We start from the raw sequence: 72,089 nt of genomic DNA, 5'->3' as shown, positions 1-72,089 counted from the left end.
CTCATGACAAGATGAAATCATTATGATAAAACCCTATTTTAAGGTAGAGCACTTGGATTCATGAATCGGGTCTAGACTGAGTGACAGTTCTGAGGAGAAGTCCTAGTGACTACGAAATTATGCATTTTAGGAAGCCAAGGATCAATCATGATCACTGAGAATGCATAGTGCGTAACTTAGGCCATACAAAGGGAAATTTGTGCACAATCCTCACTAAGGGAAAAAATTGTGCAGTCCCCACTAAGGGAAAAAATTCAGCAATGCCCACTGAGGGAAAACTTTGTGTAGTGCCCACTGAAGGAAGAAGTTGCACAATTTAATCATGTATTGGCTGCTATGGGATGGGGCCCTGGGAGGACAAACTGCATAGTTTCAGGTGGCAAGGGGAACAGGAAAGCCGAGAGGCTTGAGAAACAAAATCACGTAGTTTCTGAAGGCAGTGAGATCTGAATGAGGGAAGGACATTAGAGGAAGTATCTACATAGTTTTGGAGTCCAAGGGAGGCTGGTATTTCTATTTATTTCATATTTCCAATAGGAAAGGAAAAATCGTGGGGGTTGCTGATGCGAAGTGTGCAATTTAGGAAGGCTAGATGAGGCTAGGTTTCTAGGAATCCTCTGGAATTTGGCTAAGTATACAATCAGTGGAACCGATGTGAACAGTGATCAAACTTGAATGTGACCACACACTTGGATACTTCGTGATACAAAGTAGATCATCCAAAACATATGAAAGAATACTTTTCTTAATGCAACAACTTTTGTGGCAACTTACAACATGTGCGCATTGTCGATGGAATTTGTGAGGAAAATGAATACACTTGTGTAATGGTGTATCAAACCTTAGAAATGAGTGTGAAACATGTCTATATGATGAGAACAACTCATTTTCACATAAATTTCCCTTTGATGCAAATAAAAAATCCCCTTTGCATGAAAATAGATAACTCCCATGCCTTAAGCCAACACTTGCTATATAAAGATAAATGCGTGAATGACACTTGATGTCCTAGAAGGGGGATTGAAATCATCAACTGAGAAATAAGTGACTCACTAACGATTGATCACACGATCCATAGTAGGCTACAAAATTCGAGTGTAGGCCAAAATCTTGGAGGGTGTGGTAGCTGCTACAATAGACCCCAACAATAGTCTTCCACATTAATATAAAAGGTGAGTACATTAAATCAGGCTAAAGGCCTATTCCTCAACATCCAAAACTCTAACAAGGAATAATACAAGCTTATGGAAGGACAAACATAGAGATTTTATCATGGCTATGCAACACAAGAAGAACAATATCACCAGTAACAACCACAACACAACGACCAACCTTTTCTCAGTTCTCCTTTCTACCTTTTATCTTCTTCTTCCCTCTCTCTCCATGCCAACCTGAATTGCTAGTTCCTTCTCTCTCATTTATTTATCTTCATTCCTCGGTTTCCCTTGCTCTTTTCCTTAGTTGTATTTTCTTATTCATGCCACCCCTCCGCAACTTCCAATCTTCAACTGGTTCCTTCCCTTGCCCCGGTTGTTATTTCCACAACTTCCCAATGACCATTTTTACCACTTATCGGCAGCTTCTTTCTCTCGAAAAAATCCTAATTTCTAAAAAAATGAAGGCCCAAATAGGCTTCGACTATAGTTCATTGACTCATCCCCAGGTCAATCTATCTTCACTGCCATCGGTGTTATTGATGCTTCTACAGGTGCTGATGCTAATTCTTCTGCTAGTGTTGATGTTGATGCATCGTTTGGCGCTTCCTCTTGGTGGTCTCTTTAAATGAAGACCCTAATTTACGGACAACAACAATGGTCACCTAGCATAATTGATTGTAATCATTAATCGCTTCCTTCTAGATCATTATGATCGTAATTGCCTGGAAGAGGATTTCAGATCTTGAGAGTCAATTAGTTGGTGTAGTGTCTCTAGGTGTGTTTGTACCCGAGGCCAAATATCTTAGAGTATCTCCTTTATCCTGACCAACTCGTCTTCATTATGTTGGATGCGGGCCTCAAGAGAATCTATATTTTCCCTAACCATCTTCCTGTGATATTTGTCTTTAGTGTTCCTAACATCGGTGAGGAGGTTATTGACTCAGTTGCAGAGTGGGTAGACCAGTTGATTCTTCTTCACAAGGCTTCCTCAAGAGTCATGAACTTTTTGTAGGAGGGTATTGGAGTCATTCATGGCATTGGAAATGGAGTCCTTGAGGGTAGCTACAATTGTTATCTCTTTTTCTATCTCATTTGCATGTCGTGGCAGGATCCGACAATGCACTTCTTATGGTAGCGAGGATTTTCTTAAGCTCTGGATTGGTAGAGATCAGGTCATGGCATGTCGTATGGATACGGTCACAACATTCGATGAGTGTGCAAGCTAAGAAATATTCGAGGGAATTAGTTCCAATGTCAGTAATTGATGACCACAATACGTGGAACTTTGCGGTGATCTGCTCTAGCTTCCTTTGGAGTTGTTTCTTATCTTGGTGGAGTTGATCATGTCTGGTTGTGAATGCAATAATTTTTTGTTTTTATTACTCATGGTCAGCAATTAGTTCATTATGTAGTGTTGCGGCTTTCATGGCGGCTTGTTGAATAAAAGTAAATAGTTTGTCTGAGGAGCAGCCCTGAAGATCATCTTGGTGCATAGTTGATCTGGGAGAAAAATGTACAAGGGCTTCCCACTGGCGATGAACTTGTATTAGTGTCCCTGGGGGAGATAGATTGTCGTGATGATTCAACCAATGGAGGGATGGTTTGGATGGAGAAGGGGAGTGGTGTAACTGGAGGAAATAGATGAAGTGGTAGTGACACTGGGTTTATAGTGGTGGTGAGTGACTATGTAATTATGGGTCTCGTGCTGAGTAGTGGACCCGACTCTAGTAATAAAGATATCATGGAAGTGGCAAAAAATTCTTCGCTAGAGACTACTATAATGGACTCGATAACGGAATCAACCTCCATGTTTGTCTTTGTGTCTAGCAATGTCCCAGAGGGTATAGTGTCTAAGAGAGTATCGAATGTGGATGCACTATACAGGGACAGGTTGCACGAGCTAGGTGATACAACTGAAGTGGATTATGGAATTTCTTCAATGATGGGTGAAGCGGTATTGGATTGATTCTCTTCAATGGTGAGGTCGACAATGTGACTTGCAAGGGTTAATTTCTGCTTTTTTTCCTTGACTAGATGTTTGGTAGATTTTGATTTACATGGTTTTGGGATGTTGCGTTTGGACTGTGAATAAGGTCCTACTACCAACATTGTAGCAAATGGAGGGGTAGTAACGAAAGGACCCTATTGTATTAGACCTTGAGACTCAGGAAAGTCAGAAACCAAACCTACTAAGATCCCGATGTTAGCTGTGGTTTCCTTTAAGTATCTCATTTTCTTATTCAACTATTTGATGACATGTTACAACTCCTCCTCGACCAAGTGTTTTCTGGAATCCATAATTATTTCTTGTTGTATTGGTTGAGGTACCATCCCATCAAATAAATAGATGTGTCTACATTCCCAAATTTTCCCTGCAACTCCCGACCATGAACCAACCTCTGTGTGGAAAGCTTCAACTGACAACATAAATATCTAGGGCCACATCGGGAAAGTATGGGGATGAACACAATGTGGCCTCATCTAGTTTCTCCCATAACTAACACCCGACCAAATCCGCAACCCTAATTACTACCAACATTATTATATATAAGTTGTTGAATGAAACATAATTTATCTCCTTGTTGGTTGGGTCCCCTGAAGTTCTCCAAGGCGTATACCTTAGGGCCAAAGGTTGATCTTCTGTGATAGGACCTAGCTCCCACCCCTCTGGTGGGCACCATTTCCACATTTCCATAGCAACAACAAGATATCCATAAATAAAATGAGTGGGCCACTTGTATACATGTTCACATGCTTTGAACATTTCCTGGAGGAGGAAAGGACACCAATTTAGATGGGTTCATTTTGCGCAGTGATCCATGACCGAAGTTGTATCCAACATGCACTCATTCTTATAAAAGTGATGCAGGCGATCTTAATTTTTTGGGGAGTTAATCAAATATGTGCCTGCTCCCTTTCCTCCTCCCTTAGTATCATACTTCGTGCAGTAGTCATCATCCCCTGTCTTCTTTGCTTTATTGGAAGTTTTCATAAATGCGGTTGAAACGATGTCTCCTCCCACTAATAAACTCGTAAGCCTTTGAATGTATACTACATGAATTAAGTATTCATTGTCAATCCAGAGCGACCTTCCATGCACTCTTATGAAGAGTAATTGTTTTCATTGCATCATTACCAGTGTCATCCCAAAGACAGACAAGCTTCTCAAATTCAGTAAGGTAGATCATTATATTCCTCTGAAGCTAGTATTGACTTTGATTGTTGGATTCCCATCTTCCTTTGTGACTGACCATGTGTGGACATCATGTTTCATGGTCAAAAACTAGGAGTAAGAAAGATCATTGTCAACTAGCGCACCCTTGTCATACTTTCCATAAAGCGGCTCCCTTACTCCAATTATTTCATTCAATCTAAACTCATCAATATATACAATTGTCTTCATCATACTGGAGCGGCGCTGATAAAAAAAAATCACAGGGGGTTGGTATCTAATATTAGAATGAAAAAAATTAGAACTAGACTGAAAACATAGTGACTCTACGACCTTGGATTCAGACTCAGGAATTCGGCATTACCATGCAAATTAAGTGGACCAGCTCGACACGACATTTCTAACAAAACCTCCTAACTAAATACTACGACAACTTTCCTTATGCATACTTAATCATGTTATTTCTGCCATCAACTGAGTTTGACCTGACTTGGATGACGTAATTCTAAAAAAGGAAAGGTGGAGTTGATGGGTAATTATGTTATCGTGATGGAAGATGTTTAGGAATTAATTATTTTCTATAATGGGAAATATTTAACGGGAATCTGAGCTAACACCAAAATTATTGTCTAATTATTACAGAAAGGATGCTTAACACGTGTGACTTCCCACCATCACAATCTGTTGCAGTGTGGGGGAAGAACATCTGCAACTATGTTGCAGTGTGGGGGAAGAACATCTGCAACTAGGACTGACTTGGAGGAAGTTTTATTTGGAAATGTAAAGGATTGATTGATCAATGAGAGGAAAATAAATGACTAACTTGACTATTGTCGATGCAACTAAATACTCCTCCTGACTCTTACCTATTCCTACCTATGGTCTTCTTTCAGAGATCCAATCAATTCTGAGTAACATTATTTGATTTGTGGAAGGTTTTCATGTGTGCATCGTTCACCCAACCTGGTAGCAATAAATCATTCAGTTGTGCAACATTGACTACTCTTGACTCCCTTACCTCTGCAACAATAAATGGTCCTAACAAATGCATTTGTAGCTTTCCATGAAACTTCAAGAACTTGTTGTCATATAGTAAAACATGCTCGGTGACTGTGAATAATTTCCTCTTGATATGTTGATCATGCCATGCCTTTAGTCTTGGCTTCTTGACCATTTGGTGGAAATATTCCATAAATATTGCCTCATCAATCTGTCAGAGTTCATCTAGTCTCTTATGAATTGATTCTTCCTCTACCATATGAGTGGTCTGGGCAATGAAAAGGCTGGGAATAAAAAATTTAGCCTACATCACAACTTCTCGTCCATACACAAACTAGAAAGGTGTAAGCTTATGTAGTCCCTTAATAGTTGTGTAGTATGCCCATAGGGTATTTGGCACCCTCTCATCCTAATCATGCTGGTTGGCTGAGCATATATTGGTCAAACCATTCTGAAATAGCTTGTTGAAGGCTTCTATGGTACCATTGGGCTGAGGGTGGTATAGACAGCCTTTGTGGTGTTATATCATGAAATTTTGAAGTAAGGAGGCAACTATTTCATTTATGAAGTGGGTCCCCTGATCACTAGTGAGACTCCTCAGGCACCTAAATGTGGATATGATATTCTCAAATTTAAACCTAGTAGTAGTATCCATCGTACATTGCTTTACCGGAGCTACTTTTTCCCATCTGGTGAGTTACCATGTTGCGGTTATTATATAACTAGAATGAGAGTGACGCATCAATGGATTGATAGGCCCTATGAAGTCGACCGCCCATTTCTAAAATATTTGTAGCGTAACTACGTGTTGCAATGGGAGTACATCTCAATGTGATGGCCTTCCAACCCTTTGGAAAACATCACCACCTCTGTCATATTCCTTCGCATCTTTGAAAATTGGCTGCCACCATAGTCTTTCCTACAACACTTCCCTTGCATTATCTTTTCCTCCCACATGGTCACTAGTGACTCTTGAATGACATTACCATAGCACATCGTGTCTCTCATAGTGTAGGATGCATCTATGCAACACGTGATCAAGGACCAATTTATACAGTTTCCCCACAATCATTTGATAATTAGAAACTCAAACAACCATATGTATCCTTTTGTAGTTGTGTACTCATATGTACATTTTTCTATAGCTAAAAATGCTGCAATATCTTCTAAGTAGTCTCCTACAGCTTCAATCCAAAACATATCTGTGTCTAGTAGTCAATCATCCAGGGATACTCCACTTTCTTCTTATTCCAACCGTGAGAGGTGATTAGGTCCCACATTCAATTGGGAAGGATTGACGATTACCTAAAAAATGAATTCCTATAATAACAACAACCATTTGCAAATTCTTCCTTCAAGAATAAGCTTGTTCACTAAATATGTCAAAGAAATTTTTTTAGTAAAAAATTTAAATAGGTTTCCCAACCAATAGTGTCTGAATTTTTGAAGTGAATATACCATCGCCAATGCCTCCTGCTTAGTCACGGTATAGTTCTTTTCTGTTGTGGATAACTTTCTGTTGGCAAAATAATTTGGGTGCTCAAGGCTTCCTTCCCCTCGCTGAGCCATAATAGCCCCTAGAGCAATGCCTGATGTGTTAATGTGGACATGGTATTGTTTTCTCTAGTTGGGATAAACCAGAATCAGTGCACTTACTAGTTTTTCTTTCAATATGTTGAGTGCATCCTGAAACTCCTCCAACAACACAAATCATTTAGCATTCCTCGGCAGCTTCTCCATCGTGTAGTAATCAAGGTGTAGTGTCAGATAAATCTCCTGTAGTACCCAGTATGTCCCAAAGTGGATCTCATTCATTTTACACTTGCAGGTGGGTCAAGCTTTACTATCGCCACAAACTTCACAGGGTTTACACATAATCCTTATTTTCATACTATGTGGCCCAAAGGTGTGCCAAATGAGACTGAAAATATGCATTTCTTCAAATTCAGTGATATTTGTAGCTATCCACATCGATCAAATATGATCTAGAGAAGACTAGTGTGTTTCTTCAATAGACTATAGAACATCCAGTAACCCATCTAGACCCCCGTGAACCTATGGATATAATCTATAAAGGTTGAAATTACAATTCTCGAGAACACTCCAAGTGCATTCCTGAGACCGAATGGCATAACATGATAGACATAGGATCCCCATTTTGTAGTGAATTTAGTTTTATTCTTATCCTCCTCGACGATCATGACTTGATAGCCAAAGAATCCATCTGTGAAGGAGTACGCTTCATTCCCCTCTACATTATCTAGAAATTCATCACTAAATGGTGTAGAAAATGGGTCATGAACAACATAAATTTTCAAGCTGCGGTAGTCCACACAAATCCATATCTATTTAGAGTCTTTCTTGTTTTTTATTACAATCAAACTCACCCAATATGCCTGACGCACCAAAAATATAAGCCATGATGATAACATATTGTCTATATATTTATTCACTTTCTCCTTCACTCTCAAGTTCAATCACTAAGGTTGATTATTTACTAGAATTGCATCTAGTTTTAACATGATTTTCATGTCCGCTGGGTCTCCCTTGATCCCTTTCAGTTTGGAAACTAATGAAGTGAACAAATCTTCATACTCTCTCAGGAGGTCAAAAATATCTTGTGTAGTTTGTTCAACCCAATAATCTCCAATTGAGGCTAGATTTGGTTTGTCATTAGTACCGATGTTATTCATTTGCAACTTCAATGGGAGTAACTATGGCACATTGGTTATATGTCCAACCTTGATGTCCCTTTCCCCTTCAATTTCATGGAATGATAGATTCCGTAATTCCTCCATATCGTCCTCATCTGGCTCTTTGTCCACCTTTCCACAGGCCATTGCTTTAGGATACCGTAAGTTATAGATATTATCCAAGGTCCTTTGTTCTATGCACCCATCCACTAGCTGACTCATTGTGCGTAGAATCCGCTTGATAGCCTGCAATGCCTCAGTCAGCCTCCTGTCGTTTTCTGAGAAAGAAAAGTTGCTGATAAACTGATAAGACAAACTATACCAGTCACCCATTTGTCCCATTATTTCTTCTTGTACATAGTAATATTTTGGAAAAGTTCTCAAGGCGTGTATAAAACCATGCACCCACAACTCCTTTGGAACTCCTTCCTGATTCCATTTGTCCTTAAAATGTTTCAAATGTTATCAAGGGTCAGAATCCCCCTATACTTGGAAGAATATTGAACGTACTCCCCCGCTTGTATGAATCTTTCTCACCTGGTAATTTTCATCTTCTGTCATTCCCGGATGTAGTTACGGTAAACTCCCCACGTTTAATTTTATGGGACTCACATTGAGAGAATCATGAATGGATGCATGATGTAAATAAATGTTCTTTTTTCTTTGATGATAATATGTATATAGTCAGCTTATGTAATTACAATGGGAAAGGTGTTAAACATCATTTCACATGCGAGGTAGTTGTGGACAATTGTGGAAGGCCAAAGGAGGCCCAAAGAGTAACTTGTTTAGCACTAAATTTCTCACATATCAGAGAAAAATGGTTGGAGATAAATTCCATAGGCTTATATCTAGTTTGAATTACTATGGGAGAGAAATATAGTAGTTTCCAAGAAACACATGTGGAATATAAAGACTAGTGGAACCCTCTGCTACAATATATGACACTATTGAGGGCATAGGTAGGATGCTTCCAAGAGAAATCTTGTGTTACACCAAATGTGGTCATTGTCATGGAACTGTCCTGAGTGTGAAAACGACTCAAACTAGTTGTAGAAAACAATTCCCATTAGTTCGGAGGAGCATATTTTTCCCACTATGGTTTTCATAGCATAATAAGCTAACTAATCAGATAAATGATGTGCTAAAAATGGAATATCTGTGTGTATGTTTAAAGATTCTATGTACATCCTGACAAGAAAAGAGTCAAGGGCTCGAAAGGAAAGTACTGACAGTATAGTTCATTTACAATGTTATCAACCTTGTGAATGTCTTTAGCGAGAAATATGATAATATGTATTTGATGTATTTATTGACCATTTGATGATTTAAGAGCTAGGTTCTCTCCGAGTACTTTTGAAAGTACTATTATTAAACTATCACCCGAGAGTGCATGAATCATTGATATTTACAAGTATTTCCTTTGATTGTGGATGCTTGGAATAAAAGTAATGTGTTTGTGATTACTACGATTTTATTGAAATTGTGATCCTATATTGTAGGGTGCTTGCCATGGAGGCTATTAAACCACCCTAGGTGATCGTTGTTCGACCATGACACCACCCTGAGAGTTTTTTTCATGGCTGAAAAACCACCTATAGTTTAAATTTTTTTTCATAAAGTGACTAGAATTTCTTTTAGTCTATATAGATATTTTTGTCTTCTTTTTATGAATTTGAATAATGGCTAAGTGATCAAAAGAAAAAGAAAAAATTACACGATAGAATAGTTATTGACCTAGACCTATTTAAAAGAATAGACTAGTTTTTTTTTAGTTTCTAGGAAAGAAAATATGCACTTATACACACAATGTTTTAATTGTGAGGTCCTTAGGAAAGAATATGTGCGGGATGCACAAAACAACTTTCATCATGATATTTTTTCAAGGAATTCCCTACTGATCTACTACACAATCAGTTTGTCTTATGTTGTTGTCCTAAGACACATTTGTAGTACATGTGTGTATGAGTATTGTTGTATTATCCCATGTGTACATGGCGTTGTGAATTAGATAGTCTTTAATAAATAAAAAATTAACCAAAGACGGAATTAAGTTGAAGCTAGAAGATGGAAAATGGATAGTAATTGAATTTCTTGGGAAAAACCAACATATTTGTATAAAGTTATAACATGGAAAAAATTATCGTGGAAGATTTTTTTTACCTCTAGGAGGTACATCCACGACTATGAAGAAGAATATCTAATCCTAACATTTTCCAGTTGAGTTATTCCTTTTGTTGACTATTATAAATATTGAAAAGGTGTCTGAAAGTGAGGAGGATACCTATACTATATTAACACAATATATGTGATACAATCATTGCATATTTGAGTGAAAAGGGGGAGAAATCCCATAGTTGTATATGAAAGTACAATAGTTTATAACATTCACCAACAACCTGCAATGTAAGAGGTAAAAAAAGGGGGGGCTAAAATTGTTGAAATGTCGCAATATGGACTCTTGGTTGTGAACTAAAAGAGAATAGAAAATTATCCAAGATGAACATAGATAAGTGCACGTGGACAAAATAGGTAGCAATACAACAGTCATGAAAATGACATAAAAAGGAGGTTATGTTAAACTTTACTAATGCATAAGTAATACATATTCAACATCTAAAATTGAGACAAAAGTGTAAGTGCGTGCCTACCTATGAGATAAATCACTAGTTTCTATTTCCATAAAATGAAAGAAAAATAAATGGTCTTTAGAATGTTATTGTCGGTATGTAAATAGTGCAAATGGAAATGATATTTCCATATTTGGAAAATTTACAGTGTAACCACGTGGTGGTGTCTAGAGCATTTGGCATATCAATTGGAGAAGTACCAAGAAATAAAAAGAAAAATTTCTATCATCAACGTTCTTACTCTGATGCTGCTAATTTTTATTAAATGGAATTTCCCAATCCTTGCCGAGTTATCGAGCATGCTGATAACATTATGGGTACATGTTTTTGACCCTTGCTCAGTACATAAGTAACAACTAATGATTCTCGTTCACCATGGATGAGAACATGTTGTAAATGGAACGTGGAATTCAAAAGGGAGTTAGTTTTACTCCAAAAAGAAGAAAAGGTAAGCCAATGCTAAAAAAATAAATCGATGTGGAAGATCTTTGGGCCTGAAGAGACCAAAAGCAATCAAAGAGGATTTCCAAAAATATAATTCCAAAGAATAAGGGAATGTAAAAACACTGAGGATGATGTTCCTTCAAGGGGGCGAAAACGTAATATCCCCAACCATATGACTCATCTATTTTAAATAATTGTTAACTTGGACTACAGTTAAAATTAGAATTTATATGTTTTAATTTATTTATAGAAAATATTTATTTTTTTTCATATTTTATGAGAAGTGATGAATGATTAATCATATAGTGTATGATATTTTGAGGAAAAAAATATATTTCAACATAGAACTAAATCTTAAGAGTTAGAGAAACAATTAGAAAGTTGGTTATATCCCAAAGAAAGTGGGGGAAATAAGAGAAACAAAAAATAAGAAAAAAGGTTGGGGGGAGATATTCTCATGGGGGAATCGAACCTCTAGGAGAAAAAGAGAAGAAGAGGAGGAAAAACTACATATTTGATACTCTAGGACTAGCATAGAAGGGCAGGAGATAAATGCCCAAACTCTGGTCTTGATTGTGATTATTGTGGAAAATAGAATATTGAGTTTTCAAACAATACCAGTGGGAGTGAAATATTGGTGGAAGCCCTTGTTTTAGTAGTATGTTGAGAGAAAATTGTTGTAGCGAAGACCTTCTCTATTAAGATGAATTGTATTTATCTGGCTAATTTAGGGTGAGGCTCGGGCGTAGCTAAGTAGCAAGTAACCTTACGGCTGGGTAGACCATGAGCACCATTTATTTATTCCCTGAGATATTATAGATAGGTTTTTCTTAACTTATATTCTTTATAATTAAATTTTAGACTACGTACCTTTGCTGGTAGATAAAAAATGAAAATGTTATATGTGTCAATGAAAATGTAAGCTAGAGAATTATGCAAAAAACTAACATTGCAGGTACATTTACGTGTATTAGTATGTGAAAGAAAAGATTGTAGTGTGTATAGGGCATTACTTTGGAAAGAAGAAAAGCTACCAAAATGGCAATCTAAACAAAGATGAATCATTGTATAATTCAAGCCTTGGAAGGTTATTAAATAACAAAAAATAAATTGTTTGAAAATTAGTTATTATTTTACAAAAAAAATATACTGACTCAACTGCGTATTCTATTTAATAAAAAAATGGAGCTCGAGGTTAGCTCCTGACTAGTGAGTTAGATAGAGACTCACTGCTCCATATAGTCTCGAAGATTAATATCCTCTTAATACAGTAAACTAAAATAAAAATCGAATGGAAGCTAGTAAGAAAACTGCATGTAAATACATAAATAGATAAATTAAAGAAAACATATATATTATCCTCATAAGAATGATTTTATACAAAGTAAAAATGTGGAGAAACAAATGTTTATAAAATCCCTTCCTGAAACATTCAGGAAGAAAACAACAAAGATGTGATAGTAGTACAAAATAATTCTTCAAAAATTCTAGTGAGGAAATTAGGATAAAAACCCTTTATGCTGATGTGAGAAGAATGCATTACTCTAAGGAAAGTATTTAAGGAAAACAACTACATGATGCAATTAGTACTGTATTACCTATTGTACATATGAGACTTCTACTCAACATTATATTCACTGAACGAGAAATGGAAAAGAGTGGAATTTTACTTTATCAGACAAATAATCTCAAGATAGAAATTGTTTAATTGTATGTATTAAGAAACCATGAATACTGTAAGTTATTTCCTATTTAGAAAAAAAAAATATGTTCATGCAATAGCACAACAAAAAAAAGTACTAGTTTTTCACCACATTTCTAATACACATGTGCAAGAATAAAAGGGGTTCTAAATTTATATAGTTGACGAAGGGTGGATGGTCGTATAATCATTGAGGGAAAATTTTAACAGTGACATAGTAACATCTCCATGGTGAGGCCATAGTTTAAATGAATTAATACAGAAAATATGAAGGGCCCAAACGCTAATCTCGTACATTACAGTCAAGTAAAAGAGAATTAGCGCCAATAGTGTTATCTAGATACTATGTTGTGGCTGCCAATGGGACAGAAATCCCTTGAGATCAGATAAGAGAAAGAATAATTAAACCCAAAAAAGTTGAGTACAGGAAGGTACAATTAACATTATTAAACCTTCACTTTAGAATGTGTACTAGCCCCACTCAGAACCTGTAGAAAATCATCATACCAATTAGGCACTATATTGTCGGGCGTTAGAAAAAAAATGTAATACTTGAAACATATGAATTAATCATTTACCGGTGGAAAAAAGAGAGTCCCTATACCATTGCATCCCATAGAGCCCCCCCCCCCCCAAGTCACAATAAAAGAAAAAAAAAAAAAACTATAAAAATTAAGGAAAAAGAAAGGAAGAAAGAAAGGGAATGAAAATAAAGTTGAAGGAATTATGACTGTGTCTCTGAAAGGCATAGCATGGAGAGAGAACCCACCTATAATTCTATGACTGTCTTAGTTGGTGAATGAGATTCAAAACCTAATAAAGGTTTGTACCAAATTTTTAGTGAAATGAGAAGGGAATAAAGATAAATAACTTGCAACAATCAAGCATACCAATTAATAGAACATAACGTGACCACTATTGGACATGACAAAAGAGGTAAAAATTCAACATGAATGTAATTAACAGGTATTTTTATCTTACTGGTAGAAACGTTAACCACCGAGAGTTCTACAACTTCCATAGAGTGATGGCTTATGGTAATCTATTAACCGCTAAAACCAAAATTGTAGTTTACAATTCAACAAAGGAAACCATATGAACTAAAGGCCTCTCCTCCAAACAAGAAGCGAAAATGATGAATCTGGGTGGAAAGGCTAAAGGTGGTTACCACCTCTACCTGACAGGAATTGCCTCCATTGTCGGATCGAGCCATTGGACATGTGTATAGTCTAGATGAACCGAGGATAGGGTATTATCCAACAATGGATAGATGGAGTCTCGAGAACCTTCCATTGTAATTACAAAATAAATCTATAGGTTTGAAATATAAATTATGACACTATATAGCCCCAAGGGTTAGCTCAATTGGTCGAATCCCCATTGTTAAAATAACTCTCCAATCAGGAGGTCACAGGGTCAATTCTCCTCGACACCCTTGGGGTTAGGCTCAGCTAGTAGGCCGTGGAGCTTGATCCCCTTTGTGGTTGATCAGCTCAGTTCTTTCCTATGGGAAAAAAAATTATGACACTATGAATACATTAATAAATCCAACGACAAAGTTATAACCATTAGAAAACTTTCACATATATGGAATAATCGACAAGAGTTAGAATATTATGTGACAAAAATCACATTGATTAATTATAGGTTAACCAAAGAAGATGTGAAGAATTTCAGGTTGTAACATTTACACATGACTGTTGTAACATATGTATCGTATGAAGGTCGAACTCACAAATTTCTTAATGACAAAATGACAATATAAATGTCAACAAGCAATTAAAAGGCTAAGTAAAAAAGACTTTCATGTATGTACAGTTGAAAAGATGGTTTGAAATTTATACTATAGTTTAAACAATAAAATAAATAATATTTTTGTTCAGAAAGAGGAATAATACAACAATAATGTATATCGAGAGTGAAAGAGAATTGAAAACAAAAATAAAAGAAAAATATCCTATTTCTTATATTATGCTGGGACTAATGTCATTGCAATGAGGGATGTGAAAAATACATTCATGAAATTGTTCAATTTTATATGTGGCTTCTCAATTTCTACTACAAAGTGACAACACCTTTGGGCCAAATTTCCATCTAGATGAAGATTGACTACCTTTATCCAGCCTTAAAACCGTAGGAATGCATTATCTAGGTTGTCAATCAAGTTTAATGTGCACTTCTCAATTCCTATATGTGTTGTATGATTTTGTGGAGGAAGATTCCTACCACACCCCATTATTGAATTTTTTCCACTCTTACTTGAGATCCCTCTCCCACTCTCCATGTAAAATAAGAGCCAATGACTAGAAAGGCGACTATCATTTCCTTCCACTCTTCCTTTCCATTATAATCTATCCGAAGAGAGTTCTTAGAGTGGTTTGTTTTTGTATAAGAATAATTTTCCATATGATCCCATTTTTTATGACAATCCATAACATTTTTCCTACTAGAGCTTTAATAAGTGAATGGATTCTCGTTAACCCCTAATCCCATAGGGATTTTGGATTTACATTCCTTTTCCACTTGATAATTATTGTTTAAAATTGGTTTTAAAGTTGGAATTCTAACAACTTAATGTTAGAATTTATGATGAATCAATTTCCAAATGTTAAGAGAAGGTTTGAAGTTTTATCCGTGTTCATGTTTCTAGAGAGCCTAACTCATTCGCTAAGGATAATTAGTTATAAAAATAATCTTTTATATTGTAGGAAGGTTTGTTTTTTAAGCAAGAGTTCAATGGAATGGCTCATTTATTAACTTTTGGAAGTGTTTTTATTCAAAATTAGTGTGTAAAAAAGTTGGTATAATATTTTTGCATTATTTTGTTTTTTCTATTAATTTTTTTCAAAAGTAGATAAACAAAATGTATTTTGTTAAAACATCCTTCAATAAGTTTAGGAAAAATGTACTATGTAATAATAAAATGAAAGTGAAGACATGTATAAAATAATTCTAGAGACTATCTAATTTTTAAGCTTAGAATGAAATTTAATGTATATTCTAATTTTATACTTAAAATATTGAATTTAGTTTAATTTTATTTAAAAAGAATGCCTTAGAATACTTTAATTTAATTTAATTTAAAAGTAATGTCTCGAAATACTTTATTGTGGTTAATTGTTAGTTGGTTACATCAATTCTTAATATGATTTTTTATTTTTAAAAAACCCAGTAATAACATTGTATTATTATCAAAATATGGATTCAAAGCTAGAACATTTACAAAATCCAACCTATTCTGATACTTTTTACGAACTATTCTGAACAAATGTTTGTCATATACATTATAGAATACTCCTAGAAACAACTTAAGCTTATACACTTATAGAACTTTCATCAAAGTCAAGTGAGATTATTTGAAAATTGAAGGGTCATCTTTAGAAGCTTCTTCCATCTTTTAGACATTAGTGTCCTCAAACTGTAGCTCTTGTTCCACTTCTCTCTAGCCTTATTCGTTATGTTTCCTCGCTGGTATTTGAATATTTCTAGATTACATTTACCCCCAGCTAATCTCTGGCCTCCACCATTGTGAGTCTCATATCCATGGAACCTCAGACTCTAGTGCTCCTTACAGTTTCTCAAATTTCCTTTGCATTGGTTCATATTTTTTTATCAAATAGTGCTAGATGTTCCCAAATTTCTTTTTCTACCCGATCACTCAGTTTCCTCATGACATTTAACATATTATCTACGGACTCAACCATATTTCTAGTAGTTGATTCATCGACTCCTGTGTCATTGAAGCTCTTCGAGAAAGTGCTATAAGTCTCACAATGTCTATTATTGTAGGCTGCCCTATATCACTTGTCGTGTTAGAACGATACTACTAGTCCTTTTATTGACGACGGAAAGGAATATCAACCTAAGCCACTTTCTGGATCACCATTCAATGGAATTTAATTACGTCAAGACCAAATCCAAATAATTTGGTAGAGAGTACCTATTAGAGAAACTGGAAAGAAAAGAAATGAATTAAATTAACCAGAAACTCACACGTGAGAAAGATGCACCTAGAGACTACACAAACTGGAGCATATACTCTCATATTCAATTAATCAAGGATGAGACAATAAATACATCTCAAAAGAATAGAGAGGTTAGAACAAACTCCTACAACCTAGGAACTAATCCTAACTTAAGGAGTTACTTTACAACCCTATAACCATTTCTCCATTAATACAATATAATATTAATTATTTTCAACTCTCCCACTTAATGGAGAAATGATTATCCTAAAATCCTAACATCCCCCTAAAGAATTCAAGCTTCACTTTCCCAAGAGGCTTTGTAAAAATATCAACGATATTGTCACATGTTTTAAAATATTCAATAAATATTTATTTTGACTCGAATTTTTCTCTTACAATATTCAATAAATATCTCGTGTTCTTATGAAACACTGGATTGTTCACCAACTTAATGGAACTCTCGTTGTCATAATTGATAACGGTTGCTTCCTTTTTCTCTTCTCCTACATCATTGTTAGGTCCCTATACTACTATTGTAACCCCTTATTGTTATTAGTGCAACCCCCTTATTCTATTGTTGTGCCCATGTAATACCCATATTGTTATTATTGTGCCCCATAGAATCCCACTATTGTTATTGTTGTGCCCTAAAATTATTATTGTTATGTTGGCTCTGATTATATTATGACCCCTTAGACTCCTATATATAGAAAGGAGGTCTTGTCATTTGTATCATCCAACACTTGTTCATTTGTGTAATGTAAAGGAGGTTACCCCCTCGAAGAGCCTTATTTTGAAGGCGTTGATCTCTCTTTTCTATCTTTTTGTGAGCTGGTTTCATAACATTTCGTATCACAGCTTTGGATTCTAGGGTTTCGCTGCTCCAAATAGGCCTTTGTCAAATTTTCTCTATAATGTTTTTTCTACGAAGTTTCAGAAGATAAAAAAAAATGAGAAGAAATCATTTGAACCATGGGTCCAAATTTCATATATTGTCTCGATATCGTTTCAGAGATATGATCTGAGGAAGTTAGGATTTTTGCAAGCTCTAGAATTCCATCTCAAACATGTCATCATAGCATTGTAGCTATAATTTGTTTTCTACGTAGTTTTAGATTCTAAAATTAAAACCCATTTGAGCCAAAATCTTGTTGAAGCTCAGGCCTGAATTTTAGATTTTCCTTGGCTACATTTTCGGAGATATGGTCCAAGACATTTAGGGTTTTTGCAAGCCCCTGAATTACATCCCAAATAGGTGACCTTGGTAAAATCGTCAAAACTCTCTCTCAAAGAATCTGATTCCAATTTCCTAAAAAGTGACAGAAGGAAGACAGACTGTATTTTGTTTCGAATCAGTTTTAGAACCTAAGGTAGAAACAATGACACGTGGAATGTTGTACAAGTTAGATCTACTGAACCAGTCTATAATTAGGTCATCGCGGGCGATTGGGCATAACTCTTTCTTCAGAAATCCAGTTGCGATCAGACTTGTGGGGTTAGAAAGATGACTCAAAGGGATATCACAAGCCGATAGTTCAGAACTTAAACATCCAAAATTACAGAGTTACAATCATTTCAAGATCGAGCTCCTATAATAAAAAAAAGTGATATGAGGAAGTTTGATGGCAAGGATCTGGTAAATTGGATACTATAGATGGAGCAATATTTTGATCTACATGAGGTGCAACTATTGCAAAAGGTACGTATTGCATCTTTATATTTAGAACCGAATCAATTTTTATGGTATAAAGGGATTTTTTTCGTAAACCACTTGTCACGTGGTCAATTTTAATGGAGGAAATGATAGCACATTATGAGGATACAAAGAGAAACACCTTCTTTAGCCAAATGATAAATCTCAAACAAAAGGGTTCAATGGAAGAGCACATTGAGGACTTTCAAAAATTGAATATAAGGGTAAATGATATTCCAGAGAAGCAAAGGATTGATGTCTTCATAGGGACTTTAAAGGATAACATTCAACATGAGGTTCGTATTTGGGAACCTGACTCATTGGAGAAGGCATTCAGGTTGACAAGAAAAGTTGAAAGCGAAACTATGGAAACAAGGAATCCCACCACTCACAACTATAAATATGGAAGTGTTTTTGTTCCTAGCCTTCCACAACCTACAAGGCTTACACCACAACAATTGGAAGAAAAAAGAGAAAAACGGCTTTGTTACATTTGTGATAGAAAATACACTAAAGGTCATAAGTGTAATGAGAAAAAATTATTTTACATAGATTGTGAAGAGGAGGAAGAAAAGGATCAACAAACATCCAAAGAAGAGGATATACACTAGGAACCAACCCCAGAGAAAGAAGAAATGAATCCGGCCATATCTTGCAAAGCATTGGCTAGAATTACCACTCCTCAAACTCTCAAGATAGAAGGACATCTCAAGAAGTGAAAGATCACATCGAGAAAGAAAAAATGAATCTGACCATATCTTGTAATGCATTGGCCAGAATTACCACTCCTCAAATTATCAAGATAGAATGACTTATCAAGAAGAAAAGGGTAATAGTGTTGATTGATTCGGGCAGTACCCATAATTTTATTCATTGTAAGATAGCCAAGGAATTGAATTGCTTCCTATATCGAGCACCAGATTTTCAAGTGATGGTTGCAAGTGGAGGAACCATAAATTTCTTTGGAAAGTGCCATAATATTAAGCTATCCATGGGAGAATATGTATTGAATATCCCAATGCTTTCCATTCCAATCGGTGGTGTTGATTTTGTACAAGGAGTCCAATGGCTACAATCCTTGGGTACAATAGCTTTTAATTTTCAAGAACTTTTGATGAAATTTTCTTTGGAAGGAAAGGAAGTTGAATTAAGGGGTATCACAGGGAAAGCAGGAAGGATAATCATCTCTAACAGAATGACAAAGCTTCTAAAGAAAGAACAAAGAGGCGTAATTACACAACTATGTTCGCTAGAGGTTCCCACATTGAAATCATATATTTCTCGAGATCTCCAAAAAGTCTTGGACAATCATTCCAAGGTATTTGAGACTCCCAAAGGCCTCCAACCTATTCATGATCATGATCATTCTATTCATTTTATTCCAGGAAGTATTCCTCCAAACATGAGGCCTTACAGATATCCACATGCCTAAATGAGTGAAATAGAACGTATGGTTTCCAAAATGCTAGAGGTTGGTATAATTATCCAACCAAATTTGATAAATGAAGCAAGGGATGAATGGAAGAATGACGAAGTAGGGTGGGAACTCATTCAAAAGTTGTAGAAGATCCCAGTTCGAACAATATTGCGAGAACTTGATAAGGAAGGAAAAATCATATTGGAACCTGAAGCAGACACAGAATCGAGAAATCGACAGCTACTAAATCGATCAATTTCAGAGTATCTCATCAAGTGGAAGAACTTACCCGCTAAAGATTCCACATGGAAGGCTGATAATTTTATACAAAAGCATCCAAAACAACTCAAGCATTGAGGACACCACTTTTTGAAGGACAGGGGCATGTTAGGTCCCTATACTACTATTCTAACACCTTATTGTTATTAGTGCAACCCCGTTATTATATTGTTGTACCCATGTAGTACCCATATTGTTATTATTATGCCCCATAGAAGCCCACTATTGTTATTGTTGTGCCCTTACATTATTATTGTTATGTCAGCTCTGATTATATTATGACCCCTTAGACTCCTATATGTAGAAATGAGGTCTTGTCATTTGTATCATCCAAGAATTGTTCATTTCTGTAATGTAAAGGAGGTTGCCCCCTTGAAGAGGGTTATTTTGAAGGTGATGATCTCTCTTTTCTATCTTTTTATGAGATGCTTTCATAACAATCATGGAGAAGCCTCCTCAACCAGATAGATTCACATGTCGCTACGCATACAGCTTGGTACTCGGATTCACTTGAAGATAAAGACACCGTGCCTTGCTTTTTGTTGCTCCATCATATTACCCCAGCTCCAATACTGAATGCATAACTGGTGATAGATCGTCGATCATCTAGGTTACCTTCTCAATCAGAATTTGAAAAACCTGTTAAAGTAACATCATATGTATCAATGTATAAAATACACTAATCACAAATACCATGAAGATACCTCAGTACATGTTTTGCCGCTACTCAATGAATTTCAAGAGGTTTAGACATAAAATAGCTCAGCACACTAATAGATTATGCTAAGTTTGGTCTAGTTGTAGTCAAATATATTAGAATACCAACTAGTTTCCTATACAAAGTATAATCCACCTCGTTAGAGCCATTGTCTCTGCACAATTTTAGGTTTTACTAGAAATGTATTGATTTTGTCTTACACTATTCCATCCTAAACATTTTGAGGAGTCCTCTAACATACTTCTCTTGAGTAAGTAAAGTCTACCAAGAGTCTCTCCACACTTCCAGATCTAGACAATAATGTAAACTTCCAAGGTATTTCATCTCAAAAACCTATGACATCTCGGTTTTGATTTCTTTGATTAATTCATAAGTACTACATGTTATAATCATGTCATCCACATACAAGGAAATCAAAATTATCTGCCCCTCTTCATCATACATGGTATATAGATTTGGATCATTCTTACTCTTATGAAAACCATGATGTAAGAAAAATGAATCAATATTATCATACCAAGACCTCGGTGCCTGTATTAAACCATAAAGGGGATTTTTCAATCTACAAACTAAATGCTCCTTCCCTTGTTTAGCAAACCCTCTAGGATGCATTAAATAAACCTCTTACTTTAAATCACCATTTAAAAATGCAGATTTAACATCTAACTAGTGTAGCTTGCACTGATGTTTTGTAGCTACAACAATTAACATTATAATAGTATTAAGTTTGTGTACAGGAGAAAAGGTTTCTTCATAGTCAATTCCCTCTTTTTGTGAATAACCCTTTGCTACCAGTCTGGCTTTAAACTTTTCTATACTCCCATCTACATTAAATTTACATTTTTAAATCCATTTTCAACCTATGGGTATATTTCCTTCAGGCAATTCAACTAGTTCCCAAGTATTATTTTTGATAATAGATTGAAATTCCTCATTCATTGCAGTCGTCCACTCATGAGATTCACTAGATTCTTTATAATTTGTGGGTTCTATAACATCTAAAATCTTTGACATTAAAGCATAGTCTTTCAATCTGGTTGGTAACTTAGTTTTCCTACCTAATCTTCTCGGTAAGGGACTCACCTCAAATCTGTCTTCTTCACACCTTAGCGGGCTCGACTTACTGATTACATCACCTGCTTCGTCCCCTCTCTCCTGATGTTGTTGTTGTTGCTCTTGCTGCATATTCTCACTACTTTCTTCCATCAACAATGAAATGTGCCATTGTTCAAGGGTATTCTCCTTATTTCCTTCCTCATTCTGCTCATGAAATAACACATCTCGACTCGTAAAAACTTTGTGAGTCAAAGGATTAAACAATTTATAAGCTTTAAACTCAGTGGAGTATCCTGAATTAGGATCTAAATTTTTCCTATGATCCTTGGGAATCTCGGCAAAGCCTTTTGACCCAAAAACCTTTAAATGATTCACTGCAGGCTTATATCCATCAAGTTCTTCAAAAGGAGTTTTAAAATTGAGACATTTAGTTGGATTCCTAATTTTCAAGTACACTGCAGTGTTAATGGCTTCAACCCAAAAACCATTAGATAGGAATTTACCTTGAAGTATACTTCGTGCGCACTCCACAAGGGTTTTTTTCTTGCATTCTACAACTCCATTCTGCTGTGAAGTGTGAGGTACTATGAACTGTTGAATAATCCCATGATTCGTGCAAAATTTCATGAACTCTCCCAATTTGTGTTCTCCCCCTTGGTGAGAGCGTGTAGGTTTTAACCCCGCACTACAAGAAAAAAGGTCATTGGTGAGGGTCATGCCTGTGACGGACCTTTAAGGTCTATCACCAATGTCGCATATGGTGACGGTCCTTAAAAAGGCATTGTTGTAAGTGTATATAGTGATGGTCCTTTAAGGTTTGTCACCAAAGCCATTTTCAATGACACTTTTGGTGAGGGTCGTTAAAGACCCGTCACTAATTCTCTCTTTGGTGACACTTTTGGTGAGGGTCGTTAAAGGACCATCACCAATTCTCTTTTTGGTGACACTTCTAGTGACGATCTTTTATCGACCCTCACCAATGCTCTTTTTGGTTACTTTTGGTGACGGTCAAAAAATGTTCATCATCATTGATCATTCCAATGAGTTTTTCATGACGCTATGTACATGTTACTATATTTTTTGTCAAAAGATAATGATTTAAGACCATTGTTCTGGAGTCCCTTTCATTATGTGTCAAAATCCATAGTGGTTAGAGTCAGTCAATTAGTTAAGAAGTAATTAGTGTGTATCATTTCCCTCAAGTCATAAGAATATGGTTTTCCTATTAGTCAACACATGATTCATCTCTATTAGGTTTATTATTTAGCAAATTCCCTTTAGATAAAGTTCCACCAGTGTGTGTGGGAACTATATTATTTAATACATAATTAAGCTCTCTCAATTCTATTAATGAAAGAGACCTAGCACTCCTCAACACTCATGGCACACCTTAACATGCTTTGGGACACACTAACATTCCTTGGCACCTCACATGTCTTGGAACATCTTTGTACGTGGAACATATTTGTACCTAGAACATCTTGCCATGAGTAGGATGCCCAAGCACATGTTGGCATGCCCTAGCATAACATATCACTACCCTAGCATGTGTTGGCATGCCCTGTAGTCCCTAACATGCCCTAGAACACCTTGGCATAATATTCCATTGGAATATATTAGCACTTGGCACACATTGGCACTTGGCATGTATTGGAACATATTATTAGTGTGCCTAGCATTCCCCTTTTGAAAAGGATAAAGTCCCGACTTATTAACCATCTTATGTGTTCATTTCCTTGCATTTTAGCTTGGTTATTCTTTTTATTGCCTCGAAACTCCTTGACGCATATTGGCATACTTTGGCACCTTGCACATTGACCTAGCATGTCTTAGCACCTGGCACGTCTTAGAACTATTTGGCACATGTTAGCACACCCTAGAACTACCTAGAACACTCTAGCACTTCTTAACATGCCTTGATATTCCCTAGCATGCCTTACCTGTGCTTAGCATATCTTGTCACTCCCTTCTTGGCATGACAACTAGCAATCATTGACACTCGATGACACACCCTCATATTCATTCACTTCCATGCATTTTGACCTAGTACTCCCTAACACTCCTCAGCATGCATTGGCACTCTCTAGCACACCCTAGCACTCTTCGACATGCTCTACCACTTCATAGCATGCATCACACTCCTTGACACACATTAGCACTTGGCACGTGTTGGCACTTGGAAAGTATTAACATGTTTGGCATGCATTGGGATGACTTTGTATGCTTTGGCATGGCTTAATATTAAATTTATTTGAGATCAATTATTGGAAAGTAGATGAGAAGCAAAGGAGGAAGATTTGGCACTTAGAATGCACTGACACTTGGCATGGCACCTACTGGAACCTAGTGTTGGTGTGCCTAGCATGCCCCTCATGGAAAAGGTAAATTGATGACCTATTAACCCTATTATGTGTTCATTTCATTTTAGTTTAACTTGTTCCTCCCTTTTGTTGCCTTGACAGTCCCTGGCATGCATTGTCACACCCTTGCACATCTTGGCATGCCTTAACACTTGGCACATCTTAGCTTGTTTGACATGCCTTCGTACTATCTGGCACATGTTAGCATGCCCTAGCATTCCCTAACACACCTTGGTAGTCATGCCCTCATAGCTAACATTACATTTTCCCTTACTTGGGAACCGTACATTCCCTAGAACACCTTAGCACTCGCTAGTTGTCATGCCCTCATATATAACCTTACTTTTTTTGCAACTTGGGAACCCAACCAATTCATTAGCAAAACAATATTGTGCCCAACCCAAAGTCTCCCTTTCTCTAAAATTGCTTTGTCCACGCCTTATCACAACCATAGGCTTGCCTCCTGCAAGTCCTATTTTGAACTTCTCCTAAAACACTTCATCCTTGGGACACCTGGAATTCACTGACACTCCTTAGCACACACTCTTATTCGTTCATTTCCAAGCATTTTGATCTAGTTCTCCCTTGTGTTCCCCTGACACTCCCTAACACTCCTCAACATCCATTGACATTGTTTGCCATGTGTTAGCACACCTTTTCATTCCTTGGCATGTCGTGGAACTCCTTAGCTATCATGCCCTCACAACTACCCTTACTTTTTTTAGACTTGGGAACCCAACCAAGTCCTGCCTCGACTACAAAAACTTAACCAAGTTATAATTACTACAACTGTACTATGTCTTGTTCACCTAAGAATTGCCTATAACACTTATTAAGCTACTCATGTCCAATCTCAACTCATCCCACTTAACAAGTTACCAAGTTAAGGCTCACGTCCAACCATGGTGTTATAGACATATTTGGGCACTTCAACCCCAAGCTTATATGTCGATAAACTAGGGCTCATCAACCCCTAAAAGAGTTGTTTCATACCCTAAAAGAACATAGTCATTTGATTACATCATTCCCCAAAAGTTCCACCAGAGAAACCATCCAGAATTGGCCTAAACTGAACCATACTGACTGCTCCATTGGCAAAGTGCGATGCATACTAAGTGTTACACTGCCAAGGTGCAATGCATACTATTTGGGCCTTCTATAGGGTGCGATGGGCAAGGATCGACAAATGTCTGAGACAGTTTGCTAGGTGGTTGCTCATGGAATCTTCTAGAAACTTCTCCTATGCCACTTTCCTCTCTGAATTCGCCCAGGGATGAGTAAGAGATCCAAGAAATCTCCAAGTGGAACCAATTGTAACAAGTGGAATGACACTAATCAAAACCCCAGAGATGACTCACACCCTTGCACACATCTATAAATGGATCCCTCATCTAAGAGATCCAGAGGCTGGAATATTGTGAATTGCAAGGAAGTGCTGATAGTTTGTAATTGAGGAAAGAGCATTGTATTGTTGGTGTGATCTTGTTATTTCATGAGGTGAAGAGGGATTGAAGCTGGGAGGATGATGCTGGATCAAACAATTGGGTTGTAATTCTCCCTTCTATTAATAAAGTTCTTCAATTTTTCTTCCATATGATTGTGCAATTGTGAATGTTATCATTTGTGAATGCTATCATTTGTTCATTATATATCTGATTCTGTAATGTTTATGTTGTAATAGATCACGATGCTTTGACGGTTCTTTGTTGTTGTACTTGTGCAGGTACTCTCCAAGCGGGTTAAGTACGGGGAGGAGTTGCAAGCTCTGTCAAGGGGGAGAGAGATCAAGCAAGGGATTAAGCGGAAGTTCCAGGTTGGTTCCATTATCTTTCTCTTATCTGTTACACATAGAAGAAATCGTTGAATTGCTTTAAACTGTTGTTTCTAGGGTAGCTGCCAAACCTAGAGGGCTAGTCGTTCGACAAGACACTAGTTTTCCCAGAAACAAATTGGCGACTCCACTGGGGAAGAACAGATGTTTGTTTGTTGTTATTGTTTGTTTTATAAACTATAGACAGAGCTTGAAGTCAGCCAGGTAGCCTTCAAACTGCTCTTGCTCTGCAATTGCATAGTAGATGAATGCTGCTTCAGTCAATCTCTGGTTTAGTTTATGAATTAAACATTTGACTTACAAGCACATCTAGATGCCCTTTTGGTAGCCCAGTAGCCTCTCAAGATATTCCTCTATACTTTTCTCTTTACTGTCCATCGAAGTTCAACTTAACTCACTGAAAACAACTGCACATCTGAGCCAAAACCCATTTCAGTTGTGCTCCCTGGACCATCGCACTGTCTGTCACTGTACCCCAGTATGCGTCGCACCTCCCGAGTGTAGTAAGTGTGATGCATCCCTGTTTCTGTGAAGCCGAGGTGCGATGACTAACTAAACCCTTTTTCCATTCTAGAAATTGGGGGTTTTTGACCTTGTTTTTAGTTTTGCTTAGTTGTTTTGCTGCTTATGAACAGTGCCTCCTTACTGAAGCCTACTTGCATCACATAGATCAGCCTCCATTAGATTAGGATTAGTAAATGTTTTTTGTATTTTTTCATCATTTACAATCCCTTAACGAAAAGTTGCTTAAATCGATCTGTCGCTTTGGTACAAAAAGTGTCGTAATTGTCGTTTTGTGTCGAAAAGAGAAGTGTCATGGATTCTTCCTTCCCTCGATAGTCGATTGAACTTTTCGTCATGTATTTGGTTTGATTTTCTTATATTTGAATTGTCAAAATCATTTTTTTTATTCAAAATTGAAAAGTGTCATTTAGTCTTCCTTTCTCTTTTGAAGAAGAAATTGTCGAAAATGTCATTTTGAAAGAAACATAAAAGATCTTTGCTGCATTTAGTTTTCCTTTTTGGCATTTTTCACATTAAGGAGAATGAAAACAAATACATGCATTTGCATTTAGCATTTTTAGTTTGTGTGCGAAAAAGTTGATTTAGGAAAATGCACTAGTGTGTGCTCTTTGCTCTTTGTTTGAAAGAATTGTAATCTTCTTTCCTTAATAGTTAGGATTTTCATTACTCAAAATAAACAAAGATTGTTTATCATTGTAGATTGCATTTTAGGAATTTCAAATCAACATCACACAACGAACCATTGAAAGACAAACTCTAAGCAAGATCAACTCTAAAATAATTTTCAATGAACCTAACAACGCTTTGGAACTTAACGCAACATATCTAGAGGTCTAGGCTAGAGACTAAAACTAGTGGCTATCGTTTTCATTGAAGGTTGGGTGATTCCTCCTCCTTGATACGACAAGTGCTAGCATGGACTTATGCTCCCCGTACCGTCGCATATATATTGGGAGACCACAATAGGCTTATATCCTTTATCCATAGGAAGCCGAGTCTGTCGCCTTATTGATCGCAATGCACTGAACACAGCATTCGGGAAGATTGATTGCCGTACATAAGTCCTTGGTAATTTCTATTTAATTTATCACCAAGGTGTATATTGCAGTTTTGCGATTGGTTTGGTAATCCCTTTGTCTAGATTTTCCAGAGTAGTCACTTTCATTCCTTTTCGACTCTTTAAAAGAAAAGGTCCATCTGAGCACTTGTCACTTCAAGCTCATTAAAAATCAAAGGAGACTAGAGTCATCTTTAGCTTTTTCTCGACTCTTAAAAACTGAAAAAGAAAAGTTGTGTCCAAGCCTCATTAAAATTAATTGAATTCAGAATAACATCCATGTTCCTTAGTTGATCTTAGTTTGAGATATATGGAGACAAATCCGGAGTCCACCAATCAAGGAATCCCTTTTGAGGGGAATCCTGGTCCTTTTCCTTCTTGTGGAAATATTGGTGCTCCTTATATGGCTACATTATCCCTTTCGGGACTTACTATTGGCCTGCCAGTGTAGCTGTTTTCAACCTCTGTGGTTCCAAATGCTGTAATTTCTCCGCAATCGAATCAACCTCTAGTTGATCCTAAAGTTGACCCTTCGCCTTCTTCCTCGTTTGTTTCTCCCTCCCCTTCTTCCTCTTCACTTGGTGAAAGTAGTGATACTAGTAACCAGGTGGCTGAGAAGAAGAAGAAAGTGAAGGAGAAGAAGAAGAAACCAATTCAGCAAGGGGGCAACCAAGCAACCATTGCTTTGAATACATCATCTGGTGAAAATCCGCACATTAAACTTCCCAAAGCCAAATTTCCATGCATAATTTGTGCAGGTGACCATTTTCATCGAGACTGTCCTTACTCTCCTCAGATCTTGAAAGAATGGTCTCCCCATTCACACCATCCTATGTCATCAACTTTTGGAGATCATGTTGGTAACACACCTTCAACTAGTGATAGTAAAGTTCAAGGACAGAGGAGAAAGGTTAGGTTTCCATGTAGGTTATGTGAAGGGAACCATGCCCTTCACCTTTGTCCCTTTTTGGATGAAGCCAAAAGAGTTTTGGATAACCGTCCCGCTTCACCACAGCAACTTCCATCTGGCTACAGGAAACTCTCCCCAAGTCCTTTACTAGTTGAAAAACCGACTGACTTAAATCAACCGTCGGTCAAAACCACTCTCTCTAAAAGTGAATCTTATGAGTCTATACCCGACCAAAGTCAACAGGTCGAGGTGATAGTTGACCCAATTTCACCTTCAGATAATCGTACCCTTCCCGAAGAGAGTGAGAATGATATCGTTCAAATTCTTTTTGTTACTTCAGATTCTGATGAACTTGGGGGCAATCTACCCGTTCCTTCACGACAGGAGGAAAACCCCCTAGTTCTCGTAACTCAAGGGGTTAATTCACCCATTTATTCGGTACCCCCTCCAAGTAGTCTAGTCACTTCCTTTGATTGGAATCAACTAGCAAGATCCCACCTTCCTTCTTATGTACCTTTCCGGATCATAGTACAAGTTTGTAAAATGATCATGTCTGGCACTATCATAGATGAAGGTGCATCAGTGAGTATACTTTCCTCAACTGCTTGGAAAGCACTTGGTTCGCCATTGCTTATGCCAGTTACACAGAATCTGTTAGGCTTTAACAAAGGAACCAGTCGACCGTTAGGGATCCTTCCTAAGTTACCGATCACTTTGGGAGGGAAAACTGTTCATCTGAACGTGATGATAGTCCCAGGACCATTAGATTACAATTTACTCCTTGGACGTGACTATGTTTATGACATGGAAGCTATTGTTTCAACACTCTTCCAAGTGATGTGTTTCCCACATGAAGGCAAAATTGTCACTGTTGACCAGCTTTCATTTCCCGGTCCAAGCATGGCTCCAAGTCAATCATCATCCCTAAATGGTCCTTTTACATTAGCGATATCTCTTGAACCTTCATTCCATCCACCTGATTTCCATGAGTAGTCTAGTGGATGTAACGAAGCTTAGGGGGCATGCACCTAGTTGTAAAGATAAGTTTCCTTGTAGGTTATGTGATTGGTTTGTCACACTGGTCTACCACACCATTCACCTTTGTCTATTCTAGACGAAGTCGTCCTACTTCACCGCAGTGACTTCCATTTGGTTACAAGAGACTCTCTTTTTCGTCATGTTGGGGGCATGCACCCACTTTTTTCAAAGATAAGTTTCCTTGTACGTTATGTGATTGGTCTATCACACCGGTTTGCCACACCATTCACCTTTGTCTATTATGGACGAAGCCATCCTGCTTCACTGCAGTGACTTCCATTAGGTTACAAGAGACTCTCTTTTTTGTCATGTTGGGGGCATGCACCCCCTTTTTTCAAGCATAGTTCCCCCATGGTTCAATCTTGTCAAAAAATGAACCCATTTTTCAATTTTTAGTTTTGTCGTTTCATTTTCAATTTTTAGTTTTGTCGTTTCAAGCTTGCGTAAAAATAAAAATGTCTCCAAGCATAGTTCCCCCATGGTTCAAGCTTGTCAAAAAATGAACCCACCTTCAACTAAATAATCTTTGTGACTGCCATTCTATCAACCTTTTGAGCCTTGGTTGTGTACATCCCATCACCTCCATCCCTTTGGTCGATCATACGCTCTCACTTGGTTGTTTTACCCTTTTTGAGGAATAGTTGTGATGAGTGGTCTTATTAGCCAGCCTCTTCATAGAATTCACCATGTTTTGAGAAGTTCCAAATTCACCGGAACCAGTTGCTACCCTAGACACCACTCGTTCCTCAAAATCGAGTCTCCTTTAAACCCTTTTCAGACTCGTTAAATATGAAAATATTGTCGAGCGCTTGACCTTTTCAGCTCGTTAAAGTGATTGGAAATGTCATCCCTCCTGTATGATTTTATACTTTTTCGGACCCGAGGGATTATCTTACAAAAAAATCAAGCACTGGTCTTTTTCGACTCGTTAAAGTGATCGGAAAAGTCATCCCTTTTGTATTATTTAATCCTTTTCTCAGACCTAAGGAATTATTTTATGAAAAAGAACTTATGGAGTTTCCTTTTTGTCCCTTTTCAAACTCTCTAAACATGAAAAGGACCGAGTTATCCTTGTCGTTAAACTCGTTAAAACAATAGCGACAAACTCGTCCATTCTAGACGAGACTGAGTTTCACTATCACTAGACTCGTTAAAACATAGCGACAGGTTTGCCTGAAGGGAAAATTATAGAACAAGCATATGTTATCCTCCTCAAGCTTGACAAAAATAAAGAGGTACTGGTCAACAATGACTGGGGAAAAAGGAAAAAAACTTGAAGAACTTATGGTAGCAGGTCGCTCTTGAACATGACACTTTCACTTCATCACCATGATTGAGTTGGGTTGGGTTATTCCGTTCACTGGTCATCTCACCATTGGTCTTTCATACCATCCATGTTTTGGGGTTAATGCTACCAATTCATCTCAGTGTCGCCAACATGTTCAAGAGAAGTCATTCAGTTGAGAAACCACAATCCATTGTCGAATTGAGGCTTTTGTGATCCATAACAATTATTAAGAAGAATTTCAGCGTAAATCACATATAGAAAACCTTTGTCGACGCGTTTCGAACCAACCAGTGTGGTTCATCGTCAGGACAAGTTGAGGAGTCAGATCATGGCTGCCAATTATATAGGGAGAGCAGATCATCCACACGGCTAGGTTGACTGGGTTGACCATCAACGACTATCTAAAACGGTTAGATTAAAAATAATATTAAAAAATTAATAAGTCAAAAATTAATAGAATAAATAACTACGTGTAATATATCAGTTATTCAATTTTATCATATTAATATATTTCTCTTAGGTTAACAAATTATTTAATTTAACTCATTTATAATCTATTTCATCATATATGAAAAAAGAATGTTAAATTACTTTATTTTAATTATTATACTAAGTTACCTAATTCTAATTTATTTAATCAATTGAATTGCTAGGGATGAGAAAAGGGGTTTATATATTAGAAACATTTATTTATTAAATTTATTAATTTATTTTAATTATGATTTAATGGAATCAATTATGAGTATTGGTTAAAATTAATATATATTTTTCTATTTTCATTTTAATTTTATTTATATGGTAAGGGTAGAAACTTAGAAACAAATAGGAATAATAATATTCATAAAAATTTTGATAAGGAAATAGTAATAAAAATTAAAACGAGCATCCAAATTTTACTTTATTTTATTTTATTTTATTTTTTATTTTTTATTTTTTTTTAACGAGGACAAGAACAGGACAATAGTAAAAAATATAACAAAAAGGAGAACCTTAGGAGGAAGGAAAAGATAGATATAAGGAGAAGGAACCGGGGAATAAGGGGACAACTCGACAAGACTAAAAAGAAAGGGCAGGGATCCAGCAATGATTGATCTTCCAACCATCATCTCTATTGAGATTGTTAGGCTTTTTTTCAATTTCAATCGCTTCCCTGAATTTACGGTGATGGAAGTGGGCAACCTTGGTAATAACCTTGGCCTCCTCAACACAAACATGATGCTTGGTATTTTCCGCATGCTCTGCTAATGCTGAAGACTTGGTTCTCTGATGTCTTAGGTCAACTGCATGTTCATTTAACCTTTGATGGATGGAGTGCCCAGTTTACCCAATATAGGGGGTCCGACAAGAATAGTGGATCAGGTAGACACCCTTCATGTCCTTAGGGTCAATGGGATCTTTCACCGATCGGAGGGATTTACGAATGGTGTTGAGAGGCCTAAAGGTTGAGGGAATATTATACTTCGTAAGGATCCGAGCAATCTTGTCCATGGTTCCCTCGACATAGGTAAGATGGACACCTAGCAGGCATTCTCTGGGTTCTTTTCTAATAATCGAGTTTTTAGAGGCTTTAAGGAAAGCCTACTGACCTAGGTGCCTACTATAGCCATTCTCCACGAAGACATTAAGGAGATGGGATTTTTCCTTATCGAATCTCTTATTATCAGAAATCCTAAGGGCACAAGTAGCGAGGGTGTTAAGAACCCCCAATTTTTGAGCGGGGAAATGATGGGAATCAACATGAAGATACTGCTCAGTATGCGTTTTCTTCCGGAACACTGAGTGGGAGAGGGAACCATCATTATTCATAGAAATAAGAATATCCAAGAAGGGGAGGCAACCATTGACTTCTTTTTCCATTTGTTTCTAAGTTTCTACCCTTACCATATAAATAAAATTAAAATGAAAATAGAAATATATATTAATTTTAACCAATACTCATAATTTATTCCATTAAATCATAGTTAAAATAAATTAATAAATTTAATAAATAATTAATAAATAAATATTTCTAATATATAAACCCCTTTTCTCATCCCTATCAATTCAATTGATTAAATAAATTAGAATTAGGTAACTTAGTATAATAATTAAAATAAAGTAATTTAACATTCTTTTTTCATATACGATGAAATATATTATAAATGAGTTAAATTAAATAATTTGTTAACCTAAGAGAAATATATTAATATGATAAAATAGAATAACTGATATATTACAAGTAGTTATCTATTCTATTAATTTTTGACTTCTAATTTTTTAATATTATTTTAATCTAGCCATTTTAGATAGTCGTTGATGGTCAACCCAGTCAACCTAGCCGTTTGGATGATCTGCTCTCCCTATATAATTGGCAGCCATGATCTGAATCCTCAACTTGTCCTGACGATGAACCACACTGGTTGGTTCGAAACGCGTTGACAAAGGTTTTCTATATGTGATTTACGCCGAAATTCTTCTTAATAAACCACAATCCAGTTAATGTCTCATCCACTGCAATACCTCCAACCTTCATTTTTTCATGACCGCCATTCCTGAACCTTGTGTCGTCAGTCCGTTTTCACCTCCAAAAATCATTTTCTTCGTTTTGTGTCGTAGATGTGGGATACATCAAGGCCCTCCTATGATGAGTTGCTTCTTGTCGACATCAGCTCATTATCCAAGAAGTTGACTTAAAAACACCTCTTTAAGTGCTTTGAAGCTTGCATACATCAATGGCAAGTTTCTCACTTCCGGCGACAGGTTGACATCAATGGCCTTTGACCAAAATATTTTGCGTGGTGTTTGACATCGGATCATATATTCACACCACGTGAATTGTACTGTAGTACCTTGAGGGTCATTATCATTATCAGTGATTCCTCTCACATCTGTTAACAACTCACATTATTGGCTGGTAATCAGGCGATGTCTTTCCATGTTCGACTTCAAAACATCTCTTCACATGGATTGACTTGTACATCGGGCGAAGATTGAACGAGTTTGAAGACCCTGGATCTAGTTTCATCCATCCAGGCTGCGATATATTCAGGGATATAAAAACATCGAATGTACAAAGTCTCTACACAGATGATCATCCTACCCATGGATGATGACTCTACATCTGAAGAATCACCAGTCTGCATCTACAGACGACTATCTGATCTATGTACATGAAATGAATTTATAAAGCTGAGCATAGGAATGCCTCTCTCAGCTAGATCATGAAAAATTATATTATGATGATGTATTGTATTGTAACTTATGCAGGTCACCTTCCAGTTCGAAACCTCGGATCCTCATGATAAAGCATTTCACCCGACATCAATATTTACAACTTCATGCTTTAGGGGGCAACTGTTATAGATATATTTTGGCACTTCAACCCCAAGCTTATATGTTGATAAACTAGGGCTCATCAACCCCTAAAAGAGTTGTTTCATACCCTAAAAGAACATAGTCATCTGATTACATCATTCCCCAAAAGTTCCACCTGAGAAACCATCCAGAATTGGCCTAAATTGAACCATACTGACTGCTCCACTGGCAAAGTGCAATGCATACTGAGTGTTACACTGCCAGGGTGCGATGCATACTATTTGGGCCTTCTATAGGGTGCGATGGGCAAGGATGGACAAATGTCCGAGACATTTTTCTAGGTGGTTTCTCATGGAATCTTCTAGAAACTTCTCCTATGCCACTTGCCTCTCTAAATTCGCCCAGGGATGAGTAAGAGATCCAAGAAATCTCCAAGTGGAACCAATTGTAACAAGTGGAATGACACTAATAAAAACCCTAGATATGACTCACACCCTTGCATACATCTATAAATGGATCCCTCATCTAAGAGATCTGGAGCCTGGAATATTGTGAATTGCAAGGAAGTGCTGATAGTTTATAATTGAGGAAAGAGCATTGTATTGTTGGTGTGAACTTGCTATTTCATGAGGTGAAGAGGGATTGAAGCTGGGAGGATGATGTAGGATCAGACAACTGGGTTGTAATTCTCCCTTCTATTAATAAAGTTCTTCAAGTTTTCTTCCATATGATTGTGCAATTGTGAATGTTATCATTTGTGAATGCTATCATTTGTTTATTATATATCTGATTTTGTAATGTTTATGTTGTAATATATCACGATGCTTTGACGGTTCTTTGTTGCTATACTTGTGTGCGTACTCTCCAAGCAGGTTAAGTACGGGGAGGAGTTGCAAGCTCTGTCAAGGGGGAGAGAGATCAAGCAAGGGATTAAGCGGAAGTTCCAGGTTGGTTCCATTATCTTTCTCTTATCTGTTACACATAAAAAAATCGTTGAATTGCTTTAAACTGTTGTTTCTAGGGTAGTTGCCAAACCTAGAGAGCTAGTCGTTCGACAAGACACCAGTTTTCCCAGAAGCACATGGCCATAAAAAAAATAACCAACATAGTTTACATCTTGATATGCCATAGCACCTGGCACGTCTCACAATCCCTGAGCCCTATGTGGTGCATGTTAGCATCCCCTACATTTCTTCGCATGATTTTCACTCTCAGCACACCCTAGCACTCCTTGACATGCCCTGGCACTCTAGCATGCCTTGGCATTGCCTAGCATATAATATTGTCACTTCCTCCTTAGAACACTTGGAACTTGTTGACACTCCTTATCACACACTCTTATCTCTTCATTTCCATGCATTTTGAACTAGTCCTCCCTTGTGTTTATGTGGCACTCCCTAACATTTTCTAGCACACATTGGCACACCCTGGCACCTGACACATCTTAGCATGTTTCCTTGGAACTACCTAACATATCTTGTCACTCCCTCCTTACCACACCTAGAACTCACTAACACTCCTTGTCACACTTTTATTCATTCATTTCCATGAATTTGAAACTATTGATCCCTTTTGTTTCCTTGGCACTCCATAACACTCTCTGGCATGCATTGACACACCCTAGCACCTGTTACATATTGGCATGTTGCCTTGGCCTCTAGCATGCCTTAGCACTACCTACCATACCTTGTTACTCCCTTAGCACACTTGTATCTCACTGACACTTCCTGTCACAAACTCTTATTTGTTCATTTTCATGCATTAATTTGACCTAGTGCTCCGTTGTGTTTCCCTGACACACCCTAACACTTCCTAGCACATGTTGACACACCCTCGCACCTGGCACATCTTGGTTGCATGTGACCTGTTATAGACATTTTTGTGCCTTACAGCATAGAGCATGAAATGTCAATAATCTAAGGGATCCAAAGTCCCTAAAAATGTTGTTCTTACCCTTAGAGGAACAAGGTCAGCAAACCACAGCACTGCAAATCAGTTCTCCACTGAAAAACACTCAAAAACAGGTCAATTTTGGATCAAAGCAGCTGCTCCACTAGGCATCTGCGCTGAAAGTCAAAAGCTCTATGGTGTACCTGCACTGCATAGCAAGTGCAACAAAGGCTACCTGCGCTGGGCGTACTTTGACATCTGGAGGAATCTTTTCTCAATGTGCCAGTGCCCAGGAAGCTTCCAAAATGACACTTGGATCAGAAGATTCACCTAATGATGAGTTAAGAGCTTCTAAAACTCCAAGTGGAAGGTAGAAACTCCGAGTGAAGGACTGAAGAACAACTGGAGTTGAAGAGGACAACAAGTCACACATCAAGATGACTTATCTTCACTCCAAAACTCTATATAAGGATCTCATCCCATGGGATCTGGAGGGCGGAATTTAGCGCAAAGAATTGTTGTTGGTTTACAGTTGGGAGCATTGGGTGATTGCTTGAGGGAGGTGAAGAAGAGATTTCTCTCCGTCGGGAAGGTGATGCTGGATTGGACCTTTCATGGTTGTATCACCACCTGAACCTTACTTCCATATATTAATAAAGCATTTGAGGTTCTTCTATTCACATGTGTTTCAATGATGTATTGTCTTACTTGCGTATTTGATTTATGCTAATCCTTGAATCAGTTATGAATGCATGCTTCTTGTAGTTTCCTTCCTTTGTCTTGTTTGCAGGATCTCGTGTAGCTGGGCCCGTGAAAAGACTTGGAGCTGGGAGCAAGCGGCAAATAGAGGAGATTGGATCGACAATTTGCGCAAGACATCGGTAAGTGGATCTCTTCCTTTGATCTCTTGCATGTCATAAAGAAGTAACTTTAGATAGCTTTGCTTTCAGTTGTTGCTAAGGAACTATCACCCTTAGAGTGGGTTAGGGTCATTCCGAGTTGGATACTTTCCCCCACAATAGACTGGCGACTCTGCTGGGGACCGTATCTTGTTGGTAGCTTGTGTTTCTTGCTATTCATTTCTTAAACAGAGGGAGTACCGAATCGAACTGCATTCGAGTTCTTCGAATGCAAAGTAGAGGGCAACTACTCTAGCCCAGTGCTGGGCATGTTTATGATTTGAAGAGCTGATCCACAAGGACTCTTTTTAGCTCTTTGTGATAGTGTTCATCTTCCTTTAATCATCCTCTAGTGTATACTTGACTGACAGCCTCTGATTTGGCCAAAAACCATTGATTTTTGAGCAAACTGTGACCCGGAATCTGAGAGAGACGAGAGTTGTCTCTTCAGTGCAGCTGCAGCAAAGGCTACCTGCGCTGCAATGCAAGTCCCGAAGGGGCTACCTGCGTTGCATCTCAGATTGACAGTGCAGCACCTGCGCTGATCCAGTTTTTCCTTGTGCAACTGGGATTCCCCACTGTCTGTTGCCCAGTTTTCAGTATTGTTTTTGCAGCCTGTTGTCAACCTGTATACCCAGCTGAAACTACCTTTCTTTGCCTTCATTCCACCTCAGTTGTATGAAGAAACTGTGATTGTTCTTATTGTATTTCTTGCTTTCATTCACAGTTTCCCATAGCGAAAGTGAACTAGTCTTGCTATGACCTCTTGGATCTAGACCTATGAGAAAGTGTCGTTATGATTCTAAGAGCTAGTTTATTGCTGTTCATAGCTGCTTGAGCATTTTCTTTCGTTATATGGTTCGAATTTCAGTATTTCTTGCGTTGAAACAAGTGAATCTTAAGGTGTTATTTTGATTATTGGACAAAAACTTGTTTGCTTTCGCTTGAAATTGAATTCGAAATTATACAACAGCTTTCTTTTTGTAATACGTCAACATTAAGGAAGAAGAAAAGAAATACTTGCATTGTGCATGTGCATTTTGACAGTTTGCATGTCGATTTAGGAAAAGTGCATCAGTGTGTGCTCTATGATCTGTTTGAAAAGATGATGTCTTTCTTTTCCTTTAGTAGTTAAGGTTTTCATAAGTTGAAAGAATTGAAAAAGCTTGCTTATCATTCTTAGACTGCATTTAGGAGTTGTATCATACATCACGTGGTGATCCATAAAGGCAAACTGCTAAGCAAGATCAACCTAAAAAGAACTGAATTTATCTAACAACGCTTTGAAACATAACGAAACACGGTAGAGGTCTAGGTAGAGACGTGAACCGGCGTCGTTAAACATACTGACTGTCGATCTCTACGAAGGTGGGTGATTCCTCCTGAGGGACGATAGAACTAATACGGACTTGTGCCCCCGCGTACCGTCGCGTATATTGGGGGACCCCTATAGGAACAAAGCCTTTATCCATAGGAAGCCGTGTCGGCCGCCCTACTGATCGCGATGCAGTGAACACATCATTCACGAAGATCGACCACTCGTACCGTAAAACGTATTCTGTGGTTTCGCGAAAGGTTTGGCACACCCTCTGCCTAGAACTCCAGAGTAGTTTCTTTTGGCCTTTTTCAAACTCTATAACTGAAAAAGTCCAGCCGAGCATTTGTCACTTCGGGCTCGTTAATACATCGAAGGAGACTAGACTCATCTTTAGCTTTTTCTCGACTCTTAAAAAGTGAAAAAGCAAGTTGTGTCTAAAGCATCGTCATATAAAATTCATCTTAAACGGAACCTAATTACCCCTGATTCCTACGTTGATCTTTAGGATTGAGAACATGGAACACACCAACCAAGGGATTCCGCATGATGGGACCCCTAGCCCTTTCTCCTCCTGGGGAGAAGTTGGTGCGCCCCACATGGCCACATTGTCACTTCCAGGGCTGACAATTGGCCCGCCAGTTTCGCTATTCTCAACCGCTGTAGTTCAGACCACCACGGTTCCTGAACAGTCGAGTCAACAGTTAGACCAGTCTAGAGCTGCCCTCCAGCCTTCCAATTCTTATACGCCTTCCTCCGATCCTTCTTCTTCGAAAGGTCAAGCCGCCAAAAGCGGAGCTCCCATAGAAAATAAGAAGAAAAAGAAGAAAGGAAAGAAGCAGAAGGAGCCAAAGGCGCCTGGGGGCAAGCAAAAGGTATCTAACAAAAATCCACACACAGCACGAACCGGGCCCAAATCGCCATGTGTCATATGTAGAAGAGACCACCTCCACCGTGATTGTCCCAGTATTCCCCGGATACTAAGGGACTGGTCCCCTCATTTGCACAGTTCCGAAGCGTCAACCTCTGACAACCAGGTTGAATGCTTACCGTCGACTAACGAAAGTGAAGGTCCTAGACGATGAAGGGGAATGAGATTCCCCTGCGAACTGTGTGAAGGCAATCACACCCTTCGCCATTGTCCCTTTTTAGACGAAGCAAAGAGAGTTTTGGAAGATCAACCGGTTGCACCGTTGCTACTTCCTCCTGGATACCGAGAACTCGTGCCAAGTCCTTCGTTGGTCGAAAATACAACTGCCCCGCTCATAGGGCCAGCTGAAGTGTCAGTCACTGAAAGTGAACCTACTGAATCTGGACCGGACGAAAGTCCAAAGGTCGAAACGACAGCTGACCCAGTTCTCCCTTCAGAAGTTTCATCTTCAAATACCACAGTCACTGAGGATTCATCTTCGGCTGACACCACTACCGAAGAGAGTAAGGATGACACCATCCAGATTCTTTTCATCAACACCGATTCTGATGAATATCAAGGCAATGTGCCCAGTCCTTTATCGGAGGAAGGAGCATCGTCAGGGTCATACCCGGTCGTATATTCGGTCCCACCGCCAAGCAACCTGGTTGTGTCCTTTGATTGGAACCAACTAAGTAGACCCCGGTTACCAGCCAGTATACCATTTAGAATTATAGTCCAAATATAAAAAATGGTGATGGCTGGAACTATCATTGATGAAGGGGCATCTGTGAGTATCCTGTCCTCTATTGCTTGGAAAGCACTGGGTTGCCCGGCGCTTTTGCCCGAGACAAGGAATCTCTCGGGTTTTGACAAAGGAACCAGTCGACCATTAGGGATTCTACCTAATGTGCCTATTACATTGAAAGGGAAGGCTGTCAAGATGAATTTGATGGTCGTCCAAGGACCCTTGGATTATAACCTACTCCTTGGACGAGACTACATATATTGCATGGAAGCAATAGTCTCCTCACTCTTTCAAATAATGTGTTTTCCATACGAAGGAAGAATGGTCAAGCTCGTAGACCAACTTTCATTTCCGGGATCACGCATCGCAAATAGTCACATACCTATCCTCAATGGTCTTTTCGATCAAGAAAGGTCTCTACCTTCGGTTCTTCCTCCTGATGAGTGCGAGTGATTCGGGAAAGTAGGGCCGGAACCCAGGGGGCATGCATCCTGGTTTGCTCTAGAGGCAAAAAAAACCTTGGGTATAAAGTAGAATTTCCGCGGGAGAATATGACTAGTCCGTACCCCGTCCCCTCCTTCTTCTTCGTAAAACAGAAGAGCCGTCAAGAGCTCTCATGCGGAATAAGGGGCAGTTAGGAGTGGGGTTGTTCTGGAAAAAGATTCTTTTGTCAAAGTTAAGTGTGTGGTGGAGAAACGTCTTTCACCGTCGCCTAGTCGGTGTCGCCGAAGAAAGTTTTGTTTGAAAGGATTAGCAGAACAATCTTTGGGTAACCTGAAAGAGGTAAGCCTCACCTGTTGAAAACAAAGGTTTTTAATGGAAAAGTAGGGGCAGCCTTGAAATTAGACTTACACCTCGGGGAATGCAAACCTCTTGGAATGCAAGCACGGGCGGCTTTTTAGTTTTAGGTAGGACTAACCCCTCTAACCTGTAGGATAGGCCGATACCCAGCTTGCATAAAGAGAGGATATGGAGCAATACGTAGGGAGATGAAGCTTTTAAAAAATAGCGATCTTCCATGAGACCTTACTACTTTATGACTGGTAATAACGAGTAGTTTTGGCAAAGTTCATGCTCGTTAAAAAATAAACGCAAGATCCGAGCAGCTTTAATGCGGAAATTCATGCTCGTTAAAAAATAAACATAAGCATGTGAGCAAGCTTCCCCCAGAGTTCAAGCTCATTCATAAAAAATGAACCGGTAAATAACCATTTGAGACCGTAAATTCATCAGCCATAAAAGCCTTGGTCGTGTTTGTGCACCGTCACCTCCACTTTTCATTTGGCCGATCATTCACATCCACTTGATTGTTTACCTATTTTGAGGAACAGCTGCGAAGATTGATCCCACCTAGCCATCCTTGTAATACTGTCGTGATTGGAAAATTCCAACCTGTACCTGGAATCTACTGCTATCCCTGTTTATCACTCGTTCCTCAAAATACGAGTCTTCTTTGAGCTCTTTAAACTGACTCGTAAAATATGAAAAGTTTGCCGAGTTTTGGCCTTCCAGCTCGTTAAAAGGACCGGAAGAGCTATCCCTCCTCTAGATTTTAATCTTTTTGGACCTGAGGGATTATTGCACAAAAAGATCGAGCGCTTGTCTAGTTCGGCTCGATAAAGATATCGAACATTCATCCCTTCTGTATTGTTTTATACTTTTTCAGACTTAAGGGATTAGATGACGAAAAAGGACCCCTGGAGTCTACTTTATGTACACTTTTCAGACTCTCTAAAAATGAAAAGGACTGAGTTGTCTTTGTCGCTGGGCTCGTTAAAAATATTAGATAGCGACAAACTTGTCTTTGGACGAGAACGAGTTTCCCTATCGCTAGGCTCGTTAAAACATAGCGATGGGCTTGCCCGAAGGGCAGGTTATAGAACAAGCATATGTTATCCTCCTCAAGCTTGACAAAAATAAAGAGGTACTGGTCAGAAATGACTGGGGAAAAATTGGGAAAACCTCAAAGCTTAATGGTAGCAAGTCGCTCTTGAACATGACACTTTTGCCTCCGTAAATATCGGGTTGGGTTATTATCATTCACCGGTCCCTTCACCATGGTCTCGCCATACCATCCATACATGGGGTAATGCTACCGATCCATCACATCAGTGTCGTTATATGTTCAAGAGATGTCATTCAGAAAGTGTCAACCAGGTCCCATCCACTACCATACATCATCCTTCATCCTTCCATGACCGCCACCCTGAATCATATTTCACAGATCGTTTTCACCATCATCACTAGCTCCGTTCCGTGTCACTGATGTGGGATTCATTAAGGCCCTCCTTTGACGGATCACTTCTTGTCGACATCAGCTCATTATCCAAGAAGTTGGTCTAGGAACACCCCCTCAGTACTTTGAAGCTTGCATGCCTCAATGGCAAGTTTCTCACTCCCGGTGATAGGTATACGTTAATGACCTTCGACCAGGAGACTTTGCGTGGTGTTCGACATCAGATCCTATATTCACGCCACGTGAATTGTGCTGCAGTACCTTGAGGGTCATCATCATTATCGGTGATTCCTCTCGCGCTTGTTAACAATTTACATTATTGACTGGTAATCAAGCGATGTCTTTCCATGTTCGACTTCAAGAAATTCTCACATGGATCGACTTGTACTAGAGTGAATATCGGACAAGTTTGAAGACCCCGGATCTAGTTTCATCCATCCAGGCTGTGATATATATTCAGGAGATAAAAACATAGACATGTGCAGCAGATGATCATCCTACTAAAAGGATGATAATTAAAAGCAGAGAATTATCGGTCTATTGTCAGACGATCGTCTGTTTATGTACAACAAATGTATTTATAAAGCTGAGCATGGGAAATGCCCGCATCAGCTAGATCATGAAAAGAAAGTATGAAAATATAATGTATTGTATTGTATTTTGTTACAGGTCACCTCCCGACGATTGAATGAACTTCGGATCCTCCTAATAAAGCATTTCACCCGATAAACGACCTCATACTTTAGGGGGCAACTGTTATAGACATTTTTGTGCCTTACAGCATAGAGCATGAAATGTCAATAATCTAAGGGATCCAAAGTCCCTAAACATGTTGTTCTTACCCTTAGAGGAACAAGGTCAGCAAACCACAGCACTGCAAATCAGTTCTCCACTGAAAAACACTCAAAAACAGGTCAATTTTGGATCAAAGCAGCTGCTCCACTAGGCATCTGCACTGAAAGTCAAAAGCTCTGTGGTGTACCTGCACTGCATAGCAAGTGCAACAAAGGCTACTTGCGCTGGGCGTACTTTGACATGTGGAGGAATCTTTTCTCAATGTGCCAGTGCCCAGGAAGCTTCCAAAATGACACTTGGATCAGAAGATTCGCCTAATGATGAGTTAAGAGCTTCTAAAACTCCAAGTGGAAGGTAGAAACTCCGAGTGAAGGACTGAAGAACAACTGGAGTTGAAGAGGACAACAAGTCACACATCAAGCTGACTTATCTTCACTCCAAAACTCTATATAAGGATCTCATCCCATGGGATCTGGAGGGCGGAATTTAGCGCAAAGAATTGTTGTTGGTTTACAGTTGGGAGCATTGGGTGATTGCTTGAGGGAGGTGAAGAAGATATTTCTCTCCGTCGGGAAGGTGATGCTGGATTTGACCTTTCATGGTTGTATCACCGCCTGAACCTTACTTCCATATATCAATAAAGCATTTGAGGTTCTTCTATTCGCATGTGTTTCAATGATGTATTGTCTTACTTGCGTATTTGATTTATGCTAATCCTTGAATCAGTTATGAATGCATGCTTCTTGTAGTTTCCTTTCTTTGTCTTGTTTGCAGGATCTCGTGTAGCTGGGCCCGTGAAAGGACTTGGAGCTGGGAGCAAGCGGCAAATAGAGGAGATTGGATCGACCATTTGCGCAAGACATCGGTAAGTGGATCTCTTCCTTTTATCTCTTGCATGTCATAAAGAAGTAACTTTAGATAGCTTTGCTTTCAGCTGTTGCTAAGGAACTATCACCCTTAGAGTGGGTTAGGGTCATTCCGAGTTGGATACTTTCCCCCACAACATGACCCTAGCAATCTAGCATGACTTAGTGCAACCTAGCATACCATGTCACTCTCTCCTTATCACACTTGGAACTCACTAACACTCCCTATCACACACTCTTATTCATTCATTTCCATGCATTTTGACCGTGTTCTCCCTTATGTTTCCCTGGCACTCCCTAATACTCCTTAGCACGCATTGGCACACCTTGGCGCTTGGCACATCTTGGTATGCTTCCCTAGCACTCTAGCATGCCTTGGGACTGCATAACATACCTTGCCACTCCCTCCTTAGCACACCTTGAACTCACTGCCACTTCATTTCCATGCATTTGAAACTAGTGTTCCCTTGTGTTTCCTTGGAACTTGGACCTAACACTCCCTAGCATGCATTCACGCCACACCTTGGCACCTGGCACATCTTGGCATTCCTTAGTAGTTGGCTTGTATTAGCATGCCTAACATGCCTTGGAATTTTATAGCATGTGTTACTACTTCCTAACATTCCTTGGCACACCTTGACACTCCCTAATTGTCATGCCCTCATAAATAGCTTTACTATTTTTGTGATTTGGGAACCCAACCAAGTGATTGGCAAAATAGTGTTGTGCCCAACCCAATGTCTCCCTTTGTTTGAAACTACTTTGACCAACCCCTTATAATTGTAACCATAGGCTTGCCTCCTACAATTTCTATTATGACCTTCTCCTAACACACTTTGTCCTTGACACACTTGGAATTCATTGACACTCCTTGGCACACACACTTATTTGTTCATTTCCATGTATTTTGACCTAGTTCTCCCTTGTGATGCCCTGGCACTCACTAACATTCCTCAGCATGCATTGGAAATTCTTGACATGTGTTAGCATGCCTTTTCATTCCTTGACATGCCCTAGCACTCCTTAGCTATAATTCCCTCACAAATACCCTTACTTTTTTTGGGATTTGGTAACCCAACCAAGTCTTACCTCGACTACAACAACTTGACCATGTTAAAGTTACCACAACTAGACTATGCCTTGTTCACCTAAGAACTAACTATAACTCATCTTAGGCTACTCATATATAATTTCAACTTATCCAACTTAACAAGTTACAAGTCACCATGTCAAGGCTCACGTCCAACTGTGGCCATAAGAGAACTGAGTAACATAGTTTACATCTTGACATGTCATAGTATCTGGCACATCTAACAATCCCTTGGAACTATGTGGCATGTGTTAGCACCCCCTACATTCCTTGGCATGCTTTGGCACTCCCTAGCACTCCCTGACATGCCCTGGAAATCTAGCATACCTTGGCACTGCCTAGCATATAACCTTGTCACTCCCTCCTTAGCACACCTAAAACTCACTAACACTCTTGATCACACACTCTTATTTGTTCATTTCCATGCATTTTGAGCTAGTTCCCCCTTGTGTTTCCATGGCACTCCCTAACACTCCCTCACACCTGACACAAATGCCAATTTTCTTATTCTTGGCTATGGTTTTCTTATTTTATACATGTGACCCTTGACTATGACATAAAATCCTCCAAAATATTCTTAAAGGATGGGAGATCCTCTTCATGCATGAAGCTAGTGGAATGTGACAAGTTATCCAAAATTCATCCAAATATGTAATTTGTACCTTGGAAGATGTGAAAGGTACCCTCAGTGGAAAAACATGTATAAAGATTTATGACCAAGTACCCTAAATGTGAGATGTTTTCCACTTGTCAATTGTTCCTCTTGTTGATGATGAAACCGACACCCTAGTTGTGCAAGTCTTACAAAGTGTCACTGTGCGTCAACTTAAGTTTGTTTCCATTGTCACCTCAGCGATGAATCCTCTCAGTTTGGATTAATTATTGAATCCTAGGGTTGTCACAAAGCACAAATTTATGGGGTATTTTATGTGACTAGATCACTAGCATTGAAAACCATCTTTACATTAGATGGTTTAACATCTTGATGATCCCTGTCCTATTGACCACAACTTTTGTATTCATTATTTCTTTCATCACAACACCTCCAGTAGATATTGATGGTGTTCATGAGCCTATTTCTAGTTGTGATAAGGGGATTAGGGGCTCCCTTATGACAACCCATAACCCCTAATGTGTTTAATCCCTTAGCGAAGGGGGCCCAAGGGTGTAGTTGTAGGGGCATTGGGACCAAATTTTGGGGTTCATAACATTAGGAAAAGTGGAATGGCATGAAAAAAAAGGTTGTGGGGGGGTATGTTATGGTGTATTGAACAGTGCAAGGGGACGCAAGGGTAGCATGGATGCTAGAAATCAGAGGTAAAAGCATGGTTTACTAAGATCTATAATCCTAGCATTAGAGAATGAGAAGGGGGCTTAGGACTTAATTTGATAGGGTCTAGGGGACCTAGAGGGAAGGTAGCAAGAGCAATTGATAGGGGGACCCTCAATAGTGGTGATAAGGGAATTAGGAGTCCAATTATAAAAAACCATAAGCCCTTAACCCATAACCACCAAATTCCCTATCCCCTTAACCCCCAATCCATAATCCCTCAACCCCTACACTCACAATTCATAACCCATAAACCCATTGACTCATTAAATCTTAAGACACTAACCCCTAACCTATAATCCATTAACCAACTCGTAATCCATAACTCGTTATCGTCTTAATCTGTGACCCTTTAAACCCCTAAACTTTCACCACCTAAACACCTTAACTACTAACCCCTTAACCACGAACACCTAAATCCCCTAAATCTTAAGTCCTTAACCTCTAAACTCAATTGTGTCAATATAGAATAATATACATAAGAGAAAATAAAATGATATTATCCACATCAATGCTTGAAATAACCTTAAATTAGCCATGACTAGTGAGCCAAGGGGTGAATGTGGGGCACAATTAAAGTTACATCATGTTGAAATTCCTTTTACATTGTGAGGTTGTTCTCCAATAGGGTTGAAGCATCATCACAAAGAAGCATGACACATTTTTGTGGGGGGAGCAATTAAAGTTGTAACACAATTCAAGTGATTTACACCTCAAATGTAAATGACATCATTGTATGTTTGTGTGAGGATGTTAGAGAGGTTATTTATAGAAAATACATTCAATGTACTTAGACTTCATCTTTTTAGGGCCTCGACTCTAACATGGATTTGTAGTGGGAACACTTCATGAAAATGAAAGGGGCCTTTTTGTTTAGCGACATACACAGAAGAGCACTGGATGCTGCCCTTCAGATCCCCGTTGGTGCGTTCAAAGTGGGTTTACATTTGTGTTGAGTTGAAACTAATCACAATAACCCTCCTCTTCTTAAATATAACATTTGCTAGCTTTTCTATATGCACGAGACACTAGAATTAAAGTATAGCCAAATGCCCCAAGGAACACTGAATGGTGGTCTCCTAAAGGGATTTAACTCTTTAATATCATACAAAAACTTTAGAAAATCTTCAGTAATTTCTCCTTGCTATATATTTTTACAACATGTTAAAGCTCCCAACCGTGACAAAAAATCCTCGTATATGGGTAGTTTATAAGCAAATATATAATATTTTTCTTGGATTATCGACATAAAACACGTTGTCCCAACCCTTGCCAACTTTTTCTTTAAAAAACCTCCTATGTCAAAATCTCAAGACAAGCTACACATTTTCTAAAAGACCCTATTTTGGCTGAACTCTTAGAGTAACTTCACCCAATTGATTGAAAATATTGTAATACACGTTAATCAAACGATTTTGATAAAAAAAATGGAACGTCCATCAAATTAAAAAGGCAAGTGTAGCCATTAATGGTTGCATACCATCTGCTCTTACAATGTTTATACTCTGAGAGACTGTATGACCATCCATCTATACCTAACGATGGAAGTATTCTATTGAAGAATATTGCTATTGAATAATACTAGCAAGGGTAATGAATTACGAAACATCTTTATGCACCCAATAACAACACTTTTCTATTTGAATAAGGCTAACAAAGAGAATGGATTAGTAGCATGTTGTAGTTCTTCTATAAACATCCAGGGCATGGTTGGTAGGAAAAGAGAGGGTGTTGTTCTTCTCAACAATATTCCAATTCCCAAGTATATATTCACCCTTTATGGGGGCATGTTTTCCCCTCATGTGTTGTCATCCTTGTACAAGTGGGTTGTTGAATGCCCTTGGGCCAGGTGCAATTTTTGGGTGATTTTGATTGGATAAATTTCCCTTATGATGGCTACATAGCCTAAGTTTGTGAGGGTATCTGCTTATTTAATATTCAATATTGAAAGTTGTTGCTTGCTTGTGTCCACTTGAAGCATTTTTTGAAAAAATGGCAATGCATTGGCAACTTTACATTTCTAAACTCGTCCTCAATAATCTCTATTCAACCAAAACTTGGCAAACACTAAGAGGATAGTTGGCAACAAAACCTGAAAAGAATTTCAGAAGGATGCTTTTTCTTTATTTAAATGTTTTTCCATAGTGGGGTGGTTCGGGAATCAAATTAGCCAATTTGTGAAAAACTTGACCTGTACAAGCAGGTCAAAGTCTGACCCATGAGTATTTTCTAGTCAAAGTCATTTCCCTCAAGTCAGATTAATGGGAAATGAGTTTGAATTCCCTCAAGTCAAAATATCTCATTCTTTTGAGCCGAGCTGAGTTTCAATTGCGAGTGTTCTTTAAACTCAACATGTTTTTCTATTAGGCAACCATTTGGTATTCCTGAATGGTGGACATTATGTTGAGTTTGCTTCAAATTCAACAAGTTTTTCTAATAGGCAACGATCTATTATTCCTGAATGGTAGACATTATGTTTATTCATGATGCTTTTTAAACACAACCACTCAAGCACCTTAGTACTAAAGGAGGATAAAGTCAGGATTTCAAAATATCTTCACATCTCCTAAGGCATCTAGCTTCAACATCTTAAGTATCCCATTTTGTGGCTAGTCAAGTTGCAACTGGGTACTTGGGTGAATCTCATAATCTAGCTCTTGAGTTTTGTAGTATATAAAGGGCCTATTAAATTAAGAGAGCTTCCATCGACAACTTTGTCTTGCACTACGAGTAGACAAAGAAAATCCTAAATATTTTATGTCACTTCAATTGTTTTGGGGAAATATTATGGTCTTTACCCATAACTCTTGTAGCAAATGTGATAAAGAACCTTAAATAGATTATTGGGTACTCTCAAGTTTTCCTACGAGTTTGTGTCCTTTATGTAAGTAACTCGAGATGATACATTAGATTCTCACAGGGGCCAAATAAAAGTCCTAGATGAATTTGGTAGAGTAGATAACCCTGTTCCAATAACTTAGCCAAAAGATTGCTTTCAAAAACCCACTTGTTCATGTTGACAGGAAGCATCTATCAAAATGCAATATATTTATAGTATATTTATGCCTTCACATAATTGGGCTTCTTGTGCTTGGGGCCTTATGCAAGTGTTGGGTGAGTTTGTCCAGAGTAAATCACCTATTGCAGGAGCTTTGGGAAACAATTAATTTCACAAACCCACTTGCTCTAATTGACAAAAAAACATTTATCAAAAAATTCTATTTATTGTATTTAAAAAAAACCCATAAAAATAAATGTTAAAATTCATATGAAAGGAAGTATAAAAATGAATGGTCATAAAAAAAAATTCTATAATGAGTTAACCCCAGCGCTAAAGCCATATTATTTTATAAATAATTCTCCATTACAAAAATTTGCACAAATTCTAATAACAAAACCATACATATTAACAATTTGTAACTCTTTATGTAAAGCGCGGGAAAAAGTTCAGCCATGGAAGGCAAAGCTCTTTTGAGCCCAACCAATCTCTGAAAAAAAACATGAGATTTAGCTCGGGTGACAGTCTTTTTTTGATCTCAATAAGAGGGATGCTCGGATATCGCGTTCCACTTTTTTTCGTCTCGGTTTGGCTAAAATATATATACGTATTGTGGGCATAATCAGATCTTGGACGATTTTGATCTGGAGATTTTCACCTGTGCAAACACATGCATTCACTTTTTACAGATCTTACAAAGGTGAGCATCTAATGATCCCGCATCTTTGTTTTTGGCTTTGTTAGGGTCTATAATCTGCATCTCTGGTTTAGCTGTGTTTTTTCGGACAATTTAGGGTGGATTCCACCAAAGCAGGGATCATTTTGACAAAACCTTGAAATATCTACCATTTGATTTATGAATAATGTGGATATTTATTGTTTTGGTTGGTGTGTTTAAGCCACAATTGACAAAGGTATATAATCGATCAGGTTTGACTGTATTTTGAGTTGTCGGTGAAGTTGAGCTAAATGATGGCAGGGGTTGGTCTAAGGTAGGGTTTGTTTGGCTATAAATCAACCAAGGGGACTTGTTCAACATAGTCGCAGGGATATGAAGTGATTGGCTGAAATCAGCTAAAATAAGCTGCGTTTTCCAGAAATCTTTAACTTTAGTGGCCATTTGGCAGAAAATTATAAAGATAAGGAAGGATTTTCCTAATATCAGCGAAGGTGTATGGTACATAAAGTATTTAGACAAGTTGTATTATACAGAAAGTATTTGGGGACTAATTCGTAGAAAATTATGAAAATAGGGCACATTTTTCCTAAAATCAGCTAAGATGAGGTGCATGTAACAAAGTATATTTAAATTTAGGAACTATGTTGTGGAAAAATAGGATCATTGGGTAGGTTTTTACTAAAATCAGTGCAGACAAGGTGTTTGCTACAGAAAAAATATTTACATTCAAGAATTGTTTCTCCAAAAATTATGAAGAGAGGGTCGATTTTGCCAAAAGTCATCATCTAAAGAAAGTGTATGTAGCAGAAAATCTTTAAGTTTAGGCTTCATTTGGCATAAAATTGTGAAGATAGGGCCAATTTTTCTTCAAATTATCTGAAGTATATGTTACAAAAAAGGTTGTTGCAAAAATCGAATAGGGCTAGGTGGATTATGAATGAGGTCAACCATGTTACAATGCATTTTGCTCAGGCGGACTAACTCAAGGGTATTCAGGAAGAAAAAATAAAAATTATTCTTTAAATAAATAATCAATTATAGGGTTTATTTGTCAATGGATTAACAAATTTGTATTCGATTTGTAATAAATTTATCAATTTTAATTTCACCCAAGTACAATGTACTCAATTTTGTTATAACTTTGGAGAGATCTGGGGTACTCATCATAAGAAATAAAAAATAATATCATGGAGAGGCAGAGTCTTCTCACTCAATAATAATTGGAGGTCATGTCTATCTAGTTAAAAATTGTGAAAAGCCGGAAACTATTTTCGATGTAGAAATTTGATCATTGTGTACTTAGCAGTTTGGAGTTCTTGTGCATCATTATAGGAATAATCACGGTGAGTTTCAGTTCTCAGATAAGGTTAGTGTTAAAAGACTTTTTGTATGATACCATTGCACATGGTTACTGCGAAGAATCCTTTTGTGTCAAGTACTTATAGGCAGAGTCATGCATGGATAAAGTACAGGGGATTGCGGAGACATTCAGACAAAATTATGAGCAGTTTGATAGAAACAAAATCAGCAAAGCCAAGATCTATATGATACAACATGATGAATATGTGAAAATTAATTACATGTAGGGGCAACTAAGAAAATTATTAAGTAAAGTTGGGATCAATTTGAACCTAAATCACAAAAGTTTTGGGATTTGTTCTGAATAATATATGAAAAATCAGAGTATGTGCAGGAAATAGCTAGAAGCTTCTGGTTTGGGAACCTGTGACCATAGTTATGACTGGTTTTGAAAATCAATGAAGTCAAGCATGTTAGATGCACTTCCCTAATGTTTTGTGTCCTTATGATCAATATGAAGGAAAATGAGAATATGGTGCCAATTTGTTGAAAATTAGCTCAATTTGTTGTTGTTTGACAGGAACAAGAAAGTTGTTGGAAGCTCCTAGTTTGGGAATTGTGACCAAATTTATGACTGGTTTTGAAAATCAGTAAAATCGAACCTGTTAGATATCATTTTCTTAATGTTTTGTGTCCGTACAATAAATGTGAAGGAAAATGAGAATATAAGGCCAATTTGTTGAAAATTCGCTTGATAGGAATGAGAAAGTTGACATTGAATTTGAGATAGTCAAGCAATAGAAATTTTAGTTAGATGAAAATCTGTAATGTTGAGGGAAATTTGGGAGGAAATTAATAAAGTCACTAATTATTTATAGAAAGTTTCACAAGGATGGGTTCCGGATAAATGGAATAAAAAGATTATGTATCATCAAACCTAATTTTTGAGCAGATTCTATAAAACGATGAAATACAGTTACTAATATATATGAAGTTTGTAATGTCTATTTCTTATAAACCAATCGTATGGAAAATCTAATGTAATTTGGAGAAAGGAGGTCAATTTAGCGTCTTTTACATGCAGCAAATATTCGGTAAAGGATAAGGACAAATAAGTCCATATTGAAACCCAATGCCATTGAAATCAAGCAAATATAAACTATCTCAAAGAAATCAACTAAGGCTAGGGTCACTTCAATACAAGTTAGAAGCGGAAGATATTGATTTCTTGATAGAAAAAAAAAAAGTTTTGACCATAGAAAACCAGTAAAAATGATGTCTTTGCAATAGAAAATAACATAGTCATGTCCAAGGATCCACTTTGAGAAAGTCACGCAATGGTTTCATGATGGAAACAAATAAAGTGTGGCTTTGTACAATAAAAAGAACATGGAGACGTAGAGATTTATTTGAGAAAATCTGTAGAATTTGGAACTATTGTTGAACAAAAGCAATTTGATTCGGATAAAAAACAATAGTTTCAACATCTATTACATACATGTTGGAAAAATTGGGTTTATAATAAATAAAGCTAAAGTGTTGTATATTATTTGAAAAAAATTGAAATGAATTAATTCTATGAATGATGTTACAGCACAATAAATGAGAAAATTACTGCATTTATATTCAAGTTGGTAAGAAAAAGTAGAGTTGTTCCCATATTTAGGGTCATTTGGCTAGGGAGAAATAAGAATGATGGGAGTTAGAGGGTCGAATGAGGATAAGTTTTTTTGTTGCTAATTAATATTGTGGTGTAGTCGAAGGAAAATAAAGCAAGATTCAGTGATTTGTTTCTTTGAATGCTTTATCACATTTTCATAAACTATTACTCTTGATCATAAGGTGATGAATTTGCTTCTATTTTTCTAGATTAGACCTTTTCCATTAACTGTTGTAGTCTTCATCATCAGGTGATGAATTGTCTTCTATTTTTCTACATCAGACCTGTATAATATGAGGGGACGACACATAACAGAGTCGGAGGAAGGAATTGGGTGCACCGAAAGAGACAAGAGGTAGTCTCTCCATAGTGAATATGATTACAAGGAATTAACTTATCTACCAGTGCAATTTAAGGTATTAGATGTAATGTTGATAGCCTTTTGTGCATTGAGCACAATATAAATACAGTAAGCATATTAGATGTAATATTGATAGATTTTTGTGCATTGAGCATAATATAAATACATTGCATGATTTTTGATGCTTGGAAGTTCAGACATTGGTCATCAAATTTCTTGAGATTCATCGTGTTTTTTTCCACAATTCCAACACTTATTTGTAAGTGCAGGATCTAGACTTTGCTATTATGAAGACCCCAAATCATGTTGAGAGGCCAGTAAAAGAAAAGCATATCTGAAGTAGGTGGATGTCCTCTTTGTTGTACTTAAACATTGTTTTGTTTCCCTGGAGTGCATATATGAAAGCTCAGTAGGCATTTTTACATCAACTGTTTATATATCTTGAAAAAGAGTAGCTAAGACATGCTGTAGCTGTGATATTTTACGGATTTTTAAATATTGCAATTAGACTTCCATGGTATGTGTATAGATTTAATGTTTGATGATCTTAATTTTGGGGGCAGTTATATTTGCAGCGAATTCGGTTTCAAGGCCTCCCGCAGATGTAGCATATTGCATCCATGCTCTTGCAAGATGTCTTTCCAAGACACACAACAGGGCGGTAATGTGCAATCCTTGCTTCTATTTATATGATAGATCCAAAGCGTTTCTTATAATTTGGGAAATGGAACTTGGACTACTTGAGGAGAATATATAAAACAATCTCTAAGTGAGTTTTGATCTCTTCACAATCAGGCAATGTAAAAAAAATACAATCAAAATAATGAATGTTGTTTCCTTTTTCTGATGAATTGGTCCTTAATGGGTAGTTAGAAATGTTTTTGTTTCCTTTTTGATATTGGGGTTTCCTGTGCTTTAGGTTCTCTAGTCATCCTTTTATAGTGCTGTTATTTTACATTTTTGCTCAGGAAATATGGTGAGGGGCTTTTAGTTATTTCTTGTTATTGAGTAGCACATTTGATAGGCAAGTTGGTTCGGTCTCTTTCCTAGTTAATTTTCGAGTAAAGTGGTCACAACAAAACTCCAATGCATCAATTGCACATGCATATATATCCAAATTTCTGCAATATTTTAGAATTTAGGAAACTACCGCATAACATGAATCTACCAGAAATTTATATAAAAGATACATTTTCATTTTCTTGCGGGAAGGTGTCCCCTCTTTGAGGTCATACCGCGCTGGTCTAAGGGGCGTTATAGAATATATAAAACATTGTTATGCATTTATGCTAGACAAATGAGACGTTTTATATGCTTACACTTACCACTTGAGAAAAACACTTAATAGTTGTAATATGAAGTGTGTTTTTATCTCGTTTTTTCTCCAGTTCCTTTTTATAGTCTTGTATAATATGAAAGATTATTTCCTTCCACATTAGTTTACATTACGTTTGCAGTCTATGTGGTATTCACCAAACAATTTTATGATTTAAGTGGTCGTAACATGAATTACCTATTTTTCTTTGGTTTTTGTGTTGGTGTCTTTTCATATTTTGGTATGATGTAGAAGAATATCTGATTCGACATCAATTTACATTATGTTTGGAATCTGTGTGGTATTCACCAAATAATTTTGTGATTTCGAATGTAGTTTACACTTCCATATTGACATCAAATGACCTATATTTGATATATACAAGGAAGAACAAATAAGTGTTATTGTGAAGCTAAATTCCTATTTTTTTTTATCGGAAAAACATTTATTTGCATAACTTGCCGAAGTCCTAGTTAATTTTTTAATATACAATTCCTTCAATTTGCAGGGAAAGTAAAAATGGAGTTGCATTTGATTTTGGATGAGTTGATCCGATAATTAATAAATTCAATTTAATATTGGTTGTCTTGTTTCATTTAAAACTTGATTGTTATCCATCGTGCTTTGAGAGAGGTTGACCCCAGGTTTTGGGAGGAATTGATCAATTATAGCAGATGTACAGGCCACATTCTCAATTTATCTTACTTTGAGGATGATTCAAGTCCAAATGGTATGGATTTTCGAGTAGCTACTACTCTCAACCTTTTTATTACTTTCTAAAGCGATATCAACTCGGAAATGAGGTTGACCCCAGGCTTTGAGAGGAACTGATCAATTATAGTATATGTAGGGGCCACATTCTCAATTTATCTTACTTTGAGGATGATTCAAGTCCAAATGGTATGGATTTTCCAGTAGATGCTACTCTCAACCTTTTTATTCCTTTCTAAAGTGATATCAAGTGGGAAATGGTTGTGGTTTTGTTCTTAGTTGGAACTATTGAGTGTGGGTATGTGCATATGCATTGTTCCTAGAAGAATGATTGGAACGTTACCGTGTATTGAAATATGACATTGAAACGGAGCACTTGGTAAGCAGTCCATTACACCTCAAGTTTTCCAAGTATGCATTGAATTATAATAGTTAGAGATTTCAACATTTAAATCAATATTTACAAGGAAATTAAAAGAAAGCTCTGAAAGTTTACAAGTCTCTTTTTTAGAGTGTGTCATGGCTTGATCTTATTGATAGGCTCTGAGAGGAAGTATGCATTGCATTATAATGGTTAGAGATTTCAACATTTAGATCATTATTTATAAGTACATTAAAAGCAAGCTCCGAAAATTTACAAGTCATTTTATTGGGTGTGGCATTGTGTGATATTATTGCAAGGCTATGAGAGTAACTGTGTGTTCATGTTTATAAAAGAGACACAACCAGTTTCGAGTTTCCTTTTAGATGATTAAAAAATTGCTAGCATCCTCTTGGTTACCCTCTTCTTGCTACATATGCATACCATAAATGTCTTTAAAATGAATTTTGCATAAAACATTAGCATATGGCATTTGGTTGATGTGTTGAAAGTAGTGATTGATAAAATATTAGAATAAATTTATTAAAATATTTATATATTCACAATGTTAAAATAAAAATATAATTAAAATTTTAAATATAAATATATACTTAAATATATATTTGATTTTTTATTTAACTAGTCAAATTACATAAGTTTAATTAGTAAGTAATTTAAAATCATTTTCAAATAACTACATTTCTAATTGAACTATAGCTAAATGTCATTTGAAATATATCAATTTATTTTAATATAAAAATATAAGTGAAATTTTAAATATATAAGTTTTTAATAAAGTTGTTGTTGTTGTTTTCTTTTTTCAAATAATTTCATCTTCATACATATCATTTCAACCAAATAAATTAAAAACTATATCCAAACAATTCATGTATACAAATGAACAGTGACACACCACCATGTGACTCTTGTTTTCACAAGTTATCTACAACTTGAGCTTTTTAGCATGTAATTTAGTTGGCATGATTGTGCCTAAGTTCCTAAGGTGTTTTTTTCTATGATGATGTTTTATTTGTTTTTTTTATATAGGTTATCTAGCCATATAATGGCCACTACCACCCAATTGAAGAAAACTTGTTCGAGTTTCTTTCTTTTCTCTTTTTTTTTTTCTAGATTAATCAACATCACAAGGTATTTTTCTCTAGATTTATGGTGACATTTTCGAAACAAATTGTTTAGTGAAAATTATTTCAATTCATTTAGTAGAAGTGCAAAACATACTTTAAAATCTGTGTTATAGTATGCTCTGTGTTAGGTTGCCATTTTTTTTATTATATTTGGAAGTCTTTTATTCAGTTATTGCATCTAAAACTCTATCATCACTATATATAAAATAACATAGGTTGACTCTTATTTTGATATTCCATGTTCCATTGGTAATGGAGTTCAATTTTTGAACTGACATTTGCCTTCAAGACTATTCCATGATAATGAAATTGTGCAACCATTGTTGGATTTCTTTTGAGCACACAAACATCATAGCCATGTCATTTTTCTTTCCTTAGTTAATATATTGCATCATTGTGTTTGATAGTTAATTGATTATTCTTCTATGCACTAATAAATCTCTATCAAATAGCAGAGAATGATGTTCTATCTATTTTAGAGATATATAATATGAATTGTTTAAAAGTTTATAGGGCTATTTTGATTCTCATATTTCTATTTTATTTATTTATAGAAAACTAAATTAGAGAAGCCTAATTATGAAGATGTTTCTCTCTCCATTACCTTTCAATGACGTTATTTTTTTGAAATATACTTGAATTTCACTAATAATAACTTGAATTTATATATTTCTTTTAACACCAAATTGACGTCATGGTAAAAATACAAATATCCCATTAAGTATGACCTAAAGATGATTCAAAGAATCTCACCTTTAGCCTAAGCATGTGGCAGAGTAATTTCTGAGGTGTGAAGTTTTATTAGAGGCATTGTTTGCTTTTTTTGGTTAGACAAAAATTTGCTCTTGGTTTTATATGACTTTCAATTTATTATTTGTAGCATGTTGAGAAATGAGAAAGAATAATGTGTGACATTTATCTTGCAGAAATTGGTGTTGAATGAAAGGATATAAAGTTTAACCAAGTTACAGTCTTCTTTGGTAAAGGCAAAGGAACATCTTAAAAATTTGCCTAAGAATACACCATATACAAGGTTTGAATACAAGTTATAGATGGAGTTTTATTTTGCAGATATGTTCTTTTCTCTACCTAAGATATCATAAAAAGAAAAATATTGATATTATAGGAATTGTTTGAGGACCTCATTGAGGTCAATTTTTCTGATGTCTTATTTGATTGATACTTTTTCATGACAGGAAGGCTTTAAATATGAATTAATGTCCTTGAAACAAATTAGATTCAAAGTTTATAGCTATAAAAGATAAAAGAAAATGTCAATTCCTTCGTTTGATTGTTACTTGACTCCGTTTTGGGCAGATTACAAGCAATGGGATTGGAAAGAGGACGGGGAGACAATGTAGATCATATCTTGGGTATGATTCATTTGATGTTGGAGATCCTTTAAGAACCCGAACCATCGACTTTGAAAATGTTTGTACTAGGGATTGCTATGGTTTTTAATGTCATGATTCTTTCACCTCATGGCTATTTTGAGTAAGCAAATGTTTTACGAATTCCAGACAAGACACGGGTGGACAAGTAAACATATTTTTTATAATTGAAATGTCAACTCCATGTTATCCTCTCTTTATTCTTTGATTGTATTTGAACATTTCCTTTGAATTTGTTTTTCTTTTTAATTATGGAATTTAAAATACTTGGTATCATGTCCATTTAAACAACACCCAAAGCTTGAAGATGAAATAATTATTACACGATATTGATTGAAATTCTTTTAGTTGTTGTGTTAAAATATTTTCATGACTATTAAAAAAGTTTGCTTTCATATTGTTATTTGCGCATATGTTGTCTATATACTTGACCAAGTTCATGCATTAGATAATGACACGTTGCGAATAAAACAACAAGGATTAGACATCACACCTAAGATTATTTTCTTTCACAAGTTATCTACATCATGAGTTTTTTAGCATGTAACTTAGTTGGCATGATTGTGCCTAAGTTTTCTGTAAAGGTTGAATGCTAAGTTACTAAGGTGTTATTTTCTATGGTGACGTTTTATTTGCTTTGTTTAGATAGGCCATCTGATCACGTAGTGGCCACTATTGCCCAACTGGGAAAAATAATAAAAATAAAAATAAAATTATTGTTAGAGTTTCTTGCTTTTATGGGGGGGAATGGTATTGACATTGCTGACTCAACCTATAACATATTGCATCTGTTTTCATCAATTCTCTTCTTCCATATGCTATCCACTTATGACATTTCCTTTGCAATATTTGTTGCATTTGCTAGTTGTAGGTCATTTATAGGTTATAAATGTCTTTAGAGTTTCACATTTAATTGATTATTCAACTTAATATATTGATTATTTTATACGTAACTATTTTTACCTCCACTCACATTTCATAACTTCCATAGCCATTAGGTAGGGATCTGCAGCTTTGATACTGCTTTGCTTGTTTAGTAAAAGATTTCTGAGACTTTAATTTATTGAAAGTTATAGAATTTACAATTTATGAAGTTTCAAGGTCTAATTTTTAAAAGTTTAATTCTTTAAAGGGTGCTAGCTCAATGGAAGAGCATCTGCTTTAGAAGTAGGAGGTTGGTGGTTCGATTCCATCGTGCTCTAATATCGATATGAAATGGCGATGATCAGTTTTTCATGATGGAGGCTCTTTTGCCCATCACCAATGAGCTTATGCTGATATTTTTCGATCCTCACCAAAATATGAAATGGTGACGGTCAACGAACGCCACCATATATACGCATGAATAGTGATGACCATGAAAGGTCCGTAACCATAAATCGTTGTTGATATGAAATGATTACGGTCATTGTCCGTCATTATAAGAATTATTCGTGACGCACTTTGAATGTCACAACACCTATACTTTTGGCAATGCAGTTTTTGGTGATGGTCAACAAACGTCACCATATATATGCACCAATAGTGATGGCCATGAAAGAGCCATCACAATAAATTATTGTAGTTCATATGAAATAGTGACGGTCATTATCCGTCATTATAATCAATATTTGTGACGGATCTTGAATGTCACCATAACACCTATACTTTTGGTGATGTTCGATTTTTGGTGACTGAGGCTATGGTCTGTCACCATTGCTCATATGAAATGGTGACGGTTGTTATCCGTCATTATAAATCATTATTGATGACGGACTTTGAATGTCATCACAACACCTATACTTTTAGCGATGCCACCTTTGGTGACGAAGGCTCTTTTGACCGTCACCAATGAGTTTATGGTGACATTTTTTGCCCCTCACCAATGTCCTTTTTTCTTTTAGTGTCGTACAGAAATTACTTGCATATGAATTATAAAACACAGAAAATAAACAATGCGAGAGCATAACACATAAAACACATATACACAGAGATTTTCCCTTGGATCCCAAAACCGGGACTACCAGCTTGATTTTTCATTATGTTCTTTTCAATGTTACAATACATATTTATAGATGTTGAAACATCCAATACCATGGACCAAAAACCATCGCGTCCAAAACCATGTGCAAAAATCATGCACAAAATCATAGGTAGGTCCGCCCAACCTAATATATGGTCCAAAAACAAAAATTTTCGGGGCACTGCCCCAGACCCCATAGAGGGGGCCTACCTGCACCCCTCAAACCCCCTGTGATCCCCTCGCTATGCAATCGGCGCAATGAAGGGGCAGGCTTTGCTCCCACTCTAACTCCCTGGTTAACTACGTGGGTTAACTACATGGGCTAGTCGTGGAAAGAATACAACACCACCCAACATTCTCCCACTTGTTCTTTTCTTTCCACAGGGGGCCACAAGAGAGCTTAGCCATTTATCTAGCCCTGCAACATCCATTGTTTCTCTACACCAAGAGAACTTCTCAGAGCTCACAGATTTTGTCAATGCATCTGCAATATTCTTCAAAGTGTCCACCTTTACCAGCAACACCGTTTTGTCTTCTATCGTATCCCTCACAAAGTGATACTGAACATCAATGTGCTTTGTCTTTGAATGATATGCAGGGTTCGTTGCCAAGAAAATTGCACTTTAGCTGTCACAGTCTATCCTTATAGCTCCCATACTTGAACATAATCTCTGCAAGAAAACTACTTCCTTGCTTGCATGAGTGGCTGCCATGTATTCTGCCTTTGTAATTGATAGTGCCACTACAGATTGTTTCTTACTCATTCAACTGACTGCACCTCCAAATAGGTTAAACGTATACAAACTTGTAGATCTTCTTTGATCCAGATCTCCAGCCCAGTTTTCATCAACAAAGCCACGAATATCCAATACTGTCTAATCCTGGTATTTCTTGGTACCATAAACCATAATCACTGGTTCCACGCAAGTACTTGAAAACTTGTTTCACTACTGTCTAGTGCTCCTTCCTTGGTTTTGACATAAATCTGCTCAATACTCCCACTGCATGTGCAATGTCTGGTCTAGTATAGACCATTGCATACATCAGAATACCGATTGCACTTGCATATGGAACATGGGGCGTGTCCTCTTCCTCTTCTTGTGTCTTGGGACACTATTCAGTAGATAACCTCACACAGGAATAGGAACCTTCACCGGTTTACTATCCTGCATATCAAACCTCTGCAGTATTGTCTCGACATACGTCCTCTGGTTTAACCATAGCTTCCTCTTTGCCCGGTCTCTTTTAATTTCCATGCCCAAAATATAGTTTGCAGCACCAAGATCTTTCATGTCGAATTTGGAGGACAATTGGGTCTTCAAATCCTGGATAATTTCTTTGTCAGTTCCAACCAGCAACATATCATCCACATACAAGACCAGATAAATAACACAGTCACCAATTAATTTAAAATACACACAGTGATGTTCTTTGCTTCTTGTGAAGCCAAGTCCTCGTATAAATGTATCAAATTTTTGATACCACATCCTAGCTGACTGTTTTAATCCATACAAAGACTTCTTTAACTTACATACCATTTCTTTCTTACCCTTCATCGCAAAACCTTCAGGCTGCTTCATGTAGATATCCTCATCCAGATCCCCGTGAAGAAATGTTGTCTTCACACCCATCTGTTCTACCTCGAAATCAAAAGTAGCAGCAACAGATAAAAGTAATCTAATAGAAGCTACCTTGGCAATAGGAGAAAAAATATCACCAAAATCAATTCCTGGCACTTGGGAATAACCTTTTACTACCAACTGAGCTTTGTATTTCTCCACCTTTCATTTTGCATTTGTCTTCTTTTTGAACACCCATTTGCTGCCAATGGGTTTCCTTCCAGCCGGCAACTCTACCAGATCCCAAGCCTCATTTTTGTGCAAAGATGCCATTTCATCAACTATGGCCTCTTTCCAGAGTTTTCCATCCTCTGAATCCACTGCTTCCTTCACAGTTCTGGGATCATCATCAGTAATAGATAAAACAAAATTTGAATAGAAAGCAGATGGACTATACCTTTTTGGCTGCCTGCTTTCTCGAATTGATCTTCTCACACTCGGAGTTTGTGGCTCTTCATATTCTGATTCCTCCTCAGTTGTAGAGTCTGATTCTTCCTCCTTAAGCTCAAACTCTATCTTCTCAGGTTCCTCTGGTTGGACTTCATGTTTAATAACATCTATCGCCTCTTTGGACACCACATCTCTGTTGTACACAACCTTCCTTGTTACTGGGCTCCAAAGCTTATAACCCTGTAAACCATCCTTATACCCAATAAAGATGCACTTTTCAGATTTACTATCCAACTTGGTTCTTTTCTCCTTTGGAACATGTACATATGCATCGCATCCAAATACCCTCAAATGTGAAAGAGAGGGTTTCTTACCAGTCCATACCTCTTGTGGAGTCTTATCCTCCAACATTGATGAAGGTGATCTGTTGATTAGGTAACATGTTGTCTCCATCGCCTCTGCCCAGAATTCCTGTCCTAACTCAGCACCACTGAGCTGCTTCTTGCCCTTTCCATCAACGTTTTGTTCATTCTTTCTGAAACTCCATTTTTCTCAGGTGTGTATGGAGTAGTCTTTTTCCATGCTATATCACATTTCTTACAGAATTCTTCAAATTCTTTGCTGCAAAACTCTCCACTGTTATCTGTTCTCAACACCTTTATCTTCTTCTCTGTCTGGTTTTCCACCAGAGCCTTCAATTCTTTAAACCTGTCAAAGACTTCAGATTTCTTCTTAAGGAAATATATCCATGTATTCCTTAAGAAGCCATCTATAAATGATACATAGTACACAGACTTACCCAATGATGGAACCTTCATAGGTCCAAATGCATCACTGTGCACAAGTTCTAATATATGTTTCGCCCTCTTACCACCAAAGGGGAAACTCACCCGATTCTTCTTTCCATATACACAATTCTCACATAAATAAAAATCTAGAGAGCTATTACTCATACCTTCTACCATACCTTTACCATGAAGTATTTGAAGGCCTTTTTCTCTAATATGTCCAAGTCTTTGATGCCACAGCATGGTCTTCTCTCCAGAGACCACTAGATTTTCTGCTCCGCTTTCAGGGACCATAAAACTATTGCACCCATCAATAACAGTGCTACCTCGCAGCTTGTACGAAGTTCCAATCTGAACTCCCCGCATCAATACTAGTGCTCCCCGAACCATTTTGCAGGTATCCTTCTCGAACACTGTTTTTACACCTACATCATCCAGCTTGCCTACAGAAATCAAATTTTTGGCCAATGTAGGAATATGAAGAACACCTGGAAGTGTTCTAACTCTTCCACCTTGCAATTTCAACTTTACTTTTCCGTGACCAATGATTCTAGCCTTCCTATCATCCCCCAAGAAGACATCACCACCATCATATTTCTTATACTCGTAGAACTACTCTCTATGGGGAGTGAAGTGAAAGGATGCACCTGAGTCAATCAACCATGCCTCATGATCTACATGTGTATTTGAAGAAGCCAAGTACACATTCCCACTTTCATCTGAGGTGGTTTTCGCCTCTGCAGAAGGAGCATCATCAGATTCCTTTCCTTTGTCAGGAACTTTAGATTTACAATCCCTTTTGTAGTGCCCTTCCTTTCTGCATTTCCAACACACCACCTTTACAGGTTTTCCTGGAGATTTAGATCTCCCATTCGATGATTTATTTTTGTTTCCATTATGGGACTGTCCTCGTACAGACAAGGCATCAACATTCTGGTTTTACATATTTTTCCCTCTAATTTCCTCCATCAGCAAGGATGAGACTATTTCATCAAACTCCAAGGCAGTTGCATTGCTACCTATTGCAATAACCATACTATCCCACAAATCTGGTAGAGAACAAAACAAACTGATGCACGTATCTTCATCTGAAATTTTAATATCAACAGATAATAATTGACTTACCACAGTATTAAATGTGTTCAAATGTTCTGTCACTAAGTCTCCATCTTTCATCCTCAGGCTATACAGCTTTTTCTGTAGGAACAGTTTATTCACCAGAGACTTAGATTGGTACAAAGTCCCTAACTTGTCCCACAAAGCCTTCGTCGTAGCTTCCCCTGATACATTCAGTAATACTGAATCTGAGACACACAATCGTATTGTTGTTTTAACTTTCCAGTCCAACTTCTTCCATTCTTCATTCGACACTCCCGTTGGTTTAGTACCTGGATCTACCGTGACCCACTGATCTTTATCCACCAACAGATCCTCCGTCTTGAGTTTTCATAACTCAAAACTTTGACCATTAAATTTCTCAATCTCTATCTTTCTATTGTTCGCCATCTTCTTTTACAACCAGAATCGATCCCGCATATCTCCTACTGAACAGGGTCTACCATAGGCCCGAGTGAAACCCTTCAGCAACAAAGGCATCCCCTTGAAGCCAAAACAACTATGATACCAAATGTAGGTTTTAAATCCATACAGAAATTACCTGCATATGAATTCTAAAACACAAAATAAACAATGCGAGAGCATAACACATAAAACACATATACATAGAGATTTTCCCCTGGATACCAAAATCGGGACTACCAGCTTGATTTTTCATTATGTTCCTTTCAATGTTAAAATACATATTTATACATGCTGAAGCAATCAATACCATTGACCGAAAACCATCGCGTCTAAAACCATGGACCGAAAACCATTGCGTCCAAAACCATGTGCGAAAATCATGCACAAAACCATAGGTAGGTTCGCCCAACCTAATATAGGGTCCAAAAACAAAATTTTCCAGGGCGCTGCCCTAGACCCCATAGAGGGGGGCTACCCGCACCACTCAAACCCCCCGTGACCCTCCCGCTACGGAATTGGTGCAACGAAGGGGTGGGCTCCGCTCCCGCTCTAACCCCTCGGTTAACTACGTGGGCTAGTTGTGGAAAGAATATAACACAACCCAACAGAGCAGAGAATTTTAATGAATTTTTGTGTCTTCTTCTCCACCATATTTTTAAATTCTTTATAGCATTGGAACGTCTCACTCTTGTTTATAATAAAATATACCCAAGAGAATCTAGTTCAATCATTAGTAAAGAGTAGAAAATAATATGCACCACCTAGCGACCTAGTCTACATAGGTACACATATATTTGTATGCACAAGCTCCAAAATATCTATTTTATTCCTATCAACATTCAAAGGAAACACTTATTTATGCATTTTCCCTAATGCACGTCCATCACAATCTAAATAAATATTCTGAAAAGCAGGCAGTCCATCAACCATACCTTTTCTTTGTAGTAGCATGAGATCTTGTCGGTTAAGATGACCGAATCTTTGATGCCAAATATTCTCGGCTATCAATCCTGTTGAAGCCAGATCTTGGTGTGGCATGCTCTTGATATTCAACCTATACAGGCCTCCCACATGCACTCCCAATGCAACTCGTTCCTTTTTCTTGTCCTTTATGACACAATATGATCTAAAGAATTCGAATTGCAGGTCCTAATTTGCCATCATAGAGACAGAGATCAAGTTATTCTTGCTCTCGAGTACATACATCACATTTTTTAAATACCTGATATTATCATCAGGCAACATCACCAAAATATCACCGTACCCCTTCACCTGATAACCTCTATCATCACCTAGATATATGTTAGCTCCACAAGTAGTTTCTTCAAAATTTTCAAACCAATGCCTATTACCTTTCATATGTGATGACACCCCTGAATCTACGAACCATATTTCGGCCTCATCCTCCTCAAGGGTTGAAATAGAATAATCATATACAAATAATCGAATATCATGACTATGACCTTCATCGGAAAAGTGCCCTGTGTGCTTTCTCTGTTTATTTCTATCCTCATTTTCTTGTTTCTTAAAGCAAGACTTAGCTAAATGACTCACAACAAAAGAATTTAATGTCTTATTTGTTACCATTGTTACATGGAGACATACCTCTAAATGGTCTCTTCTAAAAAATTACATTTCCTTTCTATCCCTGTGGTTGTTTCCCTTTGTATGGCTTCTTTTTCTCCATTAGAGCAAGATCGACACTTTTTGGTCTCAAATTTTGCCGCTGCTCTTCTTCCTGTATCAGGATACTCGTTAGCTCTTCAAATGCATGGGCTTTATCAATTGTAGACAAGCCTGTGATGAACATCTAGTATTCATCAACCAACCCTTTCAATGGAATTGTGACAAGATGATAATTAGACACCTTCTCCCCGATGTCACCCAATCTATCCTTTAGGTCCATGACCCATCCAATGAATCCAACGATAGATTCATTCTCCTCCATCCTCATGGAAAACAACTTGCCTTTGAGCGACAAGATGAGATTGGTGTTCTAGGTATAGTAAAGGTTCTTGAGTGTAGTCCATATCTCACTGGACGATTTATAGTCTCTAATATGTGGGATAACATTGTCTTTCACAAACATCTTCAATAAGACTTTCGTCGTATTCTCCCTTTTATCGCAATCCTGTATTAGAGCTGTCGTACAACCTAGCGAAATGGTCGTCTTCTGCTCATTGCTGCTGACGATCGACCAACAAATTGATCCCTCAAGAAACATTTGTAGCTTGAATTTCAAATTGGTATAATTGGTCCCATCAACTTTGTTAGTCTTATTGAGATAAGATTCTATGAAATTATTCATTTTGGACTTATCGGATTCCATATCCCTCTATCTTTAGTCGATTCTAAGTGAAAAATTACAAGCTACAAAAAAAAACAATCTCACAACATACCAAAACCTTTGAAACGATCACTGATTTGTCTCATCTGCCACCAATCCACCTAATCTACCTCCGATCTAGTCGATCTTCCACCAATTTACCATGATCTCTATGTCTGCCACTCAGATCCGCCACCAAACTGGCAAAATCTTAAGATCAAAACCATAAAAAACATGCCATCACTCTTTCTAGCTGAAAAAATGCAATTTCTAGGGGCGATGAATAAATTCGCTCTAAGTAAAGGTCATATCATCGTGTGTTTGACCTTCATACCACACTAATCATCGCTTCTGTTAGTCTGAAAAACGCGATGGCCGCTTTGTGCTCAACCGGAGGTATATTGAGACCTGTGAGAAATATAAACTTCTCGTGTGAGTAAGGCATGTCACTCCCGACCACCTAGACTGCGAAAATGTGAGCACTAAGGCTCCTCTTGCCACTGGGGCATTGTACTCAGGAAGGCTCTGTAGCCACTAGGGCTCTAATATAGCCAATAAGGCTCTACAAGTAAATCATGCTCACGAGATCTGAGCTCTGATATCATCTGAAAAAAAGTGGAAAGAAAAGAAATGAATTAAATGAACGAGGAGCTCAAAGGTGAGAAAGTTCCACCTCGAGACTGCATAAACTGGAGCATATACTCTCATATTCAATTAATCAAAGATGAGACAATAAATACATCTCAAAAGAATAGGAAGGTGATAAGAAACTCCTACAACCTAGGAACTAATCCTAACTTAAGGAGTTACGTTACAACCATGTAACCATTTCTCAATTAATACAATATAATATCAATTATTCTCAACTGTACCTAAATTAAATGATTTTAATAAATACAAAGAATGTGAGAATTTAAATCCTCCCTGCAGTGAATTTTGTAAAAATTCTCACTGTAGATTAACCTGATTATGCAATATACTAAAGAAAAATACTTAATCTACTTCTACCATCAAACTTGCAGAAGCTTAATCGATTTGAGCAAGATCAAACATAACACATATAACTAAGAAGAAGAATCAATACACATGAAACACAGAAAATACTCAGGGGAGAGCCTCAGCTAAAAACCCCACTATCTGTGTTATCATAGATAGGATTTATACAAAGCCTTAGCTCTCACACAACTAGCCAGCTCTTAGTACAATCCTCACAGATGAAGGTGGAAATACATCAGGAATACACAAATCCTTAGCTCTCACAGCTACCCAACTCTCATTACAATCCTCCTGGATGCTCACAGGCAATCAAGACTTCTCCTAAGCCTTCTCCTCTGCCCTCCAAGCCTCCTATTTCCTTGTGGAGTTTCTCTGGGTGATCTTCCTGTTACCAAGTGTAACACTGATCACTCACACTGATCTCACACCCTGCTCTAACACACTGTCATAACTGCGCAATCCTCAAGGAACCTTGCCATGACTGCATGGTTTGGTTCCTTTATAAGCAAACATAAGCAACTGATAGTACATTGTCCTTGTCTTTAATCTGAACTGGGTCTTTGTCTGAACTGACATGAATGAGTTATTTATGAGATAATATTCAGTTATCTGGAGTACACTAGTTGCATCAATGCATGCATCAACCGACTGAACTCACAATTAGTTCCTCAAATTGTTTGAAACTAATATAACTGGACTTAACTCAGTTAACTGAGTTAACTAATTACAACTCAAATACAACTCATCCTTATCTCCTTAACTAAGGTATAACTTCCTTAATTTAAGGGATAATTGTTGCATGTCTTCATAAAGACTTCTAGCTTGAATTTCTCCAACTAATTAATCCATAAAGAATTAATTAATTACTTTTCAAGTAGCTGGTGAGACTAAATTCGAATTTTAATTTTCAATTCTAATTCAAGGACAAATCAAAATTGGAATATTCTTAATGATATTTTTAGCATTTCTTGTTGCTATTTTCAACACTCCCTCTCAACAAGAAAGGAATTCAACTCGATCTCGATCCTGAACCTTTGGAATGTTCTGCATGCAACACTTCTCTCTAGTGTTGTTGCTCCAGCAACTCCAGAAACAAGAAAACATCCAACTTGAATCGGAATGATGCCTCTGTCGACTGAAAACTTTGCGCTTCAGTGCTATTCAATATCTGACTGCTCTAGCCTCTGTCACTTTGATCTCTGACTGCATCAATCCCACTAATTCCTCCTCTCATCATGTTGCATCATGTTGCCCACTGCTTCACTGCAACTCAGTTTCTGAGAAATAAGTAACTGATCTCCCAACAGACCTCCCTGTTAGGCTAGAAACACCCTCTGATGCTGAAGCTCCCTCTATTGCTGACAAGTGCTCCCTCTTTGACCTCTGCACTGTTGCAACAACTCCCTATGTCTCACACTGTTGCACACCTCTCTGTGCCATCCTGCACTAGTGCAACACTCCTGTGCCTATCGCATTGTTGCAGCCTGCTAGCTCTGCACTGTCTTTGAATTCCTACACTGTAGCTCTCTCTGCCGCTCCATCCGCATCCATCTCTACCCACTCAGCTAGTCCTACTGCTCCTCATCAAGGCTCCCGTAGCAAGGCCTAATCAAAGAGGTTAGGTACCTCAACGATCTTGCCACTATTTCTACCTTCTTGGGACTATCACTTCACATCGCCCCACCTCACACCTGGAGGTATGGATGCATGTGATCCCTCTGCCCAGTTGGCTCGAAATTCCCCCCTATTGGAGGTCTCTACCTGAGTGGATGCCTCCACTCGGTCTCCTCTTAACTTCTCTAGTTGTGAATGCTCCACAACTTCCTAAAGATACTTCTTCAATTGTGGCTCCTCCAAAATTGTCTGAGTCTTCTTCTGTGGCTACATGTTGAGAGGTAATTTACTCTCCCTCTCAACCACCAAGTCTCTAACAATTTCCTTTCTCCTCAAGGCTTTGCATGCATCTTGAACCTCAAGAGCATACAGGTTCTGTACCCGTGAACCTATCTGTTTCACCTGTCCCGTGGTGATGTGTCTAAGGAAAACCTTTCCCTTACTGAAGACAACATCATAACCTTTGTCCTCCAACATCACGATCGATACCAAGTTCTTCTTCAGTCTAGGCACATACTTCACATATGTCAAGGTGATAAGAGCTCCATGCACCCTCTGAAAAGGAACCGTGCCCACTCATGAAACACTATACCTTTCATCATCATCCATCTCTATGAGTATCTTGAGGTCTTTCTCCTCCAAGGTACTGAATAAACTTTTATCGCGAGTGATGTGGAATGAGGCTCCACTGTCAAGAAACCAACCATAACCCACCATCGATGGCACCGTGCAAGCGATGAGGGTGAAGTCCATCTCGAACTAAGAGGCTAATGCCTCACATTCAGATTCTTCCGAAGATCCGTTCTTGGACTTCTTCGATGGGAAATTAGTGGCATAATGTTCCAGCGCATGACAATTAAAGCATCTCACTTTAGACTTGTCAACCATCTTCTCTCCATGAGAAGAATTTGATATGGGATGAGAATCCTTCTCCTTCCCTTTCCTCGCCTTACCTGCTAAGGCCAGATTTTCTTCATCCTCCTTAGATGAAGAACCATCTTGTGTGCTCCTTGTGATCTCCTCTTGCATGAGATCTGACCACAATCGTTTCTAATTCGGCAGTTTCTCCCTTCCATTCATAGAGTCCTGGTAGCTCTACCAACTCTTTGGAAGGCCGAGTAGAGCAAGTCTCACCATATCATCATTGGCAGTAGTTATTCCCACACTTACAAGCTCATCTCTTTAGGTGGTGAGCTTGTTCAGATATGTGGAAATAGTATCACCGTTCTCCATCTTGATTCTTCGAAGCTTATCCTTGAGTGCTAATTTCCTCTAGTCACTATTGTTCTGGTAGAGGTCCTTCAATTTCTTCCACATTGAATATGGAGTATCCTTCCCATGGAGACTTGAGACAATATGGTCTCGAACTCCCTCAAGGATGATCCGTCTTGCCCTCGCCACACACTTCTTCCACTCAGCCAACTCTTGTGCATTAGTTGAAGCTGGCTTTGGGATTTCTTCATCAATGAAATCCTTCAAACCATTATCTTCTAATATAGCCTCCATGTGATCTTTCCATGCTATGTAATTCGAGCTACCATCCAAGGCATACTCCAGTCTCAAGCCATAGAATGCCATTGACCAACCAGAAGTATGAGGTGAATTCAATTTGTACTTATAACACCGAACATCAAACTTCGAATTTCCCTTCTCAGTATATTGTTCAGAGCTCTGATCACCTTTGCTCTGATACCATGTAGAAGTTCTCATTGTAGATTAACTTGATTATGCAATATACTAAAGAAAAATACTTAATCTACTTCTACCATCAAACTTGCAGAAGCTTAATCGATTTGAGCAAGATCAAACAGAACACATATAACTGAGAAGAATAATCAATACACATGAAACACAGAAAATACTCAAGGGAAAGCCTCAACGAAAAACCCCACTATCTGTATTATCATAGATAGGATTTATACAAAGCCTTAGCTCTCACACAGCTAGCCAGTGCTCCATACAATCCTCACAGATGAAGGTGGAAATACATCAGGATTACACAAAGCCTTAGCTCTCACAACTACCCAACTCTCAGTACAATCCTCCTCGATACTCACAGGCAATCAAGACTTCTCCTAAGCCTTCTCCTCTGCCCTCGAAGCCTCCTATTTCCTTGCGCAGCTTCTCTGGGTGATCCTCTTGTTACCAAGTGTAACACTGATCAGTCACACTGATCTCACACCCTACTCTCACACACTGTCAGAATTGCGCAATCCTCAAGGAACCTTTCCACGACTGCATGCTTTGGTTTCCTTTATAGGCAAACATAGGAAATTGATAGTACATTGTCCTTGTCTTCAATCTCAACTGGGTCTTTGTCTGAACTGACATGCATGAGTTATTTATGAGAGAATATTCAGTTCTCTAGAGTACATTAGTTTCATACATGCATGCATCAACTCACTGAACTCACAATTAGTTCCTCAAACTGTTTGTAACTAATTTAACTGGACTTAACTCAATTAACTGACTTAACTAATTACAACTCAAATACAACTCATCCTTATCTCCTTAACTAAGGGATAACTTCTTTAATTTAAGGGATAACTGTCGCATGTCTTCACAAAGACTTCTAGCTTGAATTTCTCCAACTAATTAATCCA

The 72,089-nt window shown here is 37.6% G+C and overlaps 1 long non-coding RNA gene across 1 annotated transcript; it reads left to right on the top strand.

Moving 5' to 3' along the window:
• The first annotated feature begins 53,870 nt into the window (after positions 1 to 53,870).
• LOC149183270 (uncharacterized) lies at positions 53,871 to 58,397 on the top strand. Its single transcript, XR_016257678.1, has 2 exons — positions 53,871 to 53,968; positions 58,157 to 58,397. It is a non-coding gene; the product is annotated as an uncharacterized LOC149183270 (long non-coding RNA).
• The last annotated feature ends 13,692 nt before the right edge of the window (positions 58,398 to 72,089 follow it).

This window comes from Pinus tabuliformis, chromosome 3_2 (assembly GCF_031772625.1).
Source record: "Pinus tabuliformis cultivar Carrire ecotype Pingquan chromosome 3_2, CPIR1, whole genome shotgun sequence".
Lineage (NCBI taxonomy): Eukaryota > Viridiplantae > Streptophyta > Pinopsida > Pinales > Pinaceae > Pinus > Pinus tabuliformis.
This window is presented reverse-complemented; position numbering and strand designations above follow the sequence as displayed.